This window comes from Callorhinchus milii, unplaced genomic scaffold (genome assembly GCF_018977255.1).
Source record: "Callorhinchus milii isolate IMCB2004 unplaced genomic scaffold, IMCB_Cmil_1.0 Scaffold1, whole genome shotgun sequence".
Lineage (NCBI taxonomy): Eukaryota > Metazoa > Chordata > Chondrichthyes > Chimaeriformes > Callorhinchidae > Callorhinchus > Callorhinchus milii.
In genome coordinates this window covers 6,183,594-6,255,682 of record NW_024704742.1, presented here as the reverse complement: position 1 = coordinate 6,255,682, position 72,089 = coordinate 6,183,594, and the positions used below count along the sequence as shown (strand labels likewise).

Here is a 72,089-nt window from a genome sequence, read left to right as displayed (position 1 = left end):
GCCAAAGGTTATGTTTCTATTTTATCAGTTAAAAAGAGATAAGCACGTTAAGGTGTGAGTTTTACCGTGTCAGAAGGTCTTGAGGTGAAAAGTTCAGTGGAAAGGAAAATATGCAGACACTAATGTGCCAGTTAATGCAGCCACTAAGTGCAAGAAAGTCACGCTTTACACTGTGAAGTATCAGCGCGTTCAAACACAGAGCAGTGCAACCTGTAAAGGAGAGTATTGCTTACCAGCAGAAAGGATTCTAAAATAAGGCGATTATTAATAATAATAATAATAATCCTTTCATTTGATATAGCGCCTTATCACATCTTCGAATCGTCTCAAGCGCTTCACAGAAGATACTGTAAAGTGAACTGGCTGTATATTTTGTGGGCGCAATTGAAATAATAACCGTTTTCTACAATAACATCAATAAAGGTCCTTGCATTTGTTCTGATTCTATGTTTCACATATATGCCACCTGTACAGGGACATTTGTCTGAAATAGAATTCACACTCGCTTTTCAGAGAGCGACAGGTTGGCAAGAGCCAAGGTTTGGAGATCCTCGAGTGCTTGTGTTGGGGTAACCGCTGGAGTCTAACCAGCTAAAACCGCATAGCTTGCCATTGATATTGTTGTCTGGCAAGCTTTTCCGCTGATTGTCCAGCTGGGACCATCCAATCCTTTTGGGCTTTGGCTTGCAGGGTTAACAGGAGCTGTGTAGGTGGATTCCTTGCTCCCAGTGACTGGATCTGTCCTTCCAGGTCCTGCTGATGACCCAGGTTGGCTGTAGTCATCCGGGGTACCCTGGAATACTGCAGACCCACCTGGCTCAGGAACTGGACTACCGAGACCACCAGCAGAGGACTGACTCAGTTCTGACATTCTGTTGCTAAGCGCATCCCCTTGGAGCCTGCCCAGCTCCAAAGAGACCCCACTTACCTCTTCCCTGCAAGGAAAAGTAGTTCAAATAGGTTAATGCCCGCACAGAGGTGTCAGTTGTGAGATTCACTGAGGGATTTGTTGGAGCAAATTCTCACAGGTACCTGAACCTGTGTCTCACCTTTGGATTGCTACCTTGAATCTAAACCATTGAGATTTGCCACACACCCGACCGCGACAAGGTTCTCAATGGTGATTTCCTGAGCCTCTGATACACGTTGGTCTTTTGGCTGATTTGTGTAGAGTTAGGTTAAAGTTGTGTTCGCTTTACGCGAACCAGAAGGCAAATCTACATCGTGGCTTCAGGACATCGGCATTAAGAACAATGTGAATGAGACGAGAGGGGTGTTGTCTGCCTCCAGTACATTCCTATTCAATACTTACGGAAAATCGTTGTTTGGACTGCAAGTCAAACTCCTGTACTGGCTCTAGAGCAGCTTTGCCTTCAGGGGGCAGTGCTGTAACATAATATATAATAATCCTTTCATTTGATGTAGCGCCTTATCAGGTCTTCGAGACGTCTCAAAGCACTTCGCAGAATATACTGTAAAGTGAATTGACTGCATGTTCTGTGGGCGAAACGCGGCAGCCAATTGCGCACGGCAGCGACCGGAAACAGTGTGGAATAAGTGACCAATTTTTTTTGAAGGGATTATTACGCACGGAAAAGCGATCTGCCAATCAACTAACCACTGGGTTCCTACTTACTGCCAGGTAAACAGAGGCGTGTGGAGTAAGGAAACTTGCCCAAGGTTTCGTCCTGCCTGGGAATCCAACCCAGGTCCTCTCGCTTGCGAGACGAGTGCTCTAACCACTGAGCTGCAGGACACTTGATGCTGTTGTTCCCTCTTTATGTGGATATCACCTGAGATGCCAAGGAAGTGCACTTCTGTATGTGGCACATCACGGGAAGTTCAATGGCCTCTGCTTGGTGCTTTTTGGCTGAGAGCAAGGCTGAGATATCTGTCAGCCCTTCCGGACAGGCCAGAAATGCAGTGCAGTCAAACACTCTCCATCACTATATAAGCTTTAATAGCCATAATATACAATAACAATCGTTGCATTTGATATAGCGCCTTATCACATCATAGAAATGTCTCAAGGTGCTTCACAGAATATGCAAAAACATGGCAGCCAATTGCACCCAGCAGCGTCCCACAAACAGTCATGGATTGAGTGACCAAATAATTTTTAGAGGTGCCAATACTTTGGTGCGGTTTTGGCACCTCTATGTTCCATCAATTTAGTTAGTATTTGTATATTATACTGGAACACAAAGGACGTACACATTAGGCAGTAAGCACTGGCTTTCCATTTGATCGTTCTCTAATCTGACTTCACGAAGACCACAGTACTGCCTGGTGAATCAAATACCGGTGAGAATTATTTGTATTTTTACCCATGAAAATCATTAGGCTGAATCTTTAAAATTCTTGTCCATTGCTATGCCTGATACAAGTTTATTACGCACTGATCATTCACACCACTGGTATTTTCACTTCTGTGTTTTAGTGGGAATCCCTATCATAAAGATGGAACAAATGGATTGTCAGTTTTAGCGATTGCCAGTCTATGTTCTGTTTATTGCAAAAAAAACTCCCCCCCCACCCCACCCCTAACACCCACAACTTTTGCTAACACGTATTTTGTCAATGTCAAGTTGCATTTTGCTTTAAGAGTCAACCTGTGACTCTGAACATGCCCTTTAAAATTATCACTGTTAATATCTCACTTGAAAGTACAAGTGTCAGCTAGCTCAGCTGTTAGCACTCTCACCTCTGAGTCAGAAGGATATAGGTTTAGGCCTCGGATCAGCGTGAATTCACACAGTCTGAACAAATACTCCAAAACTCCATCTCCGTCTGCCTCTTCAGGTGGACATTTTCAAAATGGAAGGGAATTTCTCCCAATGTCCTGACCAACAATCCCTGAAATAAAACTCAAAGTACTGCAGCTGCTGAAAATCTGAAGCAAAAACAGAAGTCGCTGGGAACACTCAGCAAGTCAGGCAGCATCTACGGAGAGAGGAAAGCAAGTTAACATTTCGGGTCCACGACCCTTCGTCAGAACAAATGAAGGGTCGCGGACCCGAAACCTTGACTCAATTTCCTGGTCACCACAAAATGAGGGGGCTGACAGAGCCCTTTAGTTGTACACAGGAGAAGAATGAGGATGAATTCTAGTTTTCGAGGAGTGAGCTGTGAGCAAAGAGTGGAATAAGTTGAGCTCTTCAGTCTTGAGAGAAGGCAACTCAGAGGGCACCTCCTGGGGGTGTACAAAATATTAAATGTGATTGAAAATGTAAACATTAGGACACACAAGGCCAGTAGAATAACGATGATGATAATAATAATAGAATAAGAATAAAATTTAAATAAAACAGAATAAGAGGACATAGGTTCAGAGTTGTAAAGGGCAATTTGAGAACAGATACTAGGAAGTTTTTCTTTACCCAAAGGGTAATTAATGACTGGAACAGGTTGCCAGGAAAGGTGGTAGAGGTCAGGACACTAGACTCATGTAGAAAAACAACTTGATGCTGTGATGGGAGGTTTGCAGGGTGGTTGTTCTGGAGGGATGAAATCAAATGAGCTGAATCTTGTGAACATTGTGACGAACGTATTGAGTCAACCTGGAGACAAACAAGTGGAGGAACATTGTTAAACATTCATCAGCGAAACAGTTCACCAAAAAGAGAACAAGCAAGTGAGGCATTAAAAACAGAAGATAGAATAGGTTTAAGTAAGAGATCAGTTACTTGACAGAATTTTCAAAACATTCGTCATAAATAATTTAGATGAAGGATTTACTTTTTAAAATATTCATCCCATACACAAATATGCCTTTCATCTCAAAAGCAAACACTCCACAATATCTATTTTAAAAAAAAATCAATTTATGCAGACTGACATTTAAAGCATCTGCAGATATAGATCTGCTTACACACTGAAGCTTAGTCAGTGCAAAGCTGTTATCAACAAAGTCAATCAAATGTTAAGATGCACCTTCAGGCAGTTGACTATAAGTTGAAACAGGTAATTCTAGTCTTAGGCGGACCACTGGCCAGGCAACATTTGAAGAAATGCGTACAGTTTGGGCCATTTTATCTTTAAAACTGATAAAGTTGGTCATTCACTTCATGATTATTTCTAGGACATTGCTGTGTGACCACTGCATTTGCCTACAAATGCACAGTCTCTACACTTCACAGTAAATCCTCTGAAACGCTTTGAGACACCTTGACGCTGTTGCATTCGCCCACAAAATGTTCTGTCATTACATTTTACAGAAAATCCTTTTGAGCGCTTTAAAGATGTTCTCCTAACGTGAAAGCCGTTGCATCAAATGCGCTGATCGTTACGGTTATTATTAAATGGGTTCAAAGAAAGAACGCAGGGATGATTCCTGGATTCGGGACAGGGAAGAAAACACACAGAACCAAATTTATTTTAATTGGGGAAAGGATCAAGAAGAGACCTGATCCAGATATTTAAAGCAGTGAGTATCACAGCGGCTGAAATACTGGCTGTTTTGGGCAGAGAATATAACAGTGCCATTAGATGAAGTAGCTAATGGTAGAGAAAAACATCAGTGTAGATGAACTGAATGACCTGTCTGTATCTTTCTATTAATTTATATGTTTTCTACTGTGAGCGCAGAACTCAAGGATACAAGTCTCAAAATAAAAATCATCAACTGAGAGATGGGATTGGAATTTTTTCCACAGCAGGTACTTATGGAACAGACTCCCGACAACAACAACAACAACAACAACTTGCATTTATATAGCACCCTTCATGCAGGGTAGCAACCCAGAGCGCTTGACAACAAAACCAAGTGAGTCAATTAACTCCTACGAAAGGAGCTGAACAAATATTTGGTTTGGATTGGGATTGGAGGTTACACAATGGTTATAGACTGAGATGATTTGAGTATTCCATGGAATAGTTTTGATGATTCTGGGCTGCGGAAATGACGCAGAAAAAGAGATGTAGGGATGGATTAACAACATTGGTCTACTTTATTAACTTTGGAAAACAGGGATATTTCCTAATATTCAATAGTGGTGAAATGGGAAGATCAAACACAGTCTGTGCAAGGAGCAGACTTGATGGATCAAATGACATGTTGCTCTTCCTTGCTTTCTTATGTTCTAGCAGACAACGTAATCTCATACTTAAAGTGAGTTCACCCTGTTCGAGTACACAAACGGCATCAAGCATTACTGCAAGAAATGATCTGTCTGGATCAGTTGTTAGCACTCTCGTCTCTGAGACAGAAGGCTGCGGGTTCAAGTCCCACATTAGGAGATGGAGCTTACAGTCTCGGCTGACACTCCAATGCAGTGTTAGGCGCGGGCTGCATAACAGAGGTGGCGTCCTTTGGATGTTAAAAAATGTGTTCAGGTTAAAAATCCCAGTGTCCAACAATCCCCAAATAAATTTAGTGATTCATTGCATGGCTATTTGTGGGTCATTTCTGTGTGAAAATTGGCTGCTGTGTATGCTTGCAAAATATACATTTACTCCTTTTTACAAGAGAATCACGTGAAGCTCTTTTGGTAATGTAATAAGGCATAATATCATATGTAAAGTTTATTATTCAGTTACTCATTACCTCAGTAAACAGGAGCTCGTGGCCCAGCGTAACACCGTTGAGGTGTTAAAATGTGGACATCTCCCACATTTCAGTTAAAAACCTTTGCGACTTCAGTTTGGCTGTACAGTTATGTTTATTTGTATAAACACTCATTTGGTCTGATCTCTCCCTTACGTTAAGAGTTGCCACTTTGTAATCAGGGCTCCAAGTGGCTCGGTTGTGTCACAAAACCATCCTTATCCTTACAAAATATTCTCGATATAAAGGGGCGAAAATCGTGGCTCGCAATGTGTTAATTAACACTGGTGTTAATTAATACAATACGTCACTCTGGGCTAGATACAGACCCAGGTGCAAAGTCAGCAATTTCTTTCCCCGTGTGAGAAAGAAACCACGGTTTCTATGCTCAGCGGATTCCAAAGAGACAGGATATTTAATGTTCCAGAACACAATGAAACAAGCAAACAAGAAAACACAGGCCTGTGTTATACAATTGTGTTCCGCCCAGAAAAAAAATCCTTTCCCACCTGAGCACCTGTGGAACCTCTGCTATTTTTAAAACAGAAAACATCAAGTTTTGTTTACCCTGGATAGGGACTGGGGCAAATGTGAAAGCCAATGGTCTTGTGTTACTTCTTGGATAAATCGCATAAATACTGTGACGCACTGTAAGGGAGGGGGTGAAGAAAAAGTTGGAAGAAAATCAAATACTGTAAGTCTGCCGGACTGTGTTATTTCAAAAATTACTCCTCGGGTGAGAAACACAGATTTTAACCTTCAGCTTTCAGTGGATCAAGGAAGCTCCGAGAAACCTACATTAAATGGAAAACCCCCGAGACGTGTGTTTTGTTTCTTGGGAAGTAAAAAAAATACATTTAAAAAATATCATAGGGTAGTATAAACACATTGCTTGTGGCGAGCCCGCAGATTAAGGATCCCACAAACTCAAGAGATGGATGCTCCACTTAGTGATAGGTGACCAACGTTCCTTGAATAAGACAAGGAATGCATACTGCAAAGTTTACCCTTTCATTTCTAATGCAACATTCGTAAACGTAAGTCAGGATTTATACCAAAATGTCCACATACCGTTACATAGGTTTGAATAAATTACGCAGCCCGGGAAAAGGCCAAACTTGTCCGTGCCTATGTTTATATTCTACGTGTCTCCTATACCCTTCTTATTCTTTACTCCCGAAGGTGTTCCAAGATCCTCATCTTCAAGGCCCTCCACGCCTTGCTCCTTCCTACCCTGCTCAGGTCCAAATTCCTGACTGTCCAACGCCTTGGGACGTCCTCCTGACGTGAAAGGCACCGTGTAAATGTGATTTGCTGTGGCTGTATATCTAACCAAGCAAAGTGAGCCATTCCAATATCAAATCGAGTGTCACATTTTCAATAGCAGTACACGTACGACTTTATGTTGTTTCTTTCCCTGTTTAGCATCAAGTGATTAAGAGTACACGGTCGAAATAATTTAGTTACAGTTCGTATTCAAAAGATATTTAGCTTCCTACCCAAATCTGACATTACACAAAATGGCAATTTTTACTGCACAGTCTTTTAATTTTCTTTTTTTCTTAAAAAACAGTGATGTATTTGAATTCGACAAAGTTTGTACACATGATTCGAACCGCTTTGACATTTTTTTTGAGAATATTTGTTAAAAAATGGTACTGGTTTGAACCCGTTAATACCGTCGTCAATCAAATGGCATTGTACATGCTCTTTGACAAGAAACATTAACACAAAATCCAATCGGAAGATAATCGCAAACATAAAGAGACAAATACACATCCAAATAAAAACAACATTAAAAAAAAAGCAACAATATGCAAGTGCTGTTTTCTGTAAGAAAGGAGACTGCATCAGTGTGCACCTGGGTGTGCCTCTAACAAGTTAATGCATTACTTGGATAGCTCTCAGGACTTTGTTATACGTACGTGTGCTGTGACTATCTCCAAGGTTATTATACCCATGTGGACTGTGAATATCTCTAAGAAGGTTGTTGTATCAGCATGTAGTTTAGGGCGTATCTAGAATTTTTATATGTGAGCTTCGAATTAGCAATAATGTTGTTTCCTCCGTGTGATGATTTTTGCGTTACATGTATTCTCCTCTGCAGCACACCTTACAGAAAGCATGAGGTCACTATTTGTTACAAATAGTGTACATCCAGACCCATCTCTTCTGCAAGCTCTTCTCTGGCGGAAAAGAGACTTCCCAATAAGCTTTCCTGACCCTAGAGTTTCTTTGCGAGAGAGAGAGAGAGAGAGCGAGGGGGGGGGGAAAAAAAGCTAACACTGAAAATACACACACCGGAGAATTCCAAAACCAAAAGAAAATCGAACGATAGAATGAATGCAAGGAACTGATTCAAAACAATTATTTTGCATTTTCACAACCCAAATAGATCCAAGATCGTTTGAAACAGGAGTCGCTGGGAACACTCAGCGGGTCGCTGGGAACACTAAAAACTCCCCTCTCTCCCCCTTCTGTTAGCCCTTAAAAGCCTTCTCCCTCCCAATAGGCCCCAGTTCTGACGAAGGGTCACGGACCCAAAACATTGACTCACTTTCCTCTCTCCATAGATGCTGCCTGACCTGCTGAGTGTTCCCAGCGACTTCTGTTTTTGTTCCAGATTTCCGGCATCTGCAGTATTTTGCGATTTGTCCAAGAGTGTTTTGCCTGTTCTGCAGTGCCTGCAATTTGAATTTGAATAGTTTGAAACCTACTGTGGAGTAGACGGTTTGTACAGGAGGAGACACAGCGATGCAAACTGCAAGAGAATGAGAGCTGTGGATGGGTGGGAATGGTTGGAGAGCAACTGAATGGGTTGTATTGTGTGTGTATGTTTGCTGGGTCTATGTGTGTGTGTTTGTGTGTGTATGTGGGAGGGGTGGGGGGGTTGCGTGGGGTGGAAAGTATGCTACACAACAGCACTGCTCAACAAAGGGCCTGCAAAGGAAATGACTGTAGTAGCTCAGTGTCTACACATCTGTTCGGATCTGTAGGAGGGCCCAAAGTCATGTCAAATACTTGTTCTAATGGGGGGGGGGGGGGAACAAGCACAGTAGACGACTGAGGTCAGGAAGTCAGCAGGATTCCATCTCGAGGAGCTGGGCGGGTGTTGTTGCTTTTGCCTTGCAAGTCGGGAATGTGTTTCGTTTTCCTAAAAAACACGACAGAACAAAAAAATCACACAACAGGTCATTGTAAGTACAGCGACGCAGACGATAGTAAGAGACACCCACCTGCCTATTGTGAAGCAGCAGCTCAACAGTTAAAAAGAGGCAAATTATTTCCGTACTGTAGGAAGCCAATCTTTAGATGAGATTCACAAATAGACTTGTTTGTGGTGCGATAGATTTCAAGATGACAGTGTTACAAAGGGGCAAGAACCTTCGCACAACAGTATCTCGAATGTTTAGAACACAGGATAAAGCCATTTGGTTTCTGCAAATTACACTGCACTTTCTTTGCCGCCAGTAATGATGCATTCGCAAAGCTGTACATAAGGCTTAATAAGTAAATAATGCTTGGATTTGATACATCGCCGAGATGTCTCAAAGCACTTCACAGGATTTCCTGTAAGGTATAGTAATTGCATATTTGAAGACAAACAAAACAGCCAATTTGGGCACAGCAATGTCCTACAAACAGCCATGAAATGAGCAGTTGTGTTTGGGGATCTGTTACCCAGGACATCAAAACTCCCTTCACTTCTTTTTTTGAATAGCGTCATAGTGAATCGTGTTTTTTTGGATTGGATCTTTTAACATCCACCTAAACAGACTGACAGAACATTAGTTTTAACGTCTCAACAGAAGGATAACACCTCCAACAATACAGTGTTCCCCGAGCACTACACAGAAATGCCAGCCAACGCATCTCAACCCACAACCTTCTACCTCAGAGCTGGAAAATGCTACCAATTGAGCCAAACTAACATCTATAAGCTCTACGTATCGTGTTTAGCAGAACAAATAAAGTTACATGGCCCACACCATTCGTAACTACCAACACATCTAGAAGTTATTAAATCTGCTTCACCTATGTACGATCACAAGAGCCAGATGCTTTCGTGATTTAATATTGAGTTGAGATTCTTGTTCCTGGCTATTCCCTGCCACTTCTCTCCTCTCCCCCAATCTCTCAGAAGGAGTTTCACTAATTTCTCCGCTAATGGTGCCTCAAGTCTCCAGTCCTCATGCCAAAGTGGATGTCTTCATCGTGTTCGACCACAAGGATCATCGGATCCAAGTCAAATCCTGTCCTCACGTCCACACAAAGTAGGAGCCACTGTATAGTGATCTGGAATGGGAATTCATTTACCCTCTTTAATCCAGGGGCACACAGGCAAATTGAATCACCCTCACTGCTGCCTCGTCTGAGATCAGATAACTCAATAGGGACTCGGGTTGGATCCAGCAACTGAAGTCGCATACATGGGGAAAGTCTGAGGTTTGATTTCTGGATTGAGCTGAGTTAAGATGATCTCGCACAGGGCAAGTAATAGCGTGATGTGATTGTCTCCTGGGTTAGAGGAGTAAAAATTAATCAGATCACTATTCAGAGAGCCCCTCTACCCTCCCTCCCCTTTGCTGGACAGTGTGAGTAAGTGGACGTTGGCCGAGGATAGGATTTCTCTAGCTTTAAAACTCAGCTACGTACTGGATAAATGCACTGAGTCTTTGGAAAAACTGTGGCTTTTTGTATCTTTGCTTCTTGTGACGTAAGCACGAGGTCTGATCTGGCCCAACTGTAGATCACACAAACCGATGGCTCTGGCATCACACCCAACTTACCACCATTCAAGCTCTCATCTTGTGTGCAATCCTCATGCTCGGAGCTGATTGATGTCGATAGGTCAATATTTATCACATCAAACAAGCCTGGATATGCTGGAGGGAAATCCTCCGTTCCCCCCACCCCAATGATGTGTGTGAAACCAGGTCAACGACACTGGACTCCTGGATCGTGGTTTAGTTTTTGGCTGCCAGTTACTGCAGGCTACTCGAAGGTATTTTTTGTTCAATAAAAATTGGATTGAGTGACCAATTTATTGTTTATTTTTTCAAGGAATTATTACCCTTCGGAAAAGCAATCCTCCAATGGACTAACAACCGGGTTCTTACTCACTGCTAGGTAAACAGAGGTGTGTGCAGTAAGGAAACTTGCCCAACGTTTCGCCCTGCCCGGGAATCGAACCCAGGCCCACTCGCTTGCGAGACGAGTGCTCTAACCACTGAGCTACAGGATTCCCATACAGGAATATGGGGTTCAGGATCCCCATCTTCAGCACATCCATTTTTATTCACTTTCGTTAAAACATAAGATTCTCTCCCGATCGTTCAGTCAGTCTATTCAAAGAGAGGGAGAGTGTGTGTGAGAGAGAGAGCGCGCGAGTGTGATAGAGATAAGGAGCTATACTAAATGCAAGGATTAATATTATTATTATCTCAGCTTTGAGACGTATGAATGATATACTGCAAAGTGACGTGACTGTGTGTATTTTGTGGGAAAATGCAGCAGCCAATTTGCGCGCAGCAATGTTCCACAAACAAGGAGCAAGTGATCAATTTTATTTGGAGGATTGTTGGCTTGGATAGCGTGAGAAACTCGCTTTTCTTTTCAAATAGTGCCATTGGATCTTTAACGTCTACGTGGACAGGCCCACAGGACCCGAGTTTAACATCTCATCCAAAGGGCGACACCTCCTACAATAAAGCACACACCCAGCACTGCATTGGAACGTCGGAGTAAACTCTAGGGGTTCCAAGTCCAGATACGAGGCTTGAACCCACAACGTTTTGACTCAAGAGGCAAGAGCACTACCAAATGAGCCAGACCGTCACATTGCGCGGCCTTATCACTTTGTGGAGACTTCTCAAAGTGCTTCACAGGATATGCTGTAAAGTGACTGTGTATTTTGTGGGTGAGCATGTATTACAAGGTACATTATGGTCTGTGCCCCAGGGGGTGGAAAGAAGTGTCAGGAGGAAACTCAGTGTGGACTATTTAGCTTGAGGATGTGATTGTGCTGAAGGTTGAATCACTGCGGAGGTTGGGGGGAACGGACAGACAGGGGATTGACATTAGAATTAGCAGTAATGTTGTTTCCTCCATTTTTTTTGACTCAATTAAAAAACAGCTCGATGCAGTGATGGGGGTGTGGGTTGGTGAGTGGGTGGACGGTGGGGTAGGTGCTCTGGAGGGATGAGATCAGACGAGTCAAAGGCCCTTCTTCATTTGAATCAATCATGCGATCCTAGGTGATATGTAAGTGGATTACAAGGCAGGGATGACTTAGTTAAGAAAGGCGATAGCGTTTCCACATAGGTTGGAAATACGCCATTACAGTAAATAACTTGTTGTGCTGGTCTCAATGTACAACCCGGCTTTTAGTCATTCCAAACATAAGAAATGCACGACAGAAGGACATTTTTATTTCCAATAAAATGAAAAAAAAACTTTAAAAAAACAGAGAACGGCACAATCAGATGTATTTCACAGAATTAAAAAGATACAAAGAAAACACAGGAACAGGCACACACGCCAGTGGGTTAGACCCAATACCCAATCATCCACCATGTTCGATCTGCTTAATTTTTTTGTGTTTAATTCGCAAAGTTATGTCACCTTTTTTTCTGTTGTAAAAGGATTGAAACGCAGTAAGCAAAACAGTCCTGCATGAAATAATGTGTTTAGCAGAGAAGCCTAGCATGTCGCAGTTGATAAACCATCCCAACCAACTCTTCCGATGGCCCCAATAGGGTAAGATGCAGGGACCGCACTGAAACCAAGTGCCGCAGGTTCGAATGCTCGTCGGTCGTGCAGTCAGAAGCAACAGTGGACTCCCAACCCCTGACCTCAGACCTCCGCTACACATTCCCTCCCCCACTCTTAATCTAATTGCAGTGACCTCCGCTGGTCAGAATCGGGGGTGGGGAGGGGGTGGGGGGGGACATTGATTCACTCTGGCCTGTGATGTTCCTTACCCCGGTCCCGCTCACAGTTCAACGACTGTCACTCGAAAGAGATACCACAGTTCAACCTAGCACCTGCGAAACCAAGCTCCAGCGGTAACAGGTGGGAAGAAACTTAACTAAAACAGTGAACCCCCTCTGTACCTATTCAGTTCAATCTCCTCACGCAACTGCTCGTGGATGTTGCTGTCTCAACATAGGCTGATCAACCACTCAAGCACGTGAAGAGAGTACGCAGACTGAGAAGGAATTTCAAGGGAGCATCAAGACTTGAGCGTAATTACAGTGCACCGAGGTATAAAACAAAATGTCAGTAAATTGTACAGTCTTTTATTTCTTATTTACACGCTTTATTAAATCTTTGGTTAGAAAAAGCATTGCAGTCGCATTTTTTTTGAATGTCTCAAGCAAAAGGAAGCCTGATGTCTATCTGTCACGCAAAGTATCCACTGGCTCTGATACACACCAATGAGAATAGATGGACCCTGTTTATCTGCAGCTCGGTTTTATTTACTGCGCTGCACTTGTTTTCCCCGCTACGGTGCCCAGTTTACAACGGTACGGGGTGGGGGGGTGGCGGTGGTGGGGTGGGTGAGGCAGAATAATTGACAGTAGTTACTGTTACTGATGGCATCGACCCACGTGGCTTCACTGCCTTACAATGTCTTGAAACCAAGGTCGAGGCGGGTGAAAAATTGCGGAAAGCAGGACAAGCGGACAAAGGGGGTGAACCTCGCGAGCGGTACAGAGCGAGCAATCAGCTGCTGGACCGACTGGGTTGGCAGGCGGCGCAGTCGAAGTTTGCCTTCTGAGCAAGAGCCAGCAAAACCAAACCCCAAAGATTTAAAAAAAAAGCCCTGGCGAGACCACCCTGCCCGGGTCGTTTATTCCACGCCCCCTCCCCCCCCCCCACCCACCCCATTTTCACCCCCTCGCATTTCAAAGCTGTGGCGCGGGTTTACTGTTCCTGGCAAGCTTTTTCCTGTCAGTTTTACATGAAAACACTTGGCTTCCTGAGGCGAAAAGGCCTTTGGGGGCCTCCCCCCTCCCTCTCCCCACCCCACCTTCCCCCTCCCCCCCCCCAACCCAGCCAGCAAGTCGCAGCAGCAAAGCAACAAGTACTATAATTCAGAGCGACTCTCCCCATTAGCAGCAAGGAATGTGCTGCTCACCAAAGGAAATGAAACGTTCTTCTGTGGGGAATCTCGTTCTTCCTGCTCCAAGCGGCAATCGGCCTTTGATGTCCGACGGCTCAGGCAGTTTTAGCCGAGCTCTGGCTCGACTCCTCGCCTCTCGAGCTGGACCTTTACTTCTCATGGGATCAAAGCACAGCTGTGTGACTTCCGGGCTCCGTCGTGTTACTCAAGATCCCACATGAAAGCGGACTTTAAAGAAAGATTTATGGCACTTCCACGCAAACCGAGGATAAACAATGCCAAACACTGAAACCGTTTTGTGTGTGTGTTTTTTTTTAAAATTTTATTTTCATATTTCCATTGCCATATCTTCACAAGCCCCTGCTTTCAAAGAAATGAGTGGTTACCACCTCGGATTGCGGAAAGCTTTACTCGGGAGAATTCCCCACTGTGGCTGTGATGTGAAATGTTGCCCTTTTGTTTTGCTGCAAAAAGCGTAGGTGTAAGTTATGGTCAAATCAAATACTCATTTAAACACTGAGGCCATGGATTCCAGTTATAAAAGAAAACCTTACAAAGGGAGCTTGGATGAAAGAGCCCTGGAGTCCCAAAACGGACAAGAGTCAGGGTAACGTCAGGAACCTTGCTTGCTCTCGGCCAGGCTGCTAGTTAAGGGAATAAGAGCCTGATAGGAACAGTCAGCCCCAATCCCTCTCTAAAGCACACTTCCTACCAGCGAGGCCGGCTCTAGAAGGTGGACCTCAATAGTGAGCGTAAAGGTGGGAGCCCGAGAGCAGTCCCGGGGGAGGAAAGGAGGAATATACACGTCTCCTTTTCTGTTTATAACTATTCACTCGAAAAACCGCACAATATAATAATATCTTAATATTCTCCGATCTCGTTTCTGACAATGTTTCTTCAAGTACTAGAGCGACAGTGACCGTCACGGGCACAGCACAGAGCCAGGGAATGGAGAACAGAGCAGCCGAGTGATGGGAGTCAGACCCGGCAGGTAAGGTCTCCCTCACAGTGGCCGTTCCATTCTCAATTCCTCATTGCAGCGCCTGGGCCAAATTACTCCTCTGATCAAGAAACTGGCCACTTCTTTTCCTTTGTATTTACAGACGGTGCTCTCTTGATCCTGGACTGGGACAGTACAGTGCAGTCACAGAATGCAGCCGCCAATGTGAAGGCCTCCTCAATTGATGGGACGGACGGACGGATGGACGGTCGATCGATCGAGAAGCCTGACGGGTCGCGGAGGGAGATTGTCAGGCCGTCTGGTCAGGTTACAAAACAAAGGAGTCTTGAAAGCAGCCGCCCGTTTGCTCGAGCGGCTGTGAGTATTTCAATCCCAACCGTGAGGTCCCAAGTCTCAAGAGTTGCGACTCATAATTGTTCTCCTCTGTGGGGTTGAGGGTTATTTTCTTTGGTGGGTGGGGGTTGGTGGGATGGTGGTGGTGGTGGTGGGGTGGGGGAGGTGGGGTTGGTCAGTTTTCAGGTGGGCTGCTGGACGGAGCACCACCGGGAAGAGAAACGTTCCACCTCTGGGGGAAGGAAAAGATTGACATCCTCTGGCTCGCCCCACACTTCCTGTCGGTCGGTGAGGGAACAGCGTTGCCGAGATTCCCGGGGAAGTCTGTGGACATGCCAGCCTGCTCTCCCGGCTGGAGAAGGAGGAGGCGTTTCGGCGAGTGGCCTGCGAGAAGGAAGGAGGGAAGGAAAGAAAGAAAGAAACGTCAATAGGAACGGAGCTTAAAACCTAATCCGCGGCGAAAAAAGACTCTCTGATCTCAAAAGCATTTATCATCTTCGAGGTTTGGAAGTGGGGAGGGGTGGGGGGGGCCGGGGGTGAGGGTGGGGGGAAACACTTCAAGACGGATTTCCGCATTCAGGTATTTCAGTTAAAATTCCCTCCGTACGTAGCCTGGAAGGTCAGAAGTTTTTGTACCAGTCAAGGAGTGTGTTATCCGTCGACTCACTTATTGTTACAATTTGAAATGATGGTTCCTCGGGGATAATTTGACGTTCAGTGAAAAGTAAAGCGATGCCCGTGTGAGAATCTCGCTTAAGGTTTCTTCTGCACGCTGTGCCCTCCAATGTGTCTGTGTCCATTGGCGGAAGGCGGTGAAGGGGGGGGGGGGTCGGGTGAGGGCTGGCATGGCGTGTGTTTCACTTTTGGTTTCCGAACGTCACCGTCAAGATCTCTTCAGCTCTTCTGCCGATACCCTGGGTTCGGCGAAAACCGCGGAGGGCATCGAGGCTTTCCAATGCGAAGGGGGTGGGGGGGGGGACTATTTTATAGTGAAAAGCTCCTCAAAACCACTCCACCCGCTCAGGCCCAGGCTGCAGCCAGGAGATCTTTCTTCCTCTACCTTCCCTCTCTAACTGAAGACTGTTTGGCTCACAATCCCCCAGTATCCCGGCGCTCGCTCACAAGAAGAAGAACAAAGCAAACAGCCTTACAGCAGATCTCGCTGCTTCTGCAATGCAGCAAGCACGGACTGCTGTCCATCTCTTGAACACCAAAGGAATATTCAGTAACATTTCATTACTCCCCCCACCACCCGCCCACACCTGCCCACCCAAAAATTAGGTACTAAACTGTTACAAATAAGTCTTATAATATAATAAGACTCACATAAGTCATATATCATTTGGGACCATAACAGTTAATATGTCTTACGCAAAGTATGAGTTATGGTAAACTTGCATGTCATACCATATATGACTTATGCAAAGTCATGTGTAAGTCAGATTTTATATGACTTACACACAACAAACACACAAATACTGAATTGGCTGGTGACATTTAGGCAAGGTTTCTGTTTAACCCATGCATAATAAACCTATGGTAGCCCATTCTTTCCGATGTACAGTATTGCACAGAACTGTACCTCATGTGCAGAAAACATGTACTGTACAGTGAATAGCACAGACAAACAGGTTTTAACATAGAACTGTTTCACTAGAATATAAAACAGTTGTTACAAAGAACTTTTATCACTAACTAAATTATCAATCACGTTTTAAGGCAATGTTAAGTCAGACATAAACTCTCAACTCACCCTGCATTCAGTTGGGGGGTATCTGCACTGTCTGATAGCATGATGACTGGTCAAAACCTTGGCTTCTGTACTTGTTCATGTTCTGTACTGTGCATGTGGTCCTTTGGCATTGCAGCCAGTTAGTGCACATGACATGACGATGACAACGCTCTTTCCTCTCTCAACCCTCTCCCCCTCCCGCCCCTCACCACTGCCGCGTTTGATAATCTTAATGTTTAAGCCCTCGGGAGAGAGGGAGGCACGGGAAGCGTCCGGTGCATATGTGTGGTGTTCTGTAAAAAATTCTGATAAAAGTGCGGTAGCTGCGAGTGTATATATATGTATATATATACGATATAAATTTAAGTGGATTTAAAAGGAAATCAAATGGCATTCGGGTGGATGTACAACCTGGGCAATCATATGATTTATGCAGATAAGACTCCTACAAGTTTTACTGTACTACCTAACGGGAGTTGTTCTATAAGCTATTCCTAAAAACACAATGGCCTAGTGCATTATGGCTTGCCTTAGATATCGGCAGATACATTCAGTGTTTATAAAGTTGAAAGCAAACCCCCTGCGATCAGGGCTGGGGATTGTGGTTGCTGCTGGTGTTTTGATTTCAGGTCATTTTACAGCCTAGTAAAAGCCCCTAATATCCAACTACGGGTCAGAAATCAAAACATTGGCTGCAAAACAGACCACCGGGATCACAACCTTTTCCTCTGATTGTTTTTTTNAGAGAACCCTAAATTTTGGGTCAGAAGATAAAAAGTCACTCTTAAAATGCAGCGAATTCCAGGCTGTGACCCCAACGTCTTCAACATCCTTGTCGTTCTCCTCTAACACTATCCTTATGAAGGCAAGTCACTCAAAAAATAGGTAGGAGTTACAAATCAGTTTCATTTCACAGTACTTTGCGATCTTAGTTTGCTGTGTTTCAGAATTAGCTCGTAAAGATTTACCCCAACTCCACCCACTGCCAATCATGGTAAATTTAAGCTATATTTATTTATTCATTAAAGCAATGCAGCTCAATACTACTTACCAAGTGTGATGCCTGCCTCAAAGCACTTTGAAATTCAGTTTACTTATGTAAATTACATTTTCTGCAGATTGTAGTCAACTAATTAAGATACATAACACATAAGATTTTTTATATATTTGAGAAACAAAAACAAAATAGACTAAGAGTTCCAGTAACAAAAACTTCAGGCCAAAGCTGATTTCAAAGGCAACCCAGATACAGTATATCATCATGAATATATGTCACTAACGACAGCTTCAGTTGCAGATAAATTCTATCCGTCAACCCAGTATTAATAGCTCACTGCCAATGGATAAGTTATAAATCCAACTAAAATCGCATTAAGGAGCTGAAATGTATCTGGTGACTTCAACTGTAATGTTCATATCTTCATAAAATTAAGGTCTCTATCTAGATCCTGCCCTCTGTTGAAAGATTTAGATGGAAAGATAACCAATTAATTCAAGGCGATTGTGAATCTTCAGCTCAGAATGCAAACATACTGGATTGAACTGGAACATTCACTGGGACATTCATTCTAGCTTATCTTCTTTGGTCAGCCGGGTGTCTGACACATGCGGAAACCCATCACCGTGCTTAAGAGTATCCAAACCAAGCTGACATTTCCACGCATCCCACCTACACATGGAAATACCAGAGATGGATTGTTGGACTAGAATTTGCACTCTCTCCCTGGAGGGACACATCCTGCTTACCTGATTCCAGAAAGTATTAGGCGCAGATTGGCAAGAGCCAAGGCTTGGGGACCCCAGAGTATACATTGGAGTCTAAACAGCTAAAACCACATATCTTGCCATTGATATCGCCGTCTGTCAAGCTTTCCCTCTACTTGTCCAGCTAGGACCACCCTACCCTTTAGGGCTTTGGCTTGCAGGGTTAAGAGGAGCTGAGTGGGATGACTCTCTGCCCCCAGTGACTGGTCTGCCCTTCCAGGTCCTGCCGATGAGCCCGCATCAGTGACTTAAACATTTGTGATCTAACTTGTAGGGCTCACTTGGAGCTAACAAATTCTCGACTTTGAAATCTGTTTGGAGGCTGACTTCATGGAAGTCTGTATTGAGAGCAGAGTCTCAGAGGGTTGGATTATGACACATCTGGGATTCCATCCTTACAAGTCATTTTGCACATCAGACATCAACAATGCACAGCAATTTTACATTTACATTGTGCCTTTCATGTTGGGAGGATGTCTCAATTTGCTTCACACAGCTGACTGGGGGTCTTAGCTGGGGATGGAGGGAGCCAAAGAGTAATAGTAATAATCCTTGGATTTGATATAGTGCGTTATCACGTCTTCAAGGCCTCGCAAAGTGCTTCACAGAATACGCTGGAAAGTGAATTGGCTGTATATTTCATGAGCCAAAGGTGGCGGTCGGGGGGGTGGGGGGGTGGGGGGGTGGGGAAGTGATTGAAAGCCTGGTTGAATAGAAGCTTTAAGCCCGTTTTAAGGTGAGCTTTAAAGGTGGCGAAGGAGGGGGTGAGGTAGAGGGGTTATTATAATAATATTATAATATTATAATAATAATATTATTATTATTATTATTATTATTGAAAGCTCACCTGCCAATAGTGGGGCGAGTTGGAGTGGGAACATGAACTAGGCTGGATACGTTCAAGGACTATGGCAAGGGATGGACATTAAGAAGAACACATATGCTGTTGGGAATCTGTCTGGATTATCTGTAACTCACTGCTACAACACACAGAACCTGTACACGAAAACTATTACTATCCTCTGTCATTGCAGTTACCGGCTACATTACCATAGTTAAAAATAAAAGGTCCTGGACTCGTGTCAAGAAAACGGTGGTTGAGTTACAACTCATTCAGTGATGTTACGCACTTAATATACGATTGACAAACGGAACCTGTCTGGAGCCTGTCACACAAGAGAATGTTTAAGCCGTGCTGAGATGATCCTAATTCAGTTGGGCATTCAAGAGCCGATCTCAATGTACGACTGTCGTCGAGTATATTGAGGGTCACAAAATGCAATATGTGGTGTGATAATTATCACATTGCCGGAAACTGCGTGTTGAAAATTGCCGTCCAAACCAAAGTATTTAAGTATTGATTAGCTTGGGGTGTGAACATTCCTGTCCTGACATCCTGCTTTGGTCTGAAGCAGGACAGAAAGGGTTTGCTGTTGCTGTCCAGCTTCGAGTTTTAGTGTTCCAGTCGAAAAATGGCAGTGTCAGTGCCAATACAACGGATACTGCCTTAAATCTGATCAGGTTACCCCAGCATCCTGTGCAGCGACACTCAAACCCTGGACTCTGGAGATAGCAACAACTGGAATCTTTGGGCTCAACTCATGTCAAAGTTTATGTCATGGGCCGGAGTGGAGGTCAAAACTGGTGTTCTGTCTGTTCAGGTGGACGTGAAAGATCCCATGACATGAACTCGAAAAGAAAAGGGAGTGTTTCTTTTTCTTGGGTGTTCTCGTCAACGGCCCCGTTCCACCTCCACCCCACCCCCCCCCCCACCCCCAAATAAAATTGATCATTCATTTTATTGGCTGTTTGCGTGACATTGCTGTGTGCAAACTGACTGCTGCGAAGACCTACAAATACACAGTCGCGGTATAAAGTGCGGCGAAGTGCGTTGAGACTTCTTGCTGGTGTGATCAGGCGCTATGTCAAACGCAGGGACTGTCATTCACTCTTGGGATTGGTCTGGACTCCAATTTTTAGCAACGCATCACATTTTTGCACACCACTGAAGTGGAGGAGGGCTGGGGTGCCATTTCCCCGGAGCACAGGAGCGACGCACATACAATGTGCCTGTTATGGGGCCATGTTACCCCGACGACATTTATGGAGAAGCTGGAAAGTCACTTACCATCACAGTGAGATTTTGTTTGTGTCCAAATGAACATAGCTGCTGGTGTCAGACATTGCATGCAGCTCACGCATGCAAAATGGCATCACCCTAGTGTCCAAAAACCATTCTTCTTCAGAGCTGTGCACAGGAAGTTCCTTTGAATCACTTCCTGCGGTAGACAAAAAGTTCTGTTGCAACTATTTCTTCCATTTTCTCTTAAATACGTAATAAATTCTGTGCAGTCATACATATACCAGTGACTAAGGGCGGGAATGGGGTGGGGTGGGGGGGGAGAAGAAACAAAATTCTCCTTTTTTTTTGCCTTGTAGGCTGGCGATTTCCAGAATGGGACATACATTATAATACTAATAATAATAATAATACTAATACTTGCATTTGATATAACTTGCTTTGGGGCCTTAGCACAATAGGACGTTTCAAAGCATTCCCAAGATTTTGCTGTGAAATGGAGTGACTGTACGTTTTGTAGGGAAATGTGGCAGCACAACTGCGCACAAAAATATCTAACAATGGACCAATGATGTCCCACAAACAGCTATGAAGCAGATGGCCAATTTTATTTGGGGGATTGTTAGCCAGGATCCCAGAAGAAACTCTCCTTTCTTTTCAAATAGTGCCCCAGAGATCTTTAACGTCCACCTAAACAGGCGGACAGGGCCTCAGTTTAACGTCTCATCCGAAGGACTTATGTGAAGAAAAGACTTCCTGGGCACAGATCTGAGTGGAATTTCACAGCAATGACCTGGTGTGACACCTCACAAGTTTCTACCCACTCCTACTTGTCAGTTGTGACAACACCTAGACTGTGAGCCAGGACAGAGAGAGAGAGACCAACTGTTTTGACTATTTTGATTATTGTGGATGGAGTTCCAGAGTGTGGGGGCAGAGAGGCTGAAAGCCCGGCCACCGATGGGAGGGCGGGTTGGGCGGGAGACATGGAGCACTCCGGAGCCCGATGAACGGAGGGAGCGGGCATGTTGGTAGGGAAAATAATAATATATAATATAATAATAATACAATAATAATAACAGATTTGACCTTCACTCCTGGCTGTGAACATTGGATCAGAAAGGCTTACACCTAGATTACGGTTCGAGTACCGCTCTTACCCTATAGCAGGCTACAGGGTAAGAGCGGGAGAGTGGGACTTGCTCTTTCAAAGAGCACGATGGGCTGAATGGCCTCCTTCTGTGCCGTAAGTTTCTATGATCATCAGTTTAACTGCCTCTTGAGCTCCACTTGTTCAGCTCACATTTTCCTTGATGGTTTTTCCTTTTATTGTTAACCTCGCCTTTCCTGGACTCACCGAGGCAACCATCCAACTGCGTTCTCTCAGACCTTCATCCAACTGCTAGAGAGTGGTCTGTGAAGACTCTCCTTTGATAATCCCTCTCTTCTTGGCCTTTAATATGTCACCACCACAGCGACGGAGATCAGGGATTGAGTACAGTCTGTGTGTGTGTGTGTGTGTGTTTGGGGAGCGGAGTGGGGGGTGGTAAGGAGTGGTTGAGGCGAAGAGAAATCAAACAACAGCAGAAAGCCCTACACTGCACCATCTCAGCTCGGTGTTTGTGATTTGCTCGGGGGAAACAAAATCCTCCCAATTAGTAACAGAGGAAGAGAAAGGGGAGAGAGAGAGAGAGAGAGAGAGAAATCGCGAACCAAAGTGTACGTGACGAGCAGTGGCAATAGTGTTTGTGCAGAAAGAAATGGTCCCTCTGCTCCAGACATGTTCCCTCTGCACCCACCTCACTACAAAAACTACAGATTCTAAACCTCAAGCGATCCGCTGACTAGCGACTGCAGGGACCGGGTAGAAGATCGATACGAAAGTCAGTGCCTCGCAGTGCACAGGAGCGCAAGCCATTACCAGTGGAAACAAACTTAGCAATGATCCTAACGATTCGGGGTTTTTTTCAATATGGAAGCACTAAAGTGCACTCACTCACAGCAGGGCAGCAACTCAAAGACCGTTATGATTCCCGCACTGCGCTGTCGCTCATAGCATTTCAGAGGAAAAGCAGGTTGGATCGTGTCAATTTCACAAGCGCCCCATGCCCAGCAACCCACAAAAAGTGCATTGTATCTCGGTGTACAACACGGTCTTGTTCTTTAAAAATCAATCAGTTTCCGACGGTTAAAAAGGTTAAGAGGTGCAGACCTCAGCAGTGCTCCCTGCCAAATTGCAGCTTTGAGCCACTCACTTGTCTCTCGAGCTCTGCTTGGAAGTCTCAGACCAGTGTAATAAAAAGCAAGAATGAAGGGCTTGGTGACCTCAATGTCATAGCTGCTCTTCAAGAGGAAATAGCGCAGCAAAGGAACTGAGGCAATCGCATCTCAAAATCAACAAAGATTTACGGCACGAATGAGAGAATTTCGACCAGAAGACACCATTAATTTGCGTGTTCAAGTTTCAGCAAAGGCAAAGGAGGAACGGAAAAGTGGGTCCAGCGTTTGCACCCGTTCTGGGGTGGAGGAGGGGACCCAAGGGTGGTGTGGTGCTGGGGGAGTAGGGTGGGATGGGGGAGGGAAAACGACCAGAGGTGTGGTCAAAAAGGAAGTTCTTGAGCAGATTTTGAGGGAGGCAAGGGAAGGAGTGGGTCGTAGGAACTCCAGGATGTAGTTCCAGAGCAGAGAATGGGGGCAGACAGGCTGAAAGCTCGACTGCTGATGGTGAGGCTGGTTAGGGCGGGAGCGTGAAGCAGGTCAGAGCCCGTTTGAGAAGGTCACAGAGGTAGTGTAGGGTAGGTAAAACAGGGGAGGCATTTAAAGGTTAAGATAAAGATCTTGAACTCGATCCGCTGGGGGATGGGGAGTCAGTGGTGCCAGGCGAGGTTGGGGGTGATAGCCTCACAGTGCCTGGTACAGGGAAGAACACGAGCTGCGGAGTTGTCGGTAGTCCGCAGCTTGGGAAGGAAAGAAGCAGGTAGCCCTAGAGCAGGGCAGTGGCAAAGTCAAGCTTGGACGTGATGAATGTGTGCACGATGGTCTCGATGGCCCATGGGGAGAGGGGTGGTAGAGGCAACAACAACAACAACAACAAGATTACATTTGTATAGCGCCTTTCACGTCGGGAGGACGTCCCAAGGCGCTGGACAGTGTACAGCATGTCAGGAGGCAATGTTACGCAATATTAGAAAGATATATTATTAATCACCATGTAAGATTCTATTAAATGCTATGCTAACTCAGAATGGCAATGCATCCCAACTAGTGGGTAAAAAGAAGTTCCACTTGGGTTTAGAATTACTCGATTTCCTTAGCATTTCTGAGCGTACAAAATTTGGCAAATACTCAGTCTGAATCTTGAAGCCTGCTTTCTGTAGATTCTTTTAAAAACCACAGTAAAAACGCTTTCAAAGTAAAGACCGAATTCAACGATTTGCTAAATTCTGGAGCACCTGAAATATTAAGAATAAAAAGTAAATCTAGAGGCAGATGGCTGTTCTCCCCATAGGATTGTGGCTGTGCAATCGTGCAACTAGTAACTGGTTAGTCTGGGCTTTACTTCCTCTTCAAGGAGAAGGGCTGAGACCTATATCCTTATAGTCCTTGCATCCAAAATAATGTATAAATATCCAACCTTGTATGGTACAGTCATCGTTTTGCCCACAAAATATAGAGTCAATTCACTTGACAGTATATCCTGTGAAGTGCTTTGAGATGTCTCGTAGACGTGTTAAGGCGCTATATCAAATGCAAGGTTTATTATTATTATTATTATTGTAACTTTTAGTCTCAATTCTCATCCCCTTTGCCGCACCCCCCATCTTTTTTGGGAGGAACATGTCTTTATCATGTCTTCTATTCTGCCAGGCTCTTTGGCAAATGTTGGCTTTTCTCCTTAGATTTTAACATATAACCTACAAAACACACAGTCACTACACTGTACAGTATATTCTGTGAAGTGTTTTGCGACGTCCTCCTGACGTGAATAGCATTATATCAAATGCAAGGATTATTATTATTATCATCATCATCATCATCATTCAAGACAGTACCCCAGGACTTATTCCAGGATTCTCTATCCACCCAAACATTTTCAGCGGTCATCTATGAGAAGTGAGCACAGGATTGAGTTTCCTGTGATGTTGCCTCCAAACAAATGGGAGGAATGGTTGACTCCTGCCACTCAACGTCTCGGCTCACACTTGAAGAACAGTTAATTGGATGGGGCAGCCCTGGGCTACTGGCGGTCGTGGGACCCCAACGCAGGGATGAGAGAAAAAGGGTCCCTTCTAGCCTCGTGACCCTACCGCCCAATGCCTTCGGGGAAGGACAGAAGGGGGCGGAAGAGAAACTCAATCCATCAGCAGGGTTGTTCCATTTCACTGTGCAAGATATGCGCCTGTTTCACACCAATCCTTAGTAAAAAGGGGCTCCCGGACTCAGCAGCAGAAACAGACAGTGGGATTTATCTGAAGATCTGCCTCAGGTTCCGACAGAAGCCACGACCCCACAGAACAAAGAAAAATCTCAGCAATGACAAACAGTCCCAGGAATTCTTTGGCTTGTGTGAGAGTTCACCCTTGAGCTACTGGTCTCTTTTTCTCATGAGTGAGTTGCCCTGGCCTGCCCGCCCACACCATTGTTTGTAAGTGACCTTCAATTGCGCTGCTGAGATTTGGAAGAAAAAGAACAATTCACTTGATTGTAGATTAGGCAGGAGGTTTTGTTCTCATCTGTTATTATCTATTTTATAACGTAAAACAAGTCATTTTCGATAAGCTGATCGCAAGCATCGATCTAGTAAGAGTGCTTGGAAGCCCTAATTCCCACCAGTGAGGGAGGTTCAGGAATCTTGTTTTAAAGTAATGTTGAATGAAATAAATTGATTTACTGTGGAGTGAAGCGACTATGTATCTTTGTAGGCAAATGCCTATAAACTTCCTTTATGGCATAAGTAAAATATTTGGCTGCCGCATTTCGCCCGCAAAATATACAGTCAATTCACCTATGAGACGTCTCGATGATGTGATAAGGCGCCATATCAAATGGAAGCATTATTATCATGTCCTCCTGACCTGAAAGGCGCTATACCAAATACAAGGATTATTAAGCTAGTACTGTGGTGAAGATATTGTGCCTGGATACAGCTGCACAGATGAACACGGGAGCACAGGAGGCCAGAAAACAACACAAAGTTTTGAATCAAGCATTGGACAGAGTCGGGAAGATCACTGATCGTGATCAGTGCAGACAGCTCAGATCTGAGCATCTAGTTTATGGCTGCGTACAGCAGTTTGGATTTGGGCCAGCCGGGTGTCTGACAGAAGCGGAAATCCACCGTCACGCTTTGAGAGTTTCCAAACCAGACGGAGAGTTCCACGTTCAGTACGTGTGGAGATATTCAGGAAAAAGTACACAGCAAGATTCTGTATGCTAAACACTGTGCACCAAGCCAAACACAAAATGCCGAATGAAGAGCAACTGAGAGCTCGGGGACTTAGGGCTGAAACAACAAACACACGGGACTCTGAGAACTTTGGAAGCATGGCCCTAGCCGACTGGAACAGCTGTGTATACAGGTCAGATCAGCAACTTTGCATCCAACCACAGGCATGCGTGAAAATAACTAATGACTGGCCACATCTGAAGCTTCTCTGGGGGCCCCAGCAGCTGTAGGCTGGCCAACTAAGGCAAGCCCCAGCAAGGTGTAATCCAGCAGTGAAGCCGGCAGAATCAAAAGCACAATTACAGCTCCCTCAGCTGTGGTTAGGCTTCAAAAGAGGCGGCTGCAAGAAAAAGATTCCTACAGACCCGGCGACTCGAGCCATAATCCACCATCGCTACTGCTGTCTCTTTACATACACTTGATCTGTTTTATCCCACAACAAACAGATGTACGCTCTTTTCCAGCAAGGCTTTCCTTTCAATGAAGACAAAAAAAAAACAGCCATCGCTGGCACCCTTTCAATTGATTTAGATTTCTTCTTTTTTGGAGGAGGAGAGAAAGGGAAGTTTAAAGACTTAGCAAAGAATATGCTTATCGCTCAGTTTTCTTTGTTGCTTCCACCTGACTTTTCCTTCAATGCAATTTCCTTAGGCCGCGTGTTTTGGTGGCATATTGGCAGTCAGACCCGGATTGAGAGAGGTGTCCCAGCCAAGTGACTGCCGTTTAAGTGAGAGCCTGGGCAGTCAACAACAACAACAACTTCACATGGGCTAGCATCCCAAAGCGTGATAGTCAGTGTTAAAAGGCACTCCATTGCAATGCTGTGTGGGTTGGCGGGGGCTGCATTATCTGGGGTACTCCCCTTCGGACGAGATGCTAAACTGATGCCCCCGTCTAACCGTTCAGGTGAACTTGAAAGATCTCATGGCCCTACTCAAAAAGAAAAGGGAGCTTGGTTTTTCCCTGCGTCCTGGCCAACAACCTCCCAGACGAAATTGACATTCGTTTCACGGCTGTTGGTGGCTGGGGACATTGCCGTGTGCAAATCAGACGCTGTGCTCATCAAATAATAATTTGGTCGCTTTAATCCACGCCTGTTTGCGGGGACGCTGCTGTGCGCAATTGGCCGCCGCGTTTCGCCCACAAAAAATACAGTCAATTCACTTTACAGTGTATTCTGTGAAGCGCTTTGAGACGTTCTTCGAAAGACATGATAAAGCGCTCTATCAAATGCAAGGACTATTATTATTATTATTATTACAACATACGCAGTCACTACACTTGGTACGATATAAATAACAAAGATTATAATATTGTTGTTACTATTCCGGAAGTGCTAACACTCAGCATTGTGTCAGACATGTCACTATTACGGCTCATTTAGCTGTGGCTTTGGCTTCAAAAGAAGAACACATTTCCCCTATCCCCCAGATATCTGAATTTTCACAGGAACCCAAGCACTGAAGACGTATAACTTCTTTCCGTGAGCCGTGACGCTGGCTGGTCAGGGAATCTCCCGGACCGTTGTACTTTACAGCGAAAACGAGCAAATGGGTGACTTAAGAGGTGGGTTAATCGGCACGGAATGTGGGGCTGAGGTGACGTTACGAAGCAGGCTGGTGGTCGAGGTCACGCAGCGCCTCGCAGCTCAGTGACCGTGTACTGAATGCCACAGCCAACACAAACTTCCTGTCTGCTTCAAGTACACTCCCTGAGGTGCAACTTACCCGCTCGCCCAGGCCACTTGTTTAGATGTGCAGGCAGCAGTGCTGGCTGCAGGTACACTGTGAGCTCCAGCTTCACCTCCGAAAGCCTCTTCCTCCACTGCACGCTAAGCACTGATTAAATCTGGAGCCAATCTTACCATCTTCTGCAAAGAGTAGTGACTGTGCATTCGCAGCAGCCAGCTTGCACGCAGCAATACCCCACAAACAGCCGCAAAGTAATTAACCAATTTTATCCGGAATACGGTTTGCCAGGATTCTGAGAGGACCTTGCATTAAATTTGCACCTTTCACGTTGAGATTACGTTTCAAGATGCTTCACGCACCTGACTGACAACCTGAGTTGTGAGGGGTTGCGGGGTGTGGGGGGGGGGGGGGGGGGGGGGGGGAGGGGGGGCGGCGGGAGAGAATGGGAGAGGATTGTACGAGTATTATGATCAGAGCCTACAGCACAAAACTCCCTTTTCTTTACAAACAGTGCAATTGGATCTCTGACATCCACCTGAACAGAGGCCGGTAGATTCAGATTAACGCCAACACCTCTGACCCACACAGCGGGGAGTGTCAGCCTGGAGTGCGAGTTCAAAGTCCTGAGGTGGAGCTTGAATCCGCAACCGCCTGACTTGGGAGGCAATGGTGCTTTCAAACGAGTTGGGCCGACAGCGTGGCTTTGAATGGAAATCTGATACAAACGCGACTGAACTAATACAATACAAAATTACATTTGTATAGCGCCTTTCACGTCGGGTGGATGTCCCAAAGCGCTGGACGGTCAGGGATTTGGATAATCCAGGTCAGAGTCATTCTCCCGATTAGAATTTGCACTTTACTTTCGAAAAAAAATAAAGGAACAATAGAGGAGAGCAGTGGGGTCACGTACAGATGGACCACTTTCCCTCGGGTGCCTCTGTTGCCCTCAGCGCACTACAACTTCCATCACAAACAAGCCCTGGTTAGAGGTGTTGCTTGTAGCTGCAGCCATCAAAGGCACGCAAACAGAGAGCTGTTTCTGCAGTACGATTGCTCCTTGAAAGCTCTTGAGTGGTCCATCAGATTGCTCTCCAACTTTCAAGGAGAATTTTCTGAGCGAGGCCCAAATTGATTGGCGCTGACCACAGTCCGAGTGAGGAAGCAGTTGCCTACACATTCACAACGCCTGGACTGGTATGAAAGATAGCCCTGAGTAACTCAATGTCCCCAGAATGGTTGCAAGATGCATGACCTATTTATCTGGAGAGTTGTTGACCAGGACACAAGGAGAAACTCCCTTCTATTTTTAAACGGTGCCACAAGATCGAATTGAGGTTAAATTGCGATTCTTGACAAAACTTTAGTGAGTAACAAACACTGCATTATTTGAATGTTAACCTTTCTGTCTGCCCACCCACCCACACTGACCCTGGGGCACAGTTGCACCCCTTCTCTCCTGGATTCCTGTGAGATGACTCGTGGGAGGTTTCACGTTGTGGAGTCCTGTAGCTCAGCGGTTAGAGCACTTGGTTCGCAAGCGAGAGACCTGAGTTCGATTCCTGACAGGGCAAAATGTTGGGCAAAAGGGCAAAAAGTTTCCTTACTCCACACACCTTTGTTTACCTAATAGTAAGTAGGAACTCGGTTGTTAATCGATTGGCGGATCGCTTTTCCTGGGGTAACAATTCCCTCAAAAATAACAATAATAGTTATAAATTGGTCACTTTAATCTACGATTGTTTGTGGGACACTGCTGTACGCAATTGGCTGCCGCATTTTGCCCACAAAATATACAGTCAATTCGCTTTACAGTGTATTCTGTGAAGTACTTTGAGACATCGCGATGACCTGATAAGGTGCCATATCAAATGCAAGGATTATTATTATTATTACTATTCTCAAGACAGTTCACAAGAGAGGAGCCCACCATGTGAAATCCATTCACAGCGAATCTCAGTGAGGTTTCCAACAACAGGGCAAAAGAGGTTGCACGTTAATGTAACAGCCTCACACCACCCAAAATCATTTGAAGAATAGCTTAGGTACAAACATCTATAAGGTGCAGAGAAATTTGTCCATCTTTTCCTCTAACTCCCACCTTGTCCATAGCATTGCAAATTAATATAGGGATAATCAGACAGAACTGCAAGCTTGCAAGACTCAACATTCCCCAGTTTAAGCAAAATGAATGAAACAGATTTGTGGTCGGAGGGCAAAACAATTTTTCGAATTGATAAGCTGAAAGATGATTTTAACCATATTCCAGCAGCTGGAAGCCTGAGCTCATAGTGGGAGGAGTTGAGGAAGGAAGGTTAGGGGAGAGGTAACCAAAAGCAGAATTGAAAAGAAAGGATCTTAAAAAGGGGCTTTAAAGGTGGGGGAGAGGGCTCGAGGTAAAGGGACTTCGGTTGGAGTTCCAGAGAGTGGGGGCAGAACGGCTGAAATGGTCCATCAAAGGTGGGGTGAGTTGAGCAGGGGACATGAAGCAAGCTGGTGTTTGCTGAGCGAAGAGAGTGGAGGGGTGGTAAGGTTTCAGCAAAGCTCGGACAAGGATGTTGAATTTGGGCCTTGTGGAACCAAGTGAGGATGGGGGTGACAGTCTCGGGACAGTCTGATGTAGGAGAGAACATGAGCTGCAGAGTTCTGGATGATCTGCTGCTGTGGGAGTCTGGCTAACAGAGCGTTCGAACTGTCTGGCTTAGACGTGATGAAGGCATGAATTAGCGTCGAGACAGATACCGGGAGAGGTAGTGGCAGAGGCGAGAGCAGCGTCGGGGCAAAGCAGAGCACGGGAAGAATGGTAACGTCCAAAATGGTAACGTCCAAAACCTTCTCGCAGGGGGTGGGGTGAATACGAGCGCACAAATCTGCGCCGGGGCCAGGAGTTTGGGTGAGAGTGCGTGTGTGAGGGAGACATCGCTCCAAACAGGTCGGCGTGACAAATTTATTTTATTAATAAAAGTTATTTGTTCAGGTGTTACACTTCTGGTCTGCAGCCTATGCTTCCCTTTACCCCAAACCCACGAGAATATATGGTGTGTATTCAACGACAAGCTATAGCTATAGAGCGCATGTCACATCGGGAGGACGTTCCAAGTTCGATGGACAGACCCGCTGGGGGTTGGGATCAGGAGGGAGGGGTGGAGACCAGGGAGGGTAGGGGTAGGACAGTGAACGAAGGTATGGTTGAAGAGGAGGGTGTTGAGGCGGAACACAAAGGAGGCAAGGGAGGGGGTACGTATGCTATAATATACACAATTACTGGGGCAACATAATGCAAATCTAACAGGACTTGATCAGAGCATAACAAGCAGTTAAAGTATGAACATTAGACATCATAAATGAACAAATCCACGACTGTTTGGGGGACGCTGCTGTGCGCAATTGGCTGCCGCGTTTCGCCCACGAAATATACATTTTACAGCATATTTCTGTGAAGTGCTTTGCGATGTCTCGAAGATGTGATAAGGTGCTATATCAAAATGCAAGGATTATTATTAAGGATTATTATTATCAGTATCGGGATATCTAGATCAGCGGTCTGGAGCAAGATGGAGATTAATGAGCTCTGTGAACTAAGGAAAGCTGCTGGGAATTGGGATAGGACCTGAAAAGGAGAAAGGAATAAGATGGAGCCAGCAGGGTCCTATTAATACAAAGGCGAGGATAATTAAATGTGTGAAATTAAATGAGCTCCCAAAAAAATACCAGTTAAAGAGTAAATGGAGAGGGGAGAGGCGAAAGCTATCTGTGACAATCAGGTTCGACAGTATCTCACCCCTGTATACCCCTAATGTCACTACAAATCAGAACTCATGGATAATAACAATGTGGTCACTCAATCCACAACTGTTTGTGGGACACTGCTGTGCGCAATTGGCTGCCGCATTTTGCCCACAAACCTCACAGTCACTACACTTTACAGTATATCCTGTGAAGGGGTTTGAAACGTCTGAAAGGCGTGATAAAGCGCTCTATCAAATGCAAGGATTATTAATATTATTCATATTATAATAAGAGGAAACCTTTCATGACGGCATAGCACTTTGCAGGATTTACCGTAACGTATTTTGTGAGCAAAACACAGTCACTCTACTGGATGGAGGGCAAATTAATAAAAATGGTAAGTATGAAAATAACAAAAAAGCAAAAGCAAGTTCCAATATTGAAACAGGTCCTGGAATTAACCGCAGCTTTACCGTTCATTAAACTGTCGGACAAATCACGTAATGATCGCTAAGATACTGTGGTGACCTTTTCCTTATGTGGCAAATCCCAACATAAAGGCAAAATGAAAAGATCGCTAGACTGAGTGAGCGGTGTACATTGACTACATCACATCGGCGATTCATGTAACTGACAGTAATCATTTTAAGTGCAATGTAATCTCTGCCTTTGCCCAAGGAAGTTTGTCCTTGTGCCAGAAAATATAATTTCATTCCTCTGCACCACACACTTTAAATAGGGCTGGCATAATTTCCCGAGCTGAGTATAGCATTTTACGCTTGTATCGAAGATGAATAGACACTTCTAAACATAGGCTGCTTACACTTTAGCATTGATTTCAACGTAATTTCTGTGTCAAGTAAACGTTGAACATTTAGTATAAATCAGCTGTTAAGAGGCATTGAGACGAACTCTTATGTACTGTAAGCCACAGACACAATGCAACTCAGTAAAACTGTGAAGCGCTTTCGACATAACAATAATAATAATCCTTGCATTTGATATAGAGCCTTAACACGTCTTCGAGACGTCTCAAAGCGCTTCACAGAATATATTGTAAAGTGAGTGGACGGTATATTTTGTGAGTGAGACGTGGCAGCCAATCGCGCACAGCAGTGTCCCCGCAAACAGTCGCGGATTAAAGTGACCAATTTTTGTTCAAAACATGTTTAAGGAATTATTACAACAACAACTTGCACTTATATAGTTCCCTCCACGCAGGGTAGCGTCTCAGAGCGCATGAACCCCCCCCAATCGACACTAAATCCGCCAATCGACTAATAACTGGGTTCTTACTACCAGGTAAACAGAGGCGTGTGAATTAAGGAAACTTGCCCAACATTTCGACCTGCCAAGAATCTCTTGCGAGGCGAGTGCACTAACCACTGAGCTACAGGACTCCAATTTGAACATAATAAGACACTAAATCGAATGCAATTGTGTTGTTGATATTGTACACGCAGCTTATTTTGAGGAACTTTTAAGCTTTTTTTTTAAAACAAAGCTTCTAAAGCTCTCGAGGCTTGCCTCAACGCTTAATGATTTTAAAGAAAAATAAGTAACCGGCGTTCAGCACTGGTTAGCAATGGCTTTGTTGTACATCTGCACAGTTCTCTTCAGCATCGGGGCCAACTGTACCTTGGAACGGGAAACACAAAAGCTGGTGCCCCACTCCAAATCCTGATACTTCTAGTGCATCATCATGTCACCTCCAGCGGGAAAAGGAGCAAATGCTTTAATTATAGGGCTTGTTCCTCCCGATAGAGGTAACCGTTTGAAAAAAAATTTAAATCTGAGAGTGGGGATGAAAGCCTGGTTGCATAGCAGCAATATAAAAATAATTAAATGCTTCTTTTACGCAACAAAATACTTTCCTTGATGCCTCCTGGCCTGGAGTGGGTTGGCGGGTGGGGGGGGGGGGGGGGGGCGGGGGGGGGTGGCGGGGGTTGTAGGTGTGCAGGGAGAGAAATTTCACCTGTGTCTAGACTTCAGATCTTTTTCTTGGCATCTTCAGTATTGGTCGATTCGTAATTATGAAGCTGAATTTCTTGTCAGCAAATACAGAACGGGCTTCAAAACTCAGGCTCAATTGAAGAATTGTCTAAAATGCTAATAAATGCTAATAAATAAGTCTGGTAGCAGAGCTGCTAATGTCTATCGTAAAACCTGGGAATTATAAACACCAGAATGATGCTTCAATGATTTTCCAGTGGATGACACTGCCATATTGTAAATACTGATCTGCATGTAGCAGAAACACGTGCAGAACCTAACAGTAACAGTACATATGACCTGTACTCATTTGAACTCAATTTGATGTTGACAACATTTACATACAGAAAAGGGGTTCCTGTTTATTACCGTAAACAGTGCGCAAAGTCACGCCTATATCCATGTATTTTGTCCTTTAAATACAAAGAGAGCAACTTGAAGCCCCTTTACCGAAACGGTAACTAAAAAAAAAGAAAATATATATATATATATATATACACACACACACACACACAGGACTGATTTGTAATCTGGATTTTACGGTACTTTAACATTTAAAACGTTAAGCATTTCATCTAAATGCTAATTTCAAGGGAAAAAATTCAAATCATTTTTATTATATAAACCGTACAAGCATATCAAATCAGACTGCCATTTCTTATGGAGATATACAGGATCTGAATTTTTAAATACAGGAACATCTGCAGCTGTTGAATTTATTACTTTATACCTCCGCTGCTAAAATCAGGATGAACCATCCGAAAGGGCCGAGTACTATTTAACAGTTGTAAGAACTTGGAAAATGTGTTGTGTGCAAACTTCTCGTAAAAAAAAAACACACATAATCTCTGTGATTGCTCTGTGCAACAAACATAAAAGAATTTTAAAACATCAACTTATCGAGCTTAAAGATAAACAGCATTAATAATTTAGAAAGAAACACGCCCCCCCACCCCCCCACCCCCCACCCCCACCCACGATTTCAGTCTCTGAGCATTTATTATTTACTCTCTGACTACTACGCAAACCCAATAACAGACGCAGTTTGCTGCATAGTGACGTTTTGAAAAGCAGAGTTTCAAAAGGACATTAAAACGTGCGCTTCCAGGTTCCCAAAGCAGTACGAGAACAGCAAAAACAAACACAGAAACGTCAATAACGGTTATCTGTTCAAAGCCATCTGCTGCTTTCTGCGAAGACAGAGATTTAGTGCCTGTTAAGATTAGAGCAAACCCTCCCAGAAACGCACCTCACCGGCATGTCTACCATAGCGCATAACATTTACCACTCTTACAGGAACAGATTGTGGTTGAGGCTCTCTCTCTCATTCTCTCTCTCTCTCTCTCTCTTTCTTGTTAAGAAACTATACCTTTCTTTTATCTACAGCTAAATCTATCTGTAAACACACGGATGCAGCAGCAGCAGCAAGCGCGGTGCAGTGATACATCCACTGACACTCCAGCGGTGTTTTAAGTTCAAATATTTGCATTTTACACACAGCGTTTCTGAAATTGTCAACGTGGTGTTAAGTCCGTTGAAACGCTCAAAGTTCCCCCCCCCCCCCCCCCACCCCCTTCTCCCATCACAAACCCCTTCCCCACATTATTTGCAAAGGGGAGCATGGTATGTAAAAACCCAGTCGTCCTGTGTCACTTGCTTGCTGCATAGGTTGGCAAATCAGTGATGAAACGTGCTCATTCTAGTAAAACAACAACACAGAAGAACCTACAAAAGACCTACTCTCTCCGTGTTAAAGAGATTCATAGTTTCTGTACGTAACGGACATGCAAATACGCATACACACTACATACAGATGCACACCAAGATAATCAATTGGGTACACACACAAAAAAANCAAGTGGGTGGGGTGGGGGGCGGAAACTGTTCAGAGAGGGTGCCAAGTGGGAGGAGAAGTCTACCATTGCTAAATTCCATGTTATAGACGGCATGGGGGCAAGAATAAAGAGATAAAGATATTTGATCTGTGCGTGTGCTAATACAGGCGAGGCGAGTTGGTTACCGCTGCAGGGAAATAATTCCGCTAATCCTAAATGCGTCCCAGCTATCGGGATCTGCATACATTTACCCCAGTAGGTAGGTAGATTGCTGCGTGCCAGCTATCAGGCATATTGCAAATAATAGTAACATTTCAGAAATGTTATCCAAGCATCATACTCTTGTGTTTACTTTTGAGGAGGTGGGGTACAGCATCGTATTATCGTTGATGTTATTAATGGAACAAGGGACGAAAGGTTCAAATTAGATTCTTACTGCGAGGCTGGCAAATCCCGTGGTCAACCTCTGCATGACTATTGCTTCTCCAGTCTGAGCAAAGAGGAAGAAAAAAAGAGGAGCCAATTTTAGTTTAAAATTCTTGCACAGACTGTATTAACATACAGCAGGGTGGCTTTGCAATCTTCTTTTGAGTGTTTTTTTTCCTGCCTCGGAGCGATTCAAACGCGCTCCAATAATAGGAAGAAAAGGATGAGCTTCGGTATTCTGCCCAGGTGTAGAAATGTTTGATAAGCTACTCGGTTACTTTACTTATCATCGGGATCGCATTATAAATTGAGGATGTGTTGAAACCAGCTATGAAATGGGATTTTTATTTCCGCAAATAAAGCTGACTGGATAAGCACGTACAATAGGATAAGTTCTGCTCAGTCTCACAAGCAGAAATAATAATCTGTTTTAATGTTCCGCCATGACACGTCCTTTAATTATAATTTTCTTCGAGACCCATTTCAGAAGAAAAACTTTTTTTCTGTTGTTGCTGTCGTTCTTGTTCCTTGGCTACGAGGGAACAGATCTTGTAGGTGACTGGGGGTGGGAGGAGAAGGCTCTCCCCACAATGTTCATGAATTGATCAGAGTCAGTCACGTACCAAAAGCAACACGAGTTGCATGGTGATCAGCTGGAAATAATGATGAGATCCAGGAATCTGAGCCTAGCAATCCACTCACATCCTCACGTCTCAATTTTAACACTGTATTCCCAGGTGAGCTCAATTTAGACCTTCTACCCTCCATGCCTTTAGCTTGCTTTGCAAATTATAACCAATGCATTTACACGACCCGGTGAGATTTGTAATAATCAAGTCCTGTGCAGTTACCCAATGTTATTATAACATCAAAACTCTATCAACCTTGGCATACCACAACAGCAATTAGGTAACTCTGCTACAAGCCTAGAATGGCTCTGTTTACCTAGCAGTAAGTAGGAACCCAGTTGTTAGCTGATTGGCGGATCGCTTTTGCGGGGGTAAATAAATTAATTAAAAAATAATAATTTGATCACTCAATCCACGACTGTTTGTGGGGACGCTGCTGTGAGCAATTTGGCTGCCGGGTTTCGCCCACAAAATACACGGTCGATCTACTTTACACGATCTTCTGTGAAGCACTTTGAGACTCTCAAAGAAGTGATAAGGTGCTATATCAATGCAATGTTGATTACTATCTTAAATTTTAAGACAAAATGATCTTACAGACTAACATGTGTTCGAACATCAGGGCTCTGCAACGCATTTGTTGATGTGGGGTGAGCATCATTCCTTTCAGCGATCTTTGCAAATTTTGTCCCTGTTAATAATAATAATAATAATCCTTGCATTTGATATAGCGCCTTATCATGCCTTCGAGACGTCTCAAAGCGCTTCACAGAATATAATGTAAAGTGAATTGACTGTATATTTTGGAGGCGAAACCCAGCAGACAATTGTGCTCAGTAGTGTCCCATAAACAGACATGGATTGAGCGACCAATTTATTATTGTCATCTTTTTATTTGAAGGGATTATTACCCCTGAAATTGATCCGCTAGTGGTAGCCAAGATTGCAGTTCCTGATCATTATACAGTGACTTCTGCTGATAAAATTTTACGTGGTAGCTGTATAAAGCTAGAATCATGCCACCTGTAAACATAGACTGCCAACAACAACTAGCGAGGCTCATGTAGGAAGACTAGCCACTTGGTGGAGGTATTTGATGACTGCCAGAGCCGAGCATAACAGCATGAGCAGCCACCCCAACTATCCCCTCACTCACTCTCTCCTCACCAACCGCCTCCGAAAGGCAAACACCCCTTCCCCCTCCCTCATCCGTACCCTCTCCAACACTCCCTGCTCCTCAAACCCCACGGTCATTTGACATTTCTGACCTGTCTATATCACAAGGCCATCTCGGACCACTTCCTCATCTCCCTCTCCTCCCTCATCCACCTTAGTGGGTCCACATTCGCATGGTTTGAGTCCTACTTAACCAACTGCCTCCATTTTATCTCAGCAAATGGTTTCTCCTCTCCCCGCCCGGTCACCTGCAGGGTACCCCAGGGCTCCATCCTTGGCCCTCTTCTTTTCCTTATCTATATGCTCTCGCTCAGCGATGTCATCTGCAGACACGGGGTAAACTTCCACATGTATGCGGATGACACACAAATCTACTTTACCTCCGCCGATGTTCTATCAGCTTGTCTGGCAGACATCAAGGCCTGGATGAGTGTAAACTTCCTGAATATGTACAAGATGGAAGCCATACACCTTGGCTACTGTCAATGCCTTCACTCCTGCAGATCTAAACTCCTCAATCTCCCTGGCCTCTCCCTCAGACTCAACGAACCAGTGTGCAATTTAGGTGTCCGGTTCGAACCCCAGCTTTCCTTCCTTCCCAACTTCTGGTCCCTGACCAGGACCACCTTCTTCCGCCTCCGCTACTGTGCCCATCTCCGACTGTACCTTAACCCAAATGCAGCGGAAATCCTCATGCCCGCATTTGTCACCTCCCGTTTGGATTACTCAAACGCACTCCTCGCTGGTCTCCCGAGCTCCACCATTCAAAAGATCTGCTCATTCAGAACTCTGCCGCCCACATACTGACCCGGACCAAACTCCATCCCCACATCTCATCAGTTCTGGCCCGGGCTCCACTGGCTCCCCATCACCGAACAGATCGACTTCAAGATCCTCACTCTCATGTACAAATCCCTTCACTCCCTGTCACCTCCCTACCTCTCGACTCCCCAATCTACCACCTGGTGCCTCAACTCCCTACCAAACTGCCCGCTCCCTCCGTTCAGCGGACTCTGGTCTGCTCCATGTCTCCCGCCCGATCCACCCTACCATCGGTGGCCGGGCTTTCAGCCTCTCTGCCCCCACACTCTGGAACTCCATCCCACAGTCCCTTCGCCTCGCTTCCTCCCTTGCCTCCTTCAAGGCCTTCTCTTCGACCGTGCCTTTGGTCTCCCTCCCACCTCTCTGCCTTCCCTCACCCCTGCACCACCCCTCCCCTATGCTCGGTCCCCGATACCTGACTGTTCAGCTCTTTGGGACGTCCTCCTGACGTGAAAGGAGCTCTATAAATGTCATTATGTTGTTGTTGCTGTTGTACTCGACCGCAGCGCTTCACAGTGGCGGAGTCTGACATAAAAGCCAAGGCGGAGAGGGGAAGGGGGACTGTAAGCATGATCAAGTCAGGTACTTTTAGCACAGGATGTCTGTTTGTTAGCACCAGAAACCACTCGAAGTAACCGGGTGCATTCTAATGGGGTTAACTTTTATTTCTTTGCACAAATAGTAAATAACAGCTAAAACGGGTTGCCAGCAAAGTAAAGGCCAGGACTGGGCTCATTTAGGAAAAAAGCTTAATGCTGGGATGGGAATATAGGATGGCTATCCTGGAGGGATGAGTTCAAATGCCCACCTCTGCCATTAACTCTCTCCTCACGTCCACTGGATCACACCAACACACTCAACTGTATTGTACGCAGATTTGATCACATCAACAACAACGCATTTCATTTATACAGCACCCTGGAGTGCTTAGAGATCACATAGCAATCTGCCTCAAAATACCATGGTAAGTGATTTATTTTATCTGGGGGATTGCTGGCCTGGAACTCTTCCCCACAAAGCTACAGACTGTCCAGAGCCTCTCCCTCTCCTAGCTCTGCAAGCCTAGCACCGCCATTGGCTCCCCATCCCTCAGCGGATTGAGTTCAATATCTTTGTTCTCACCTTCAAATTGCTCTATGGTCTCTTCCCATCCTACCTCGGTGACCTCCTTGAGCCCTACCAACCTGGCCGCTCCCCTACCAACCTGGTACCCCATCCCGGAATTTCCAACTCGCTCGCTCCCTCATTCCCTCCCTCATTCCCTCCCTCCCCTCTTTCAAGCCCCGTCTCAAAGTGTACCTCTTTGACAGCACTTTGGATCATCTTACCGCAGCCCACCCCAGCTCGGGAGCCGAACCAGCACTGTGAACGCGATTTGGGATGTCTTCCCGACATGAAAGGTGCTAAACAAATATAAATTACGTTGTACTGTAAATGAGCCTCTTCCCAACTTGTGGTCTTGATTTGAACCGAAGCAATAGGGACACAACAATTGGTCTCAACGTTCCTCTACAAAATGTTCTATAGCCGGTGCTCAACCAGGTCAGCATCCCTTAGTGCCTCTAGGGAGGGGATAAGATAGCCATGGTTCTGGTTCCAGTTTTCCATGCAAGAAAATGCACGTGTAGACTCTAAATTAGGATGCTTATGATAACCCTTACAGTTGATATAGTACCTTATCACAACATTGAGACCTCTCAAAGTGCATCAGAGGATTTACTGTAAACTGTTGCAAATGTGTATCTTGTAGGTGTATGTGGCGGAAGATTTGCACATAGCAATCTTCCCCTCAAATAGCCTTGAAAGGAATGATTCATTTTATCTGGGATCATTGGCCAAGGGAAACCGTAAGAAACACCCTTCTCTTTTTGAGTCGCTGCTTGATATCTTTATCATCCCCCTGAAAAAGCAGACTGGAAGTCACTTTAATGTCTCATCTGAAGGATAGGCCCACCAACAATGCAATGTTCCCATCACTGCAATGTGACCCTATCAACTGCATTATTATTATAAAATAAGACTCATGTTTTTCACGTTGTGATCCACACCACCTCAACAAAGCACTCCGAGATTTTATCCTACGAGGAAAGCCTCTGCTCAAATTTTCCAACCTCATCGCCTGCAAATACACAAACAAAAAAACAAAATAAAATACATAGCAACTTAAAAGGACGCTTGCAAAGTATGTGAACTTTAGTAATAGTTGATCTATGAAAGCATGACATGTTGAATGACATGTTGAATCTGAACACCAGGTGTAATCAAAGAGTTTTAAACTGGTATTCGTTTTATAATGAAGTTATCATTCATTCTATTTTTAATTAAGAAAATCAGGATAACAACAAATATGAATGTCAACTCACCTACATTTTTCTTGGAAAACTGGCAAGTAGTTTCTCAGCCGTGGACAAGACCAGGAACTTTGTGGTGAGCAATGGCCCTGGGTCTCATCTCCTTGGGGTCGCTGGGTGGAGGGGAGGCAAGAGGAGCTGGGGGGAGAGACAAAAGCAGAGGCTCTCGTGCGAGCATCACACATCCCTATGAAGCACCGTTTCATTTCAGTCACTTGACCTCAGTCTATGTGCTCCTCCAGCCGTAGCAATGAGAGACTGCAGGAAGTGCAGTATTGATGCCTGGAGAACCACCAAGAAGAATTTGGCTTGAGATAAATGGTGCCTCCTACTGCAATACTTCTGGCAGTCCTTGGCTGTCGTCTTGACCTGGAAGGTTGCGTTTATTTTCTCAGAAATTGCCTCCCAGCATTTTCTCCTCACAAGATGGAATAGTAAAAAGCTTCCCAGATATGCAAAGCCTTTTTTTTCTTCTTCCGGACACTGAAATTGATCTCAATCCCCATAAAGATTTCCATTGTCAATTTCAGGTCTTGCCTGTCTGTCCTCGGTTCTCCCTCCCACGTTGGTCGTGTGTAATGTGATCGCGCGTCGTTTATGTTATCTCAGAACTGACATCTGCTCCCCGACTGGTCGGTGGGCACAAAGTTTAAGCCGCTGTAGATGGTGTTTGAAATATGATGAGGACAGTCTGTGTGTGGTTAACTTTACATTTGTGCCAATGCATATGGAAAATGAGCTTGATCTCTTCATTGTATGTCATTTTAAAACTGTCTTGTGTGACTCAGAATTGTCTTTTGTCTCCTGTGTTTGTTGCCAACAAAGACTTAAATTCAATTTGTCTAACGAAATGGGATTATCCTGCATAAATATATTAGCAAAATAAAACACCATAAAGCAATACTGTTTCGGGTATAATGAGATGCACGGATGTTAAGAGGAAGGAACGATTCTGCAACGTTTAATCTAGATGTTTTGATCAGCCTGAATTTTCAACGCAGTCTAGTTACATAGGAAAACTCCCATCGTCGAGGTTTGGAAGGTTCAAGGCTCAGGTCAACCAGTCATTCGCAGCCCTCCGGCAAAGATTGGGAGAAAATGTAATCTCAGCTGGAACATGAGCTGGGAAGCAGCATTATACCAGGATTGCCCCTGTCTGGGAGATGTGTGTGGGTGTGGGTGTGGGGGGAAATCGCTTGATTTAACTGCCGTCTTCAGTGCCAACTTTAGTGCCTCCTGTGGGATCTGTGAGGAAGCCCACAGCCCAGCTGTCTTCTCTGCCTGTTTTACCTGAAGGACTTTATGTGCCCAACGACAGCTCTTGTCGGGAAATTTTAAGAAAGTGAACAAATAAGAATTCGATTTAATAACAACAAACCACAGAAAAACGCCAAATGATCCAGGAAAGAATTCTGGTGAATTCACCTTTTGTTGCTGAATGACATAAATCCCCCAATACAGTTGACCCTGGAGCTAGAATAAGATGCCAGAGCCCCAAAGTTTTTCATCGCCTTAAGATTGGCCTTGACCTTAAGGCTGTTAAGTTAAAATTTACGATTGCGTGGCATTTTGGAAAAGTCTTCAACTCAGTCTTATTTGGAAGCTGCTTTTCGACAATTCTTAAATTTAAGACCTGCAGGAAAAAAATACTTCCAAACTGAGACTGAATTGAAGAATTTTCCCAAATCCTGAAAAACCTTCAAGTTTTAGACAATGTTCATACTGCCTAAAAACATGAAGAATTTCACGTCTCTGATGTGTAAAGTATACCCATAGAACGTGGACATATAAATATAATAATAATAATAATAATCCTTGCATTTGATATAGCACCCTTATTACGTCTTCAAGATGTCTCAAAGCGCTTCACAGAATATACTGTGAAGTGAATTTTGTGGGCGAAAAATCATTGAAACCTGTGTATCTTTGAGTGATCTCCTGCAAAACCAAATGAACAATCCAGATGTGCACAGCTGGCAAGAACCATTCTCTGACCAGAGGGGAGAAAATGTGCATTTTATATCCTTTTAAAAAATAAGCCAAACATCAAATATAACTTTACTTCACGTGAAGTAATGTTATGAGTACACATGGAACTCGTTTTGGGGGTTAAATATAAAAGACACTGCAAACAATGGTGACATTCAAATGCTTTGAACATGCTCATGGGCTCAGTCTTAAGACCACTCACAGACTTAAAATAATAATAACTCTTCCATTTGATATAATGCCTATGACGCTTTCATGCTTCACAAGTGGGTACTGCGTATTTGTGGACAAACAAGAACCCACATCGTTCAGATCTGTGGCTGGTGAGACAACTACCAACTAAGCCAGGCCGATCGATACCTGTTGAAGATTGCACAGAATTTTTTTTTAGAAAATCCTTAAATTCTGTCTTACTTTCAAAAAAAGCTCTTTTGAAGAACTGAGGGAAAACCAGCTTCAAAAATGAAGACTGAATTGAAGAATTTTCCAAAATTCCACAAGCTCTTAAATTTTAAGATAATGGTCTTAAGGTTGAGACCGTGAGATTTTGCTGGACTCATATCACCTCAGGGCACAATAAAATGTTAACTGGTGAAAGGAGACCCTTTTCAATATATATCTTTCATTTGATGTGGAATGTGCTGCAATTTGTGTCAAGGTTTTTCACCCCTTCCTCGGTTACCCCCTGTCAAATGTCAGCCTTGACCTGCTCTGACATGGGAAAAGTGTTTTCTCTCTCTCTTCTCTCTCTCCTTCTATCCCTCTTATGGTACCATATGCCCTTGGGCAAAACGAGAAAAAAGTCTAAAATGATTGTGAGATATAGAAGATACAATAGGTATTGCTCTCACTTCTTCCGCACTCACTGGCTTTAACAGCACGAGAAGTGTGTTATACAAGTGAGAACGTCCGACAGTGTTTTTTGTTGGAAAGCAGTAAGAAATCACTCTCTTTTTCCAGATCACAAAACTCTAGCACACCGTGGGCCATGTTCCAGTTTCAGTGCTGTTGATAAACCCAGTTTGCCATCTCAAGCCTTTGATCTGTTGCTGTCTTATAACACTCTCCAGACGTTGTGTTATGCTGGATGTTGTTTTTCAGGATTGCTCCCTGTTCTTCCTGAGGTGGAAGAAACTCTGCTTGTCCCTGTTTAATCTAACTCTCTTATCTCTAAACAGCATCACCAAACAAGCGGGATCCTTTGATTTATGGCAACCAGATTCTGTGACTGTTAGTTATCAAACGTACACTCTCTATTGCCTTTTGCGCAGCCCGGTCTAGTTAATATCCAGAACAGTGTGCTCATCAAGATTACGGCAGATTAAAGAAATTGTCTTGTCATTTGTGAATTTACCCACCCCAAGAAAGACAAAGATGAAAATACTGCAAATAATGAGCGAACAGATATGATGCATGCAAAGGCGTAGGGCTGCTTAACCAAAGTATGGGAATAGGTTCTGAACTGAATGTCCTTTCAATGAAGATTGTCGGCCCAGCCAAAATTGTTGATCTTACAACGTGAAAAACTGTGGAAGAAAGTGACGGGGATACATGGCTTGCAAGTAAATGAATGGACCTGCACCTCGATGCTCAAGGCTGAGAGGATTCGATTTACATCCAAAGAATAAAAGAGGGCAAGTAAAGCAGGCCCTGCAAAACAGTAATGTCGAGCATTCAGATAAGGAAAACTCTTACTGCTTTGGTCATCAGAAAAATAATGATCAAAATAAAAATAATAATCCTCGCATTTGAATATAGAACCGTTCACATCGGGAGGATTCACAGGATTTTACCGTCAACTGTAGTTTGTGGGCAAATGCAGGCAGCCAACTCCCACAAACAGCCATAAAGTGAATGACTGGGGATCTTTAACTTCCACCACAAATGGGCAAATGAATAATAATAACAAATAATAATAATTAACCGCAGTTTAACATCTCATCCAAAGACACCTTACACCTGAGATGATGCAGTGCAGCCCCAGCACAGAATTAGGCGTGTCCGCCTAGGTTATGTAAGTTCAAGTCTCGACACAACTTGCATCCACAACTTTCTGACTCAGAGGCACAAATGTTTCCAACTGAGCCAGGCTAACACACAAGCGTGAAAGTCAGTGAATTCATCCAAAACCGGCATAACTAAGATCGCTTCATATTTGTGCATTTAGCGCTCATCCCTGGAAAATAGTTCACAGCTCAAAATAAACAGCTTTTATATATGCATGTGTGTACACAGTGACTGGTAATTGACTCAAGCTGCCATTCAAGTAAGCCTGCGGTGCTTGTGTGCTATCTGCTAATACGTTCGATATCAGATGGCTAGACGGGAGTGTAGTCGATCGTCTGTATTTAACCTGAAACTTGCAGAAATAAACAGAGCAAAGCCACAAATTCTCCAACAAAAACAACAAAATTATATTTGTATAATAATAATAATACTTGCATTTGATATAGCGCCTTAGCATGTCTTCGAGACGTCTCAAAGCGCTTCAAAAAATACGTTGTAAAGTGAATTGACTGTATATTTGATTGAGTGACTTATTTTTTTTGAAGGAATTATTACCCTAGGAAAAGCGATCCGCCAATTGACTAACAACCGGATTCCTACTTACTGTGAGGTAAACAGAGGCGTGTGGAGTAAGGAAACTGGTCCAATGTTTCGCCCTGCCAGGAATCGAACCAGGTCTCTCGCTTGTGAGGCGAGTGCTCTAACCACTGAGCTACAGTATAACGTCTTTCACGTCAAAAAGACATACCAAGCCACTGAACAGTTAAGAGCTTGTATCTGAGCTGGGGTTTGGAATCAAGCAGGGTGTGAAACGTGTGAAAAGTAATCGACAGAAGGAGTGATTTCCAGGTAGCAACCTCACTTTTGGTTCAAGGAGGCTGTTGTAAAGTTCTTGAGTTAAGCTTTGAGGATGGTTGATAACTTCATCTGAATCCCACCTCCATGACATAGTTGCTTGACTATGTACTCCTGAGTACTTCTATTTAAAGGCTAAAACTCATCATGGAATTGAGTTGCTAAATAAGTCTGCAGGGCTTCTATAATTGCTATGATTCTTTGTAGCTCTATCGCTTTACACCAATTTCCTGAAGGTCATGACCCAGACAATGTCTACACCACAATGTCCCTTTTGGTCGTACCAAATGTCACTTGCCCACAACATCTTTGACGATCATCAGAATATGTGAATGTGCAGCAAAGACAAGGCAACTGTAGACAGTACTACATTTACTTAATTGCAAGGAGAATTATTTTATGCTGATCACTACAGTTCACGATCTTTAATGGGAAATCCCATTTTAAAGAAAAACCAAAAACACATTACCATAAATGATAGGTTAAACCCCAAGACATCAGGATTCCAATAGAAACTAATTTGTAACAAAACGTAACACTTCATTTGGCTTCCTTAACATACAACTCCAATACCCTGCATGCCAAGTTTTCTGTTTTTTAAGAAATATGTGAGAAGAAATTCCAGATTTACTCTTATTTACCCTCAATTAAGTGCGTTGGGATGTCCTTCCGATGTGAAAGGCGCTATACAAGTGTAATTTTGTCTTCATGTAGCATTTCAGAGCATCCAGAATTTGCCAAATTATTGAATTCAGCCTTAGCTTTGAAGTGTTTTTTCTGTTAATTGTCAAAATAGCAAGTGAGGCAGAGCAATCACAGCCAAAATCAAACCCACGTTTTACGGGGATCACGAAACAGCCATCAAGAGCAGAAACCACAGTTGATTGATTCTCACTCCCATCCTACTCCAAAACACTTAAAAGACATTTTTTATCCTCTTCGCAGGACTCTCTCCTCTCTCAGAAAACTTAACACAGGCATTGATTGACTTGGGACCTTCTCGCTGTGTATGATTCTAAACCACGCTGCCTTGTGTATTTGCTCACTGAGCCAAATCATGCACAGCATCCATTGAACTGATGAGCCTGCTATATTTAATAGATTTCTTGATTTAAGTGTCATCAATCTCATTTTCCAAGGAACAGCAAAGCAAATTGGTCATTTCACACTCTAGATTCCTCATCCATCCTTCAAATGATCTTATGCAGGGGTTGAGTTTATCATCCTACAGCTGGATATAGTCTACGGACTTCATCACATTCAACATCAATAACCCTCTCACTATAATCTGATAGAAGCTGCAGTTGGATTCTTCTTACACTCTTCATCTCACAAAAAAAAAGCCAGAAATTTCACCTGGTTTCCAACCCTATCAGAACATTTTGTCTTTAAAGTTTAAAGAATTGCGGGACATTCTTTAACTCAGCCTTCATTCGGAAGCCTGTTTCCTGCAGTTCTTTCAAACGACCAGCCTCCAAATTAAAAACTGAGTTTCAGAATTGTCTACAGTTCTACACAATCTTTAAATGTAAGACAAAATGGTCATTTGGGCAAAGACCTGGAATTTCAAGCCTTAAGTGCCTCACTTTTCCACATCATTTCACCAGGGAACCAAAACCATTCCACCAAACCAATTGGACTTGAAGTTAAAGGAGCCTGCTTTTCATTCACTATTCTACCCTAACATGTACGTCAGATAATGAACTAAGGTTTTTGTTACATTTGGATTCTCTGCTACTTTAAGACTAGAGAAACAAAGCACCAATTAAAAAGTACAGTAGATTGTTGGCTCCTACTTTGCTCAAGTGACTTCTGCTGGAAAGCCCATGAACCAGGATTTTGTGCAGGAACAAGATCAAACTCAGCTGTGGTGCTCTGCCGATGAATAGCCTGCAAATCATCACTGTCTAAACTCACATGGGAAGAATATCCCACTTCTACAAAATATTGGAGGGCAGCCAGAGACTGTGGGATCATATCCCCGCAATAGTTAGAACCTTCAGTACAAGAGAGGAGAAAATTGGACAAACTCAACAAAAATACGGGCTGAAATGAGATTTCTGTTCTAATGTTGGACAGACACCAAGGATTTGGAATCTGCAACAATACTAAGACGGAAAGTGTAGAATACGCAAAAGCAAAAATTAAATATACCTCTTATTTGAATGCAATAACTAAAGCTTGGTTTGGGATGGTAGTATTTTCTTCTGCAAATTGGGCAAGATTTCATTGAGCTGTTAAGGAGGTTCAATCCAGCATGTCACCACACAATATCAACGTACCCCAGTGGAAACACATTAAATAGAAAATGCAATGCAGCGCATAACATCCCATGTTAAATAAAAAAGATCCTTCCAATTTTGGAATGGTGTTTGAAGAAGGAATGTGAAGGTGCATTCTTGAGAGATACACATAAGAATATATTTGCATTACAATTTCACTGTTGGCCATTGGATCTTACCAAGTTTTTATTTTATTTGGAAAGAAGCACCACACATTACTATTTAAGAGACGTTGATTGTTAAAAAAAATAAAGCACTCTCTTCTTCACAGTATCATTATAACAGGATTTCCTATTATAAATACAAGGTAGAAAGATTAGTGCATGATGTACCCTAGTAACTTCTGCATGGCCCCTCTTTATTAACATGGGACGTTATGTAAAATCCGTTACATGTCAAGAATGTGTTGACTTTATTCTTACCTGGGGTGGCTTCCTGCATCTTTTCACGTTTCCTCTTCTTCTTCTTTCCCTTCAACATTTGAAACAAATTCAAGATATATCTAGATCAGTCCTTCAAGTGGATTCAAGGTAGAAAAACACTCCCATACAGACAGTTACTTTGTTTGCATTTTGCATTCTCAAGAAAACATACAGTGGAGAAGGGGATCTAAAATGCAAAATTCATGCGATTTGTTGCATTAATTGATTTCTTTGGTTTCCAAATGCAGGGTAATCCTGCTATGAAGGGATCTAAACAATTCCCACCCTGTGCTATAAGAAGTCAGTGCTTCTTAATTTCTATTATCGTTGTCAATGTCACCGGGTTCATTTGCACATGTGTATAGAGAGTCGACTGGCAGCAATGCACTCCACTGTTTGTAATTTTTCTCGTGATATGCATTTCTAACCTAGAAGAGCTACTCCTGAGATAATGGGAGTTTCATGCTTTGACACCGTAGAATATCCGGGTACATTACCCACCCAGCTTATAAATGTGGCAGCGCTTATAGTGAAGGTGGTTATAATATCAACCATGAATTTTGCAAACCAACATTCACAAACTGGAAATCTGAATTAACCCAAAACATCCAGTTTCCAAATATCATGTTTTAGGTGACACTGTTAGCATACAATCATAGAATTATACAGCACAGAAGGAGGCCATTCGGCCAATCGTGTCTGTGCCGGTTCTTTGAAAAGAGCTATCCAATTCAATCCCACTCCCCCGCTCTCTCCCCCTAGCCCTGCAAACTTGTCCTCCCCAAATAATTATCTACTTCTCTTCTTATGCGGGTGTGAAATTTGTTGGGTTGGAGCGCAAATAATGGCGATTGAATAGATTGCTCTTTCAAAGAGCCAGTGCAGATGTACTAGTTTTGTCTGTGTTGCAAATTTCCATGGTTCTAGAGCAGTTCCATGTGCTTTGGTGAAAGAAATAACAAGAGCTTTTGTTCCTGATCACTATCTAGAGATCCTTCATCATTCACTTCATGGCTGTTTCATGTCTGTGCGCAAATTGGCTGCTGCGTTTATCTACAGTTGCTCAGTCACTGTACTTCATGGGTGGGGGAAGAGGAGAAGAATCACAAAGAATCACATGATACATGATAGAGTCATCTCCATCATTGATATCTGTAAGTGATGTCTATCCAGTGCTTTGAGATGTCTCGACTACATGGTAATGCTCCATCCAGCGCCTAGGGACGTCCTCCCGACATGAAAGGCGCCATATAACTGCAATTTATTCTTGTTGTTGTTGATAAGGCCCTATACCAAATTGGAAGGATTATTGTTATTTCTGCCAGAGAGAATTGTGTGGCATGTTGGGTGAAGACAAATTTAGACTGTCTCTGCTACATCAACCCTGCGTATCAATAGCTGACACTCAATCTCCAAGGTCGCTTGTGAAGATTGGACAATTGGCACTTTGAGACGTCCTCACCATGTGGAAGATGCTATCGAAATGGAAATTGTACAGGATGAGGTGCTGGGTGGGGGGCGGGGACTGGCAGCGGTTAAATTTTACACAAGAATCAGTGCTTTCAAGAGAGAAAACAACTCAGTGCTGGAAACTAAATGGAACTGGGACAATTTCAAAGTAAGGTAGCGTAGGCACAAAGGTGAAGTTACCTGGCAATCAGACACTGCTCTGCTACACTTGTTCAAGCTGCTCTTCTGGTTCTGTGCAGATAATAATAATAATAATAATCCTTGCATTTGATACAGCACCTTTTCACGTCATTGAGACATCTCAAAGTGCTTTACAGGATATACTGTAAAGTTGATTAACTGTGTATTTTGTAGGCGAGTGTGGCAGCCAATTTGTGCACAGCAATATCCCAGAAACAGCCATAGAGTGAGTGACCAATTTTATTTGGGGGATTTGTTGGCCGGGACACCAGGAGAAACTCCTGTTTCTTTTCGAATTGTACCATGGGATCTTTAACGTCCACCTGAAGAGGCAGATGGGACCTCGGGTTTAAAGTATGATCCGAAGGACAATGAAACACCATCCCCCACCACCCACTCCACGGCATTGGAGTGTCAGCTTAGACTATGTGATTCCAAGCCCCGATGTGGAGCTTGAACCCACAACCTTCTGACTCAGAAGCAAGAGTGCTACCAGTACGCCAGGGCTGAAACACTGTAACATGGCAATGAACCCGGCAGGAATACGGATGCGCCTCACCCCGACTGCCGGAAATGAGCTCAGATGCTGATGTTATTTTTGACTCGTGTGAAATTGTATTGCAGCTTAAGTATCCCCCTGGAGGAATTGTATTGGCTGAGATAGGATTCTGGCAGATCGGGGTAAGGCACATCCGGGTATAATTAGAGGCTACAATATTTGCAATTCCTTAAAGCTTAGTGTGTTTCGCGGGCTATTTAATTCTGGGCGGGGTGGGGGAAGGAGCTAAGGCGGGGAAACACAGCTGAGTGTGACCCCTGTCCTCCCTCATTTGACACCTACACATGTGCAGTTTTCAGCAGTTATTGGATAGTGATAAGAAGCAAGAACTCGGAGAACAGCAGCACTTCAACTACTGTTTCAACTGAGATCAGCTAATTCACCACAGTCCTGGACTAGACCCGGCAACCTTCTAGTCTTTCTGCTCCAGTGCTTCTATCCACTTGAAAAGATTTATTTTCTATTAAGAAGCCTAGGTGAAGGGCCAAAAATAGGGCTGTGACGTGTATATGGTAAAACAGTGGGGAAATCTTGCATTCACTGTGGTGAAACATTTCTTTAAAGAGAAATCACAATAAAGAAAAAATCATGAGAATGGTTTTGTGGTAACTACAGTATTCTGTCTTCAGCGACAGTTTTACAGGGCAAATCATGCAGCAGAGGCAATTTACACACAGCAACATCGCAGAAACAGCCATGACCAATTTTACTGGGAAGTAGAAGAAAACCCGGTTTAACATCTCACTTGAAGCACAGCACATCTGACAACGCAGCAGCGCTCCCCCCACAACCCCCACCACCCCCCACACACACATTTCACTGAAGTGTCAGCCTAGATTATAACGCTAAAGTGGGGCTTGAATCCACAACCTTCCGCGTCAAGTGAGAGCTCTGCCAAGTTAACAAGGCTGACACCTACACGAGACCCAGCACCATATAGCAACTTACATAGTTATCCCGAGCGGACCAGCCTGGGTAAAGCTGCATGTGAAGTTGCCGTTCCTTGCGAGCCAATTCATAATATTTTGCTTGTTCTTCACGAGTCAAAGCGTGCCACTGCAACAAAGCACAAAGAGATGGTCATCACTACAACATCGATCAGAGTCCAGTCACTGCGACACCGATCGGTGCTGTAACTGGCGGCTAGTTACAACAGCAGATTGCTTTTCTTTACGGTTAAAAGCTAACTCATTCATTGGATCGGCAGCACGGGCAGATTGGGTCAAATGGCCTACTCCCATGCTATCCAGGCTGTGTATACGCAAATACAACTGCATACTTATTATGATCAAGGTTCAATTGTCGTATATCCTGAAGGACTGCAACGTAACCTCGGGTGACTGCAAGTAGTCAATTCCTACAAGGATTGGACTTACTCACGTTTGCGGCGTTATTCGAGGAACAGACAAGATGTTATGGAAAGCCATCCGAGTCCAGCTTAGCTCAGTACACGACACTACACAATAGTTGGGAATACATCCAGCTCAGGATATAGGCAACATCAATGGCGACATCAAAATCAACAAGACTCACAGGGATGCCTGGCTTGTTCGCTTGTTAATTGGAGCACATCAAAACTACCATTCAACTCACCCTTCTCCCCAGGATCTGATTGATAGCAGCGCTCTCTTTAAGAGTGCACTCTGCCACGACGTTCGCTCTCATTTCCTTCATGTATAACATGAAGGCGTTGAGCGGTTTCTTGATGTGAGGCTTTTTGGCCTCTTGTTCCTTCCGAGATTCGTGGTGAGGTTTCCTAGGGGAAACAAAGAGTATCGTTTTAATTCATTCCCACAGCTGGGCAGTTTTAACATACTTAAAAATGGCAATTTGCACATATATGCCGTCACACACGTAGTCAAAAAGCGTCTCAAAAAGTGCTTCACGCAAATGGAGCAGCAATCGGTTGAATTGGAGTGGGTGGGGGGGATAGGAAAGGGGTAGGAGAGATATGACTCAAGGCTTTTGAAAGAGGAGAGGGAGCTGTGGAGCTCCAGACACGGGGCAATTGGATGGCAGCTCGCCCACCGATGGCTGTGAGGTGGGCCTGAGTTTGCAGAGCAGAGGGAGTCGACAGTGAGGTGGGACTGCAGGAGATCATACAGGTTGTGTGTGACAAGGGCAAAAGAAAATACAATAAATCAAATTCTTTCGACTCCCCCTTTATTTTTGCCACCAATTCCCCCCTGAATGCTGCAGACATCTTTTATAATAATAATAATAAGCCTTGCATTTGATGTAGCGCCTTATCATGTCTTCGAGACGTCTCAAAGCGCTTCACGGAATATACTGTCAAGTGAATTGACTGTATAGTTTGTGGGCGAAACGTGGCAGCCAATTAGCCAATTGCGCACAGCAGTGTTGTGGATTAAAGTGACCAATTTATTATTGGGTTGAGGCCGCACCCTACATTGTAGCAGCTCAACCAAGTTGTCGTTATACAGGTGTAAGCCTCGACTCTGAGTGTTGATAGGCTTTTCAGCCACAAGAGGCATCCTGTCCTCCCTTCACCTGAGATATGCACCTGCGAAAGTAGTCTTTGGATATAGTGATCAGCAACGGTAACCTTGATCGATTTCCCTGCTCCCTGGTCAAGGACATTAAGCCCCAATGTACCAGCCAGTTGCTGTCTTACCTGAGGTCAGTTAACTCAGGATGCCTACACACCAGGACTTGAACTTGCAACCATATGGCTTATTGCTGTATGACTTGGTGATGCCTTTAATCAGTAGGCTATCAGAGGAGCGTGCCCTTCCACTTAAGAGAAAGCAGTACGCATGCATGGTTTTAAAACAGAGCCTCCACTCTCCAATAAAAAATATCTACTCTCCAAATCTATTCATCACCAGTATAAGATATTATTATTATTATTATTATTATTATTATTATTATTAACTGCTTCATGCAGGGGGTAGCGAGTATGTGGAACTCCGGTTGAAACAGAATGTATAGATGCACTTAAGAGGAAGCCAGATATACATGTGAGGAAGAAAGGAATAGAAGGGTGTGGGAGGGAAGGAGGGAGTAAGGAGTGGGTGGGGACTCATATGAAGCATTAACACCAGTCAAGACTAATTGGGCCGAATGGCCTGTTTCTGTGCTGTACAGTCTAAAGCTATGTAAATCAACCTACATGCTCATTAGTTCACTCTCATTCTGCATAGGTTCTTGCTTGATCTGAGGGTTGACAATTGCTGGGTGAGGAATTCCAGTTGCATGATGACCTGGTTGGCCAGGCATCATGTGGTGTGAAAACCTGAGGTTGGGCAGACCAGAAACAAACAGAAGAAATGAAATCGATCGCAGAGCAAACGTAATCGCAAAGGCACTGGTGTTTCTTGCACTCGGACACACAGAAGACGAGAGAAAGCAGGAGAAGCGGAGGCCGGACTGGATGTGTAAATGCAGATATACATAGCAAGCGTATTTCCAAACAGTACCACTTAGACCTGTGCAGGAATGTTCATCTAGGTTCCAAGTTCATTATCAGTCTCCTTTTACAAGCATACAGATATCATTGATTGGATAATACCCCGTTGGTCCTAGATAGTGTTGGTTCACACCAGCGATTCATAAATTAACAGGGAATGCGTCCGTCACATTGTAATCTACGTTTGGTGCTTTGGAGCAAGGTGCTTTGGCGTTCGGCTTTGTGACGTCTCTGAAACGTGCCGCATTCGTGCGCAGAAAGCCAGCGTACTGCTTGACTGGCACATGAAAATAGGTTCCAGATCATCAGGTCACTGGCACGTCTCTTCCTGCGCTTTGTGAGCGTGCAGTGCTTCACGCTGAGTCAACTATTCCGTGCTTAACAATGGGATTTTCTCTGAAAATATCAGAGTCTATAACTCCTCCACCTTTGTGAATGGGGCAGCGCTGTATTGGAAGAGCATTATAACAGGGTTCCTCTGTATAAAATGTATAACCCCAGTGTTTTTCTACGATGAAATTCGGTTAAACGTTTTCATCGTAACATCAGCCTTAAAGTTCAGCCGAGGCAAATGTCACAGTCTGGTCAGTTGCTGCATAGAAGGATGAGAAGTATCAATAGATCTCCTTCACTGTTAAAATCTAGTCAACGTGGACCGCATTTGTCAATTCTGTGTAACATGCACCCATGCAAGAGGTCATTGTGCCTCAGTTTACTTAGAGATTGTGCATTTTTATTTACTAGTTTGGCTGGATTGGGTCATTTTCAGCACTTCAAACATGTTGCTCTAGTACAACAACTGACACCAACTCTAAGTCATGAGATGATCAGTGTAAAAATTATAACACCCGATTGTTACAGGACATGGGCTCAAATACCTAATTGTCCATATGGTGGGATCTTAATCCCACAGGATACATATAATCGAGTTTCAATGGTTTTTCCCAAGGAGCAAAAAGACATCTTCCAAGAGAGGAAGAATATTGTATCCTTCGCTTGAAACGATGAACACCTGTCCATATCTATCGCTGGGGTAAAACACAATATCCTCCAATTGGAATAGTTACTCTAATTGCAACTTGTGGTTCGTGATTCATGATTTTGAGATTTATTTTTGCTGACTTTCAAGTTGAATCTTAACAATGTGAACCACACACTGGAAATTACGATTAGCGCAAACTAATCAGGGTTGCGAGTATCGTATTTTAGATCCCAACTTTATTTGCAGTGTAAGATAAACAGCAACAAACGGACCATATGAAAATACAAAACATTAAAGCTGGACAACATTAACCATAGACATTCATCCACATCCTGCCAGGCATGTTCCGGTGCGAAAATGTAATATTACCATCATCAGAAAGGGTGGTTATGATTGTAAATATATATTTGGGAGGGAAGGAGGGATTTAAAGAGGAAAATATAGTTTTTGGTTCTATTTAATTGTAATTTAGCAGAGTTTAGTGTGTCAGCTGCCAGTGCACAGGGTGTCAAGGGACTGGAAGTTGTCCTGACGTTAGCAATGCCCGGCAGCTTTTTGAGGTTACAGGGCTATGACAAGGCTTGGCTCAGTAATTCAACAGAATTATAGGTTTTGTTTCATTTGAGGTCAGAGCTGGAAGGTGTCAGGAACATGGCTTAAATCATGTACTTCCCTTCCCCTGGCACGCCTGATCTCAACGGAGACACCAGAGGCGTTAAGTGAGAGGGAGGAGAAGTGCTTCACCCTAAGGTGGCAGGGGAAATCAGTGCCCACTTGTACGCACTCTCCGGTGGCCCGATACCCAGTGCCAATGGCTCGCAAGATCTGGGAGCGGGTCACAAGCCCGCACTTGTGGAAACAAGCAAACGTTAATACAAAGGCAAACATTTTCTTTACAAAACCATGGGACCCTGCAGTCTTAACAGGCAATTGAAAAGCAGCCACGTGTAAAGTGTGTCACAAACCACTGTGTGCAGTTCAGCGGGTGATGTGCAGCACACCTTGCTAGCAAGATGCAGAGTATAACGCCTGGTTCACACAACGCAAAGTGTCCACTCTGTACAGAGCCTGAAGCAGGAATCATCAGTGTTTTTTGGGGGGAGAGTTTGAGTAATTTAGCATGAACGCCTCAACTCTACTCAGCATTGAAACTGCACTGAATAACAAGGGCCCAGCTGACTGCACCTGTCACATAAAGTGACCACAAATTTCAATTTTGTAAAATAACATGGTCTGGTCTGATTAATGTTTCTGGTGGCTGTGATTTCTTTTAGTAGAAATTCAGTTCACACGGTCATATCCCACAGCTGTTACATAAGATGTTTACATAACAGGATTTTTCTTTCCCGAAAAAAAACATGCTTCAAAGTATAATTGAGTGGTTAATTGTGGAGTGAAATTAAGCTATACTGCCTTTGATAACTGCAATTTAGTTTAACAGGAAAACATGAAAGAACAGCAATGAGCAAACTTGTTTTGAGCAATTAAAAGCTAAATTGTACAAGACGTCTTTGTTGTTGTTGTTTGGTGGTTAAAATGGATTATATTGTAATAATTGTGCTCTCAATCAGATAATTCTAATTAATTTAAGTTTCGTGCTCATGGCAATGTAAATAGCAAAACAGTCGAATTGCCTGGGTATTACACACTGAAGATCCCTTTTTTCTAGGGAGCCGGTTAAGCACAATACTGTCTGAATTCACTTGAAACCAGTTTGATGATTCTTCTGTGTTTACTATAAAGGAGCCTAATTCATTCGAACGCACTCAACAAGATTCCACCCGCTGCCCCATCACCTCACTTTGGGCCACACGGATGTTATGAGCGAGGATTCTCGACTCATAAAGTGGAGTAGAGCACAATTATTTATCCACCTGGTGACATGCTTTCCTATCGACCTGGACAGCCCTTTGCAGGTTGTCTGAGTTACCAATAGTGAGTGCGACACTGACAGAGCAATGTGTACCCCTCAGGTAGGAAGCAGTCGGTGTGTGATTGCCACCCTCTATGCCTGGAGCTTACAGTGCAAGGAGTCAACAAGAGAGAGGGTAGGTGCATGATTAATTCTGAGGCCCCTACAGTCAGCTTCTGCAAGGATGAACTCTGGCCATGAGACTCCCTCCAATTCTCCCTCCCCGCACGGAAAGCTATACTTGCAAGATGCGGAATTTATTGAGAATTCAATTCAAGGGACGTGCATTCATTCTTTGAAAGGGCGATTGCCAAGTTTTAAATCAGAGCTGGACGTGCTCACCGCTATACCGAGTTTTTTTTGCTGTTGTTGCGGTGCACCACGCCATGGGTCCATTGTGCCTTTGCAAGACTGTGTAAGCGTTGTGTGACACAGGCGTTAATTTATCGAACCCAGCTAGCAGATAAGCAGAAACATGTTCAGCTGCAAGCAGGACAGCAACTTGCCCTTTCACTCAAAGAGCCACTCAGTAGTCTTTCAGCAACTGCACCTTACCTAGATATGGGAGTGTTGACTGGGTGTGCTGTTGGGTAGGGCTGCCTGAATCCACCTGAAACTGGATAGATAGGCTGACCTTGCCTGGGGTCAGAGAGAAAGGACCCAAATCAACCAGCCAGCTTCTGCTTTCGTTATCTCAACAAAGCTTTGTACCTTGGACCTTTTCCGTTTTGTCCTTACGTCTCTGTCCACAATTCCCTTTCCCCTCACCACCACCCGCAACCCTCGCAGGAAACGACAGCCTAAACTTCTACCCGAACAAATCAAGTTAAAACGTTCTCAGTTTCTGTGGAAAATCATTACCGAAGCGCTCCCCTTCACGGAAAAAAAAAAATGCTTTTTAGTGCAGAACCCGTCAAATAAAACAGTTCTCAGTCACTCACATGTGTGACTCCTACAGCGCTGGATGCCTGTGCAGACATTTTAAATGGAAAACTCCAGGTTCCACTTAAACAACCTCTGGGACATATGATCACATAAAGCTGACGCTCAACTCTTCCTGATATTTTTCCCTGACTTTTGGTTTGGCCCATTTTTCTCCCCTTGTCTCGTACAGACGTTGATTCTTTGTAAAAGGCTCAGTTCTCTGGACACTGGACTGTTCTTCAACAAACCCAGGGATACTCCAGAGGTCAATACATATGTGCTAGCTTACATTTTCGCCCACAAAGTATACGGTCAATTCACTTTACAGTGTATCCTGTGAAGAGTTTTGAGACGTCTCGAAGACGTGATAAGGCGCTATATCAAATGCAAGGATTATTATTATTATTATTAGCTTCTCTATCTGAACCTTCTTATGGAGTACATTACTATGAGGAAATGACAGAACTGGTGAATAAGGGGGGGTCCAAGTCGATATTATAGATTTGGATTTAATAAGGCCTTTGGCTTACTCAATTGAACCATGTATTCAATATTTATCCCAATAAATTTACCTGGACGTACAGGAGCCAGACCTCTCCTCACCCCATCCCTCTCTTGCACTAACTACCTCACAGCAGAGTCAGTGGCGGAGTCTGTGAAGCTAAGTTATCCTGACCTCACGTGTTCTCCACACACATGCACTGTCCATCATAGGTGTAAATAGAGACGAAGAGTGGGAAATCTTGGTTAACTTTTTCCCTCCTACTCCTGGACACTGAAACTAGTTGTAACACCTCAAGCGCCACCCCTTCCCTGCTCTGCCAACTGTTGCTGGCTGAATTCAGCTAACTGAAAAAGCAAATGATGAGGTTAGTGACATGTTATACATCCAGGTGAATGAGTAAACCTCTCCACCATGTGGTAACAAGAACCTGAAGTTTTCCTGTCACGCTTCTCAAACCAGAGGCCACAATCTCTCTTGGTCTTAGCCTGAAAACCAATGCCATTAAAAAGTAAAATTCTTAACTTCAGTCTTAATGTGAAACTGTTTTTTCCACCGGCACAGAACACATCCAGCAATCTGGATACTGCAGAAAACTGACTTCCAAATTAAGACGTAATTTAGGAATCTTCCAAAATTCTGCATAATCTTAAATGACGTTGGTCTTAAGGCCGAGACTCTGCAATATTTCAGCCCTCTGGATGTTAAAGGCAAGATTTGTTTTTGCTGCACACTCCGATAGCGTTAAACACTTTAAAATGTCTCTAGGTTTACATTAGATTTACATCCTTTAAAATTAACATTCCCCTTAGGTCATTTAATCAGAAAATACAGCACAAGATATGCCGGTAAGGACTAATTGTACATTTTTTTCCCCCCTTTTAAGTGACAGTTTCAAACAGACCTACTTCAGGAGAAAAAGGGTTATAAAAAACACTCAGTCGGATTTACACTTCGCTGTAATCATAACCTGCTGTTTGGGGAAAATGACACATGCGATTCTGAAAAAAAAGCTGCATCGTTTTCCACTGAGCTCTGCACAGACAGGAAACATAATCAATCACAAGGGAGAAGTGTATTTCAATGTGACCATTTCACATTTGACACAACTCTTTGTAAGTGGAATGACTCCATTGCCTTGACTTTGGCCACAAGAATCAGCCGTCCTACTGGAAAAAAACCTGAACGCTCCTCGGGCTGAATGTCATTCACCAATCGCTTAAAGTGGTTACTTGTGTACAAACGCCACATTGAGACGAGCTCGATCGCTGTTTGAATGGCAACCACCGCGATTGGGGTTTTTCAGAGTTAAGGTGTAAAGTGTTGGTGCAACGCGCGGCTGTGAAAGTCCAACAGATACGTTCTGCTGCGAACGTTCTCAGGGTTTAGCGTCATCTCAGGCTGGGTAAACAGGAAATAACAAACACCTGGGCTGGTTATAAAGTTGTGGTCTCGTTGATAATGTGCGCTGTTGAGAAATACAAAAGGATTCTTTGTGGGTGTGCACCCACCCCCACCCCCCACCACCCCCCCCCAACACTATCTGTCCTCGTTGTTGTTCTGTTTTTTTGAAGTCATAAATACAGGCACTGTGGAGCCTGCAGCTTGTGATTTATACCACTCGGGATTGCTCCTTTTAATGAAACCTGATGGAACTCTTTATGAAGTGCGATTAGACATCACTCGTGTGGCGCGCTCGTACAGTGCCTTGGGACATCCGCCTGACGTGAAAGGCGCTACTTCAGTGGAATTTATTGTTGTTATATCGTCACAAATCTATGGATCAGGAAAGATCACCTCCATACCCTTTCCTCACCTAATATGTCCTTGCGGGATTCATGTTAGACAGCCCCAAGCGGTGAGCTCAACACGCAAAGGGGGTACAGACTGCAGCTGGTGTAACCACTGACTACCTTTCACGCGGGGACAAGGATCCTTGACCGTCGATAGACGCAGAAAGTCCCGCCAATGTCACTTCCTGCTCACGAAACACACGCTCTGCGCACAACAAAGTGCCGCTTACGTCAATTCCTTCGCAAAAAAGACCTCAGCGTCACTCCCTGATCATTGCGCTTGGTGCTTCCTGTTGGCGGTTTACAACGGGGCTGCAAATAATACATTTCAGACTGCCTCGAGTCACTGGGGTCTTGTTCTCCCCTCTCGTTGGCGTACAGTTTCCCGGACACTGGCGATCCTCTGGTGTCTCGCCAGCTGCCGTTCTTCATGCAAGCCCCAGACAGTGAGTGTTGGCAGGCTATTTCACTTGAGAGAGGGAGGAGAGGAAAGCATCGCAGCCAAGCCTGCTCCTGTGTTCGCCGTGACGTCCAGATGCGTGTGCGTTCCAGCTGGAGCCATTGGATTGCAACCAGCAGTCGGACGTCAGCCCAATTTATTTTCCTCTCACGGTGTCAGGAGGACTTGGGGCAATTCTCTTCCGAGGGTAGGTGCTGAGGCCGATTACAGCAACCTTTCCCTCGGTCTGCTAGTCAGCCAGGTCAGCTAACTCAGTAGGTACTGGGATTGAATCTGGCAGCTTTCTGGTCTTTATGCGTGCGTCAGAACAACAACAAATTACATTTGTGTAGCACTTTCACGTCAGGAGGATGTCCCAAGGCGCTAGACAGTTAGGAATCCGTACCCGAGCTGGTGGTTGGGATCAGGAGGGATGGAAGGTATGGGCGGGAGGGTGATCAAAACAATGGTCGAAGAGGAGGGTCTTGAAAAAGATCTTGAAGGAGGCAAGGAAGGGGATGAGGCGGAGGGACTGTGGAATAGTGTTGCAGAGGGTGTGGGCAGAGAGGCTGAAGGGCCGCCCATCAATGGTAAAGCGGGCGAGGCAGAGAACGTGAAGCAGGCCGGAGCCCGCTGAACGGAGGAAGAGGACAGGTTGGTGGGGGGTTTAGGAGGTCACAGAGGTAGGGAGGAGCGAGGCCATGGAGGGCTTTGAAGGCGAGGACCAGGAACTTGAACTGTATCCCCTGTGTGATGGGGAGCCAGTGGAGTAACACACCACACAGTGCATCTTCCCAATGAGCCATTGGGGGTTGCGCCATTTCCTCCAATGTTGTAATCTTCATATAATATGCCATAGCCGTGTCTGCTTCTCATGACATATGTTTTGACACGATATGCCTGGGAATACCTTTCAAACTTATTCGATGCAAATGTGAAATTACAGAGTTGACTATCCGGCTGTAATTTTTTTTAAAAAAAAATCTAAATGTAAGCAATTGAAGTATTACATCAGTCACATGCGTTTCAATTTCAAAGTCACATGTACTTTGAAACAGATTAAAAAGAGAGAGAGAGACAGGGGGGGAAAAAAAAACCAGCACCTGACTGGCTTAAGTTCAAAGGGAAATAAGGACTTACCATCCGAGAGGAGGGGTAAGCTGTCCAACACCGCCTGGAGATAGGGGATAGAAGGTGGGCATTTCAGGACCTGGAGGGTGTCTGTGTATACCTGTAGGGTGGATGAGGAGGGGTAGTTTGGATGAGAACAAATACAAGCCTATTAGATTTCCAAAAGTCACTTTAACACAATTAAAAAAGGGTGAATAGGATGTGCATGAGATGAAAAATAATCAGAAATGATTTACTTTAACCTTTTTTTGGGGAGAGAAAAAAAACACATAATCTCAATGACACAGAATAAATACACAAGTGTACACGTTCAAGATGAAAGACATTTCAAATATACCCACTGACACTTGACAGAGTACAGCAGAGTATCTGTGTTTCACATCAATGCAGATAGAATGCTTCAACGATTGATTCTAGGAAAGAAATTTGGTAAACACTTTTACCGGTCTTAAGTTGTCTTATTGGGGAAATGAACGCAACATTATTTAAACCCAAATAGTTCTTTTGATACATCGTAATGTTTGCTGTTAAACATTAAACAACAATTAAGGGCTCCTCTGTTTGCAATGACCTTTGTAAACACCTGAATGTGATCACGATCCAGTGTCTCCATGAAATAGGGTATTTTAGTGGATTAAATTTCTCTGTGTGAGAAGAAGTGAATACGGTTTTATGTCTTAGAACGTAAGACCATTGTTTAATGAGCATTCCCCAGTAAAGCAGAGGACTTGAATGTCTCCCTGACCATCGTGGGAGTCATCTGCATAATTTACTTTGGTTGTTTTTGTTAGGATATCATCTTCTGTGCATGTTTTTCTCCCTCTCACACTTTACGTATATTAAAATATAGATCAAAACACGGTTTAAAATACAAACGGAGCAATGGTTAAGTAAGGCATCTCAGAACGCTTAGGCATAAGCTAAATCTAAATGTTTTATATGGGCTCATATTGCAAGCAGTGTCTTGTACAGTTCATAAAGTGACAAGGCCCCGATAAAATACATTTTTATCACAATGAAAGACCTGCTGACAACACACGGCTCAGCAAAAATCCCAACTAATTTTTCCCATCTGGGGATGGGAAATATCCAGGCAGTGCCAGGTTAGAACATTAATCATGGGCATCTACCTGCTTCTAACAGTTCCTGCCGATCACAGTTAGGAACATTTGCCAAACCTTAAGCATGAAGGTCACCAAAAGAGGTTTGCAACTAATGCATCTTTTGGGTATCGATTGATAATTTACAATCAGTGCATTTAGAGCTCATCGACTTGATGGACGTCACTGCTGGTAAATGCAACGCATCCCTATTTCAGGAATTCAGTGTGAGGATCAAGCGGTGCAGACCAGTATGTATTCCATTCTCAGGAATAAGTATAGCACGCAGAGAAACACTCCCTCTACCCTGCCTCAATGTGCCTTAGCCCAAATTGCCAAACGATACCTCTACAGCACTATTGTGACACTGCCCATTTCCCACACAAGCCACGCCGTGACCCTTATGAAGACCTGATATTCCACCTCAAGTCTTTGCCTGAATAAGTATTTTAACATGTGATATCATGTGGAATTGTGGAATATTCTTCGATTCAGTCTTCATTCTGCAGTACATAAAACTGCCGATACTCAGCTTTCAAATTAAAAACTGGACATAAGAACTTTCTGCGCAATCTTAGGTGTTAAAACTAAACGGTCTTACAAACTGTCCAAATAAAAACAGCAAAGGAATTAACTCGGGATTAACCTGGTCAAGTTTGGTAAACATTTAGTGCAGGTGGGTTTGTTTGGTAGCGATCTTCCAAGAAAATCAATTATGGTGAAGTACAGCTTTAAGTACATTCAGAAAGGCAACAAAAAATGAATATAATCCTTTAAGCTTTCCCGAGAAGACATTTCTAATGAAAGATACAATAGGGCAGAGTTGTCACTGAAATAATAGCAGGAAAAATTCACAAGCACCACGGACGAAGGAAACCAACCAAAACAGAAAAGGTGCAATCCCCTGTGATGCAGAGAGCCTAACTAGTCAGTGAATATTGCTGTGTTTTCTCACAGAGAGGAACCTGGATCACCTATTTATTGTTCCCTGCTCGGAAACTGTAATTTCTTTACCTTCGCTGACGAGTATACCTGTTCTGTTCACTGCTTATTAAAAAAAACGTCACTATTTTCGGTCCGTTTGAAAGTACAGAATTGCAAGGGGGGGAGGTGGAAAGAACAGGGACCACATTATGACATTTGTGATTGCAATTTTCCATTGTTTGCCTTGAACCAAAGGCTCACCATTCCCTGAAGAAACTGGGATTGAAAACATTACATTTTGGAGCCCGCTAAACCCACTTCCTTGTTAAGAGAGCCACTGCAATGCTGATCGTGCTTTTTGGACCATTTTTTTTTACTTTAACCTTTTGTTGGCTATTAGCATGACAAGAGCCACCAAATCCTTTAAGTTAGTGGCCAATTTAACTTCATTGATCCCACAGGGCAAGCGGTTTCCCATTTGCTATTGTCTTCGGTGTCCCCAGATGTACAGAAAGGTATATATTTTGGTTCGAAAACATTACGAGGCCAGGTTTCAGCTTTCTCCCTAAAGACACTGGGTTTGTCAGGATTCGCAACCTCGAAGGATCAGCAGTTAATTAAGAATCATTTTCAGTCCCTTAATGCCTACACTTGATATGATTCATTTGCCTCACTATTGTCACTCCAGCTCATACTAAGCTCTTCATCAAGCCGATTCCTTAGGGCTTCAAGGTCAAATAGTTTTGCATGTGTAGTATTTAACATCCAAAGCTGTGCCAGAAGTACTCTGTCAACTGACAACCTACAAACACGAAGCCCTACAGCTTTCAGAAGTGCCTCGCAGGATTAAAACAGAGTTTTAATCCCAAATAGATCTTTGCATTTTATGGTATACCTGAAACTCTACCCTGAGGACGTCTGATCTAACACTGTAAAGCGCAGTGTTTCTCCACATTAAAATTCCCCCCCATACACACACACACAAACAACGTACACTTCATGTCAAGCTGTCAGCCAATTGCTGACACTGCATCAAAATGCTCTCGAAGCATTAACCAAATCAGCCTCCCAATAAATGGGATGTTACACAGCTTATCGTTACCTCACAACCATACCATGCAGATGTGCTCAAACAGCTCCTGCCTCGCACACTGAATCAGAAAGACGTGAAGAAATGAAAGCAGCGCTGAGAAAAACAGGGAATACTCATCATCATACAGACAAACAGCAGGAACAAATGCTCCTTCTGTGAGGTTGCACTCTTCTGATCGGGCTAAACTCTGTGAATGCCCAAACAAGACTGGCATCGAGGTCTGAAATGGTCTGTGGAATGACAAGTAACGCCTCTGAGTCAAAAATAGCAAGTCCTTCCGGGGAAGTGCATCACATCACGCGCTGACCCACAGGAAGTCCACTCTGACGTGATCAACCCCTGTAGCTCTTTGGTTGTCAAATCCCTTCACTCCCGCGCACCTCCTTACCTATCCGATTGCTTAACCCCCCACTCCACCACTCGCTGCCTCCGCTCGGCTGGCTCCGGCCTCCTCTTCGTCCCTCATCCCCTCCGCTCCACCATCGGCGGCCGTGCCTTCAGCCACTGCGCCCCGAAGCTCTGGAACTCCCTCCCTTAATCGCTCCACCTTGTCCCCTCCCTACCCACTGTCAAATGCCGCCTAAGGACCTTCCTTTTTGATCGTGCTCATGGTCATCTCCCCCATCCCTCTCCCCCCGGCTCGGGGTCAAGCGCTCTGGGACGCTACCCCACGTGAAGGGTGACATATAAACTCAAGTTGTTGTTGTTGCTGTTGTAGCAGCGACTCCATGGCTGGTAACGACATTTCCTAGTTATCGAACGGAGTTGTTATTTGACACCTCAATGAATTTTTTTAATTTTTCCTCTAACAAATTAGCTCATTTTAAATCCAAGAATGTTTTCCCCCCCCCACACAATACCTAATATGAACAACCCTTTCTTTACGTATTTATTAAAAAAATTATATAAAACAAATCCCTCCAATAATGCAAGGATTATTATATTTGCAAGTGGGAAATCCATTAAGATTGTTACACCTTTTTTTTTACAATTTGTCACGTGATAAAACACTAACGTGATGTCCTGGGTCCGACAGAAGAGATTAGATCAGGTGGACATTGAAACGAATTGTTCATTGACCTCCTGAATGTATTCGGGTTTGCAATGGTGCCAATTGGGTCAAATGTGTGATAATCAGCAAAGGACTGGGGAGAGCAAAGTAAGATTTTTGCTTTGTATATTACAGTATATTTTCCAATACGAACAAAATGGATTAAATCGTAAAATTATGGAAAAAGGCCAGAGCAAAACACCACCAAATCCCAACTTTTTGGGAGAAAATGTTGTCACGATGAAGATCCCTTTATAGGCAAATGCTTAATTATAGTCTTAATCTCGAAGATGGCTTTCTGTGAGTTGTTTCAAGAGCTACAGAGAACTAACTTCAAAGTAAAAACTGAATTCAACAATTTTCCCAAATCCCGTGCAATCTGAAATTCTAAGACAATGATCTTAAGGCAAAGACGATGAAACGGTTTTCAGCCCTGATTTCTATCCGATGGCTGCTGCTGGAGGAAGCACATCTGTGGAGTCGATTCCGGAAAGGACTGTGTCATGGCTAGGCTGTAAATCTTTCTTCATTTGCATTGAAAAGAAATAAATCCTGCAATCTTAGCTCCCATTCAGAAACGGATCTCACACGTGCCACTGGTTCTCCTTCATTAATCATTAATGAAGTCCTTAAGTCAGTGGTTAGAGCACTAACCTCACAAGTGAGAGCCCTAGGTTTGATTCCCAGCAGGGCGAAACGTTGGGCAAGTTTCTTTACACCGCACGCCTGTGTTTACCTAGCAGTAATTAGGAACCCGGTTGTTAGTCCATTGGCGGATCAGTTTTCTGAGGGTAATAATTCCTTAAGAAAAAGTGTCACTTCAATCTGCTGCTGTGCGCAATTGGCTGCCGCGTTTCGCCCTCAAAATATACAGTCAATTCACTTTACAGTATATTCTGTCAAGTGAATATACCGTAAAGTGAATTGACTGTGTATTTTGAGGGAGAATCGCCGTAGCCAATTGCTTTGAAGAGCTTTGAGACGTCTCGAAGACGTGATCAAATCAAATATCAAATGCAAGGGTTATAAAGTGTTGTGATGCACTCTATCTAGTTGTTTGGCCAAGAGCCATAACAGGCTCTTGTCCCATGGGGACAACAAAAGGTAGAATTCTAGTTAGGTTTTATCTTTGAGCTGGTGAATCAATACAAGCCACCAGACAAACATAGATCAACAACCTGATTTCACTGAGAAATATCTTGCTTTATGAAGCATTTCAGCTAAAGCTATTGAAGATCAGACATCTAAGGGTGCACCCGCTGGTTGGTGAAATTAACGACTCTGGCATTTACACCAGGATTTCCTTGATTATAAGTGAATGGCTGCAAAGTCTACTGACCAGCAGAATCTCATCCTGTCTCAGTGATTGTCCCACGCAGTCTTTAGACCTGACTGAGCAGGGAATTGTCTTGGTTTTGAACTGAACATAAAAAAAACGTTCCGACTTCAAAACCTGAACTATTTCGTGTGCTCACTTATCGTAAAATCCAGTGTGGGATGTAGGTTTTTATGATCTGGAAACCCTGGGCTTCAGATGTCCACACCCGATTTGACAGTGTCCAATTCCCCACCTACCAGAGATCCTTATCTGTTTGGATAGTGCCTTTGATCTGTGCTTGCAAAAAGCTGGGATGTGTCAGCTGAAAACTGTGGTTCAAAAAAAACCCAAGAGACTATAAAAACTCAGAGACAAGCATCTCAAATCAAGCATATACTTTAAGAAAGCTGCATGCATATCTAATTAGATATATTTTCTCTAATGGAAACATTAGAAAAAAAGCACTTTGGATGCCAAGCCGGGAGTCGGGTGGGGGTGGGGGGATGTCGCCTCAGAAAGGGAAATCACTAACACGCGCAAATAATTTGTTAAGGTTTTATAACGGGATTTCCAAAGCGAACGTGTAATAATAATAATAATAATAATAATCCTATCATTTGATATAGTGCCTTATCACTTCTTCGAGACGTCTTAAAGTGCTTCACAGGATATACTTTACAAACAATCCTGGATTGAGTGACCAATTTTTTGTGATTTATTTTCTTTGAAGGAATTATTACCCCCGGAAAAGCGATCCGCCAATCGACTAACAACTGGGTTCCTACTTACTGGTCGGTAAACAGAGGCGTGCGGAGTAAGGAAACTTGCCCAACATTTCGTCCTGCCCGGGAATCGAACCCAGGTCTCTCGCTTGCGAGGCGAGTGCTCTAACCACTGAGCAACCGGACTTCTATTTACGATCAATGCATGAAACTGCAAGTATGTGTTTGTGGATACTGCTATTCTTCACCACCTATCACATCACTCTCATCTGCCCCTGGCTATTTTGCCAGTCTATATGACTCAGTGCCATAACATGCAATTGTGATTGTTCCCCAAGTCATCAGGGGAGGAGCTAAATTGTTATATTTGTGCAATTATCTATTTTTTCCACACACTGTTCCCCCCCGCAGAACAAACAGACCATTAAAGATGGTAAATCTTGCTCACAACTTGGTCTCTCAGTGCAATGTGCAAACAATTCTTCCTTTTTAACCTACCTCCTATGATGTTAGTATTAACTTGATGTTTGCTCAGCTGCTGATGCACAATAGCTAACAACAGCGTGGGACAGTTTACTCTGTTACCTCTCCTGTATTAGCCTTGTGTTATTGGGAGTGGAGAGAACTAAAATGTACACTTGCTGGTGGCTTGGGTTAAGTCTACAATCATTGTCTACAGTTTCTTAGGGTGACTTCATTGACGTGATCAAATTCCAGTGGGAGCAAGAAATTACAGAATTAGTTCAAATAATTTTGCTGCTGGATAGAGTTATTTGAAACATTTGCACGCACACACACCAAAAAGTCATTGTACAATCGCCTTATTCTAATCCAGTTCTTGAAAACAAGTCTCATACATGACAGTACTTTGTGTCCCTTCCTTCCGTTAGAAATGCCGAGGTGTTTCAAACATCGACGAGCAAGTTAGAAATGAGCACAGTGGGTCTCGCTGAATCAAGTCGCCAACTATCAGAAGTCATTGGCCACTGGGGGTCAGTATACTGAGAGACAATCACAGACCTGCGCTGAATTGCTGTTACTTTCTCAAAGTTGTCCACAATAGCTTGATATTTGATAGAGGAAATGCTGTAAATAAATGTACCACACAGAAGCAATGCTCCTGGATCGATTTACATTGATTGCCTCAGACAGATGAGAAACTATAGTAGAAAAAGAGTATGGTGTGTGAATGTCATTGTGTGTTGTGTCTGTGGGTGTGTGTTGTGTCTGCGTACATGTGTGTGGGAGCACATGTGACAGCACATCCACATGACAGTACATGGCAATGCAAGACTGATTGCTTGTACTGGGTGACCGAAAAGTTGTGTTACCCTTACAACGTCTGATAAGTCTCAAGGAAATGATGTTTTTTTTAAAATAGAGTAGCTGAAAAATAAGACGTTTGTGTCCCCCTTTATATATGTATATATATAGATATATATATGTGTGTGTGTGAGACAGAGTGCGTATAGGTAAATGAGAGTGAGTGGACATGCATGAGAATGAGCATGTTTGTGCGAGTGCATATGTGTGCAAAGGAAGTTTAGAAGTTACGTGTAAGATTCCTCACCTCGTTTGGAGTTGACATCTGTGGGGATGTGTGTTGGGTGAACTCCTGGTGCAAAGTGCTCATCGCTGTAAGTGATGAGAGGTGTGAGGGGGTGAATTGCATGCGATGGCTGCACCACAGGCACCTTGTTCGACTAGAAAAGAACGTAAAAGGTTAATTTGGTTTATTTTTCATCAAAATCTAACATCCATTAACAGTGAGAAATACAGCTAAACGGTCCATGCAATAAACTGTACACGTTATACAGAAGGGCAGGTACAAGCCAGGAACATACACCAATGAATGTGTATAGATAACGCGCTGAAGGGAATATAGGAACAAGAGTAGGCCATTCAGACCCTTAGGTCTGTTCCACCATTCTATTAGATCATGGCCAATCAGTACCTCAACTCCATTTACCTGCCTTTGCTCCACACCCCTTGATACCCTGACCTAAAAAATATCTGTCCACCTCAGTCTTGAAGATGTGAATGGATCCAGCATCCACAGCCTTTTGGGGGAAGAGAGAGCTCCAGATTTCCGCTACCCTTTGGATGAAGAACTGCCTCCTGATTTCACTCCTAAATGGCCTGGCTCTAATTTTAAGATGATGCCCCCTTGTTCTGGATTCCCCAACCAGAGGAAATAGTTTCTCTGTATCTACCCTATCGAATCCCTTTATTATTTTCAAAACCTCAAATCGAATCACCTCTCAACCTTCTAAACTCGAGGCAATACAGACCAAGTTCATACAATCTGTCCTCATGATATACCCCTTAAAGCCCTGGTAACATTCTGGTGAAGGAGGAAACCACACACAAAAAAATCTTAAGACATGATAAGGAATTGCACAGCGTTCCTGCATAACTCCTCTACCTTCTCCTCTATGCCATGTCTACTCCTCCTATTTATGAGCCAGCCAGGCTGGCTAGTCACTAGAGTACTTGTGGACACGCGACAGACACACTTTTCTCCAATCCCTAATGCAAAATCTTTACTGAGTGTAACCTTATCAGTTAGTGCTTGCCAGCACGAAGAGTAAACTTTTCCAAGATAGATATTAAGGTAGGTAGAGAGAGAAAGCATGTCACTGTAGGGAAGAGAAAGGGCTTGCAATGTGTGGGGAGACATGGAAAGAGAAAGAGAGATGAGGGCTAACACTATGTGCCCGACAGTAACAGTATTAATCCTAATGGAAGAAGGTTATCGGTTAGCAATGTGTAGGTGATGGCCTGATATTCGTAATATTTTTGTATCTACATGGCTGTGCCTGAGACATAGCTGTGCACAAATTGGCTGCCGCAATCACCTACAAAGTACAGTCACCGCACATTACACGAAATCCCACGATGTGCTTTGAGACTTCTTCCTTACATGTAAGATGCTATATCAAACGCATTATTATACTTAAATCCACAATGGACCCAATTAGTTTGAAAATTTTGCTCAACACTAGTTTTAAAAAACAATCCTTTAACTCAAGGTATGTGTTTCAGAACGCCAGACACAGACTCTTTCAGGTAATGCTAAAAAAAGCATGAGACCAGGGAAAAAGATTTGTGAGTCACAAGCACAATATTCAAACGCGGAGGCAAAATTTGACTAAATTTCTGAAATAAAAACACTCATAAGCTCCCCGATAAATACCATTATAACAACACAACATCAATTGAAACTCCAACTCAGGAAGTGCTGCTGCTGAAACATTACATGCACTCAAGGCCTCGGTCTCGGAAAGGAAGTGGCTTTTGCTCCCCATGGATTGTATATTATTGTAAATCCTGTGGGTTAGGAAACTTCAAAAGGACTGGCCTGCCCACATTACTCAAACCTACAATCGCTACTTTGTAATGGGTTCCGCCACGAGGTTAACATTTTAATCAGCAGGGAATTAGTCTTGCATGTACAGTACCATACTGAACCGAGTCAGCCAGGTGGCAATTTTTACGTGCTATCCAGTGCGCTTAGTCTTCTTATGTTCATCACAACTTGGCTCACGAGCCAGACTGAGCGGAAATAAAAGTTAATTCATTGTGTCTTGTCTTCAATGTGCTTTCTCAGCAGCAAAACCTTGCTGCCAGCCTCTGGTGCCTCACGCCCAACCACTCGCTGTGTGAAGCTGGACGGTGAGCGTTGGTGAGATATTTGATATCTTGACCTGGCGGCACTAAGTACCGCGATTTCACCAATTCCTCCGGTGGAGGGGACTCCAGACACTGCTGCCGGTTTGCACGAGTGGCAATGTCTTGACTCCATCATGATGCTTTTACGCAATGATCTTAAGACATGTGCAGAACGTGATTTGCTGGAAGGAGGCAGACCCCAGAAGTCTGGAGGCCAGGCGAAAGCACCAGCTATGTGTTCTCGTGATGGGTTTTTGGTATTCGAAAACCACAGCATAGAAGACATCGCTGTCATTTTCCCCTCCCTGGCCTGAGGTCGCTGAGACTAATTGTGAATTGCATTTTTAATTGGGATAAACAATGTCGACGTCATTACCTCCAAGTGGTGAAGCAATGAAAGACTATTGTCTAAACAATGGAGTTTCCCCTTGCTCAATAACACTCGTCATAAAGACACATCCTATTTGCAGACCTCGCCTCATTACCCTACGACCTGTCACGGTCTCGCTATATCAAATGCAAGAATTATTATTATTATTATTATTATCTTGTATCTCTGGTCCTTTATTCGCAGTCGCTATGTGGAATGTTGACCAAGCCGAGACTCAGAACTGCTCACTCTCCCGTTCTTACCCTCCAGCAAACGAAGACAACAAAATACTCCCACTGCTGCCAAAATCACTACCTCTGCC

General features: G+C 43.8%; 1 protein-coding gene across 1 annotated transcript; it reads right to left on the bottom strand.

The window, feature by feature from the left end:
- Positions 1-13,967: 13,967 nt before the first annotated feature.
- Positions 13,968-71,683, bottom strand: LOC103182161 (lymphoid enhancer-binding factor 1). The gene is made up of 9 exons (XM_042337863.1): positions 71,450-71,683; positions 69,296-69,428; positions 61,527-61,617; positions 57,284-57,367; positions 53,538-53,660; positions 51,998-52,160; positions 51,353-51,460; positions 48,196-48,244; positions 13,968-15,351 (listed from the first exon to the last, which is right to left on the bottom strand). The coding sequence occupies exons 1-9, from the start codon at positions 71,681-71,683 to the stop codon at positions 15,143-15,145; spliced, it is 1,194 nt and encodes a 397-aa protein (XP_042193797.1). The 3' UTR covers positions 13,968-15,142.
- Between the last annotated feature and the right edge of the window lie 406 nt (positions 71,684-72,089).

Excerpts from the sequence above, each read along its gene's own strand:
- LOC103182161 (XM_042337863.1), bottom strand. The coding sequence starts at position 71,683 with ATGTCTTCTATGCTGTGGTTTTCGAATACCAAAAACCCATCACGAGAA. Across the intron at positions 53,661-57,283 it reads GTCAACACTCCCATATCTAG|GTTTTCACACCACATGATGC; the intron begins GTAAGGTGCAGT and ends GCCCAACCTCAG. Across the intron at positions 15,352-48,195 it reads GATGCAGGAAGCCACCCCAG|GCCACTCGCCGAAACGCCTC; the intron begins GTAAGAATAAAG and ends TCCTTCTCGCAG.